The following is a 72,089-nucleotide window of genomic DNA, read 5'->3' on the forward strand; positions in this document are numbered from 1 at the left end:
ACTACCACTTGCACGTAAATAGAGGAAACACTACCACTGGCAACAAAATACAGAAAACACTACAACTCGCTTGATTGCCAACAGCAATCCTGAGGGCCCCGGGATTAAACACGTGCCAAGTGAGTGCTGGGTGAGTGACTGAGCGCAAAGATGGAAAAGTGAGGGGATAGATGGGCTGCTGGACTAGTGGGTGAGAGCATGAATGGATGAACAAGGTCTAATAAGTACAACTCTCTGGGGTCTACCTTGTCCAGCTTTCTGGCGGTGATATTGCTATAGGGAGCACAACGAGAACCTGTGCAAAAGTACAGTCACCCAAGAACAAAGGGTACAACAGTCTCCTGAGGCAGATGTATATGAAACTAGATCCCCCAACAATAGTACCCATCAGCAGGGACACAAGGGACTAGAAACCACACATTTTCAAGGGGCAATTTGAAGTTGTGGGTATTGGTGTATATTTAAAAAGAAAAATATCATGGTCTGCAGGCCTTCAGCATAGCCAATTTAGTAATTCTAGAAGTACTAATGTTGTAATCAATCTCCAAAAGTGCCACTTGGTTGTAGCATGCAAGTACATTTTGGTTGTCACCAGAATCTCTATTAAACTTCACAAATTGCTTGTAATCAAGTGGTTGCCAAAGAGGACAACCTTTTTTCTTCTAATGAAAATTGATGCAAAAAAACTCTAAAACCCCTAGGAGAGGCAACAAAGCAGCTCCAATGGGGTGAAAAAATAAACAAGAGAAAGGGCTGTGATGTGTTCTGTACTCTAGTGATGATGTAACCACTGTATCATCAATAAAATGCTGACAATGAATGGGGAGACGGATTCCAGTTGGAGATATCACGAAGAGCGGACCTTTGAGCAGCTTCTGGTGTGGATGAGGTCTCAGTTTTTTGCGAACCTAATAAAAAGGGTTTTGGACTTTTGCTGCTGTTGTAAAAGACTCAGTTGGATCCTAACAGATTGCTTTAAACCCTATCACCAATGTCGAATACAACTGCACAATAGCAATTCTGGCTGCAGAGATGCCACACACTAGCAAGAAAAACATACACCTTAGTACCCACAGCATCAACCTACAGAAATCATGCCCTGGTGTGTCAAAAAATTTCAAACCCGGGGCAGAGAGGAAACTACAAACAAAGAGCCAGAAAACGTCACTTGCTGGTTTTAACGCTATATTAAACTATGTAATTATGTTTTACTAAATTTCATGGAAGTTAATAAAACTAAATTACTATTAGTCAAGCAAGATACGGCAAACCACTTTTTTTTGCTATTTTAACACCAAGTCATACCGCCTACATAACTGCTATGCAACATACCAAAAGCAAAAGAGTGGCCAGGAAAGAAAATGTCTCTGCGATACATTTTTGGGTCACAATTGTCTCCTGTATGTGAAAATGACGCAAAATGGCATAATGCAAAATTGAGAAGTTTTGCCTATTTTGCGTAATGCAAAATTCAGGAATTTCGCCATAGGGATTTCAATTTTGCCCAGGCTTAGCTTTTTACACCCTTGTTAAATTCTTAACTCCCATACAAACTTTTAAGTTTATGGGACTTGCCAAGCATTGCCAATCATTTTGATTCCTCTATACTGAGAAGGTTTTCAGTAAGCTTAACTAACATGCAAAATAAGGGCAGCACGAACAGGTAAAAGGCAGGTGGTGATAGCAGCAGCTCAAGATTGTACAGAAATAGTTTATAAAAAGCCGAATGCGTACAATTTGGGCTGCACAGGAATGGCAGGCAGAAGTGCACACTTATTCAGACACAGAACAGTTACTCAAGTGCGAACTCCCTTGCATACAAAGCATAATAAATGCCTATGATGTGGAACTGCCGGCATCCACAGAGAGAGGGAAAAGAGAAAGGAAATAAGGAAAAGAGAGTGGAGGGTAGGAAAATAAAGCAAAGAATGAATAGAAACAGTAAGTAATAACGTGATTTAAAAAGAGACTGAAGTAGCATTGTCAGTGCAATATCTTGGTCAATGAGAATCCACACATGCACACGCACACACACACAAACACACACCCATGCACACATGCACACACACACCCACACCCACACGCACATGCACGCACACACACACACGCACGCATGCACACACACACTTTCTCTAAAATACATTTAAAGTGGTTTCTCACAAATTTTCTACTTTAAGTTGACATTTGAAAGTGAAAAATACCCCCTTTTGCTGATTTTGTCCTATTTAACTGGCCTTAACAAAGATATGCTGGCTACTCAGCTAAAATGTGCATAAGAAACCACAGTAAGTTCGTCAATCGATGGCGGCCGTGATGTCAGCCGTGTAAGCTGGTGTTTGACTCCTCTGGTCCGTGACTATCCTCCTAGCTCAATTTCAATATTCCTTTCCCTGAGCACTTTAAAGGATAATATGTGTGCCAAAAGAACATGCTAATAGAGTTTTCTGTACTTTATGGCGCTTATCTGCCGATTGAACTACGTGAGATTGGGACTCACCGTTAAGCTGCTCTGGGTGTGGCGGGCGGCTCCTCGCTTCTATCTCCGCACACCTGGGTCGACACCCACACAACTCCACAACTCCACAGACCCGAGGAAGTGATTCCTGTTGCGAGCAAGGCACCTCGCTCGACAACATGCCCCCGAAGCCCCAAACAAAGGCGGCTGGTGCAGCGTTGAAAGCGCGCCTCGGCTCGGGTGAACACAGAAGCTGAGCCTAAGGCGGCTGCCCCTGCAGATGCGAGTGCGAAGGGACGTCCGGCAGCTCCCACGAAGTCTCTCTCTCCAAACATGATTCCGGCGGCAGCTATGGGAAAACAAGCACCTACGAAGACACAGGGGGCGGGGGAGGACACGGACGGCGGGAGGAGGGCGGGAGAGGACACGAACGGCGGGAGGGGGGCGGGAGAGGACACGAACGGCGGGAGGGGGGCTGGAGAGGACACGAACGGCGGGAGGGGGGCGGGAGAGGACACGGACGGCGGGTGGGGGCGGGAGAGGACACGGATGGCGGGAAACGTGCCCAGGACAGCGAGGGAGGGGCGGGGAGGCACACGGAGGGGGCGGGAATGGACAGCGCATCTGAATTCACTTTCAGTGAAAGGGGAGGGAACGGGAAAAAACGTAACTCCGCCCTGGACTCCCTCGACTCCTCACAATCTGGCTTCCGAGCAAAACACAGCACTGAGACCACCCTCATCGCAGCAACAGACGACATTCGAACTCTACTGGACAATGGAGACACAGTCGCCCTCATCCTCCTCGACCTCTCTGCAGCCTTCGACACAGTCTGCCACAGCACCCTCTTACAACGCCTCAGAAACATCGGAATACAAGCAAAAGCTCTTGAATGGATCACCTCGTTCCTCACCGGAAGAACCCAGAGAGTCCGCCTTCCACCATTCAAGTCCGAGGCCACTGAAGTCATCTGCGGCATACCACAAGGATCCTCACTCAGTCCCACCCTCTTCAACGTATACATGAGCCCCCTCGCGGCCATCGCTCGCCAACACAACCTCAACATCATCTCTTACGCGGATGACACTCAACTGATCCTTTCTCTCACCAATGACCCCAGCACCGCCAAAACTAACCTACATGAAGGAATGAAAGAAGTTGCCGAATGGATGAAACACAGCCGTCTGAAACTCAACTCAGATAAAACAGAAGTCCTCATCTTAGGTACATCCCCCTCGGCATGGGACGACTCTTGGTGGCCGGAAGCCCTTGGAAAAGCACCCATCCCGACAGACCACGCAGGGAACCTAGGCGTCATCCTGGATTCTTCACTTTCTATGAACAGACAAGTCAGCGCCGTATCCTCATCCTGCTTCAACATTCTTCGCATGCTCAAAAAAAACATTTCGCTGGATCCCCACCGAAACCAGAAAAACAGTCACCCATGCTCTGGTCACGAGCCGACTGGACTACGGAAACACCCTCTACGCAGGTACTACTGCTAAACTCCAGAAGAAACTCCAACGAATCCAAAACGCCTCAGCCAGGATCATATTAGACATCCCGCGTAACGAACACATCTCTGGTCACCTGAAAGACCTCCACTGGCTACCCGTCAATAAAAGGATCACTTTCCGACTGCTAACCCACGCACACAAATCACTCTACGACATCGGACCAGAATGCCTCAACTCACGTCTGTCCTTCTACACCCCCTCCCGCCAACTACGTTCTTCCAGCCAAGCCCTCGCCACCGTACCTCGCATCAACAAGACCACCATGGGAGGCAGATCCTTCTCATACCTGGCAGCTAAAACATGGAACTCACTCCCCACTTACCTTCGCCTTACCCAGAACCACCTAGCATTCAGAAAGCAACTTAAAACGTGGATATTTGACAAGTAATCCTTCTCCCCTCCCTCAGCGCCTTGAGACCCTCTGGGTATGTAGTGCGCTATATAAATTCTTTGACTTGACTTGACTTGGGAAAAAATCTCGGGAACGCCCCCGAATCTGGTCCGGCCTTGACGGACAGATCCGGCACTCAATGGCTAGCCTCCATTTATGGAGCTAGCCAATGAGAGCCGGGGGACGTTCCCGAAGTGCTTAGTGTCGACATAGGATTTCACCTGCGCTGAAAAGCTGCGCAGAGCGCAGTCTTTCGGCAGGCGAAACCCAAAAAGGGGAGAACCTTTCTTAAGGTGCATAGTAAGAAAAAAACAGGAGGAAGTGAGTTTGTTGATCTGTGCATTAAAAGAGAGGCTAGAATCACAAATCACCCCCAGATTCCTCACTAAGATATCAGAGTAAGAGGGAGACCCAAATTCCGAGGCCATCACGATTGGTCCCAGAAGGTGGTGTCCCTGCCAAAAAGAAGGACCTCTGTTTTATCCTAAATGAGGTTAAGGCTGTTCTTGTTCATCCACTTAACAACTGCACCCAATCAGCAGTTAAAACGGTGCACAGTTTCAGTTACATTATTCGAGATTGACACCACAATTTGAGTGTGTCATCCGCATATGCAACTGATGTAAAGCCAAATGTACGGGTTTGTATGGTCATGGGGCCACATAAATATTAAAGAGCGTAGGGCTCCACGATCAACGCTGAGGGACACCGCATGACAGTGTGAAAGGCTAAGAAACAAAATCCCCCAGGGCAACTGCCTGTTCCCTGTCAGAGAGAAAGTAGCATAAGAGGGTTATAGCTGAGCCTCGGATTCCAATCTCAGCAAGGTGACCAAGTAAGACAGCATGGCTCACAGTATCAAAGGCTGCCGGACAGGGTCATTGCAGCCTTCCGCTCATTATTCAAAATGCTCCTTAGCTTCTTGGTAGCTACTAACAGAGCTGACTCAGTGCTATGGCATGGCTTAAAGCCAAACTGTGCAAAGTCCAAGATGTCATTTGCATACAAGAATTCACAAAGAGACCCCCATCTTTTTGCCAAGCTTGATAAAACAAGTATTCAATTCTACATTAGTAGAATTATTGAGGTATATATGTAGCCAAATTGAAAATAAAATTGATTACAAGAAAGTTTCAGCAATAATTTACTGATCTACAGCTACATCTGTAAAAGCGATGCAGAACTTTTTAGGCTTGGCTATTTTTACAGAAGATATATTCATCAGTTTTCTGAAATAATCAAACCCCTTGCCAAACGTCTTTGCAAAGGAGGTAGCGTCATGTGGTCCAAGGAATCTGAGTTTTTAGTTAACGTACAAACTGCTTTTTTTGTGCTCCTATTTGGGAGCACCAAAATGACAGAGAGACAGATTCCTCACATCAAGCATTTGTCCCAAAGAAATTCAACGACCAGACAGGTGTATATGACTTTGTGATTAGCAATCAATAAATAAATAATATTTTTCCTGATTATTCAATCAATCAGGGGTTTATATAGCATGGCTACTCCCAAGTGTGGGTTTCAAGGCGCTGAGGGAGGGAAGGGGGGCTGCTGATCCATCTCGGTGCTGGGGTTCAGTCGAAGATACAGGTCATGACATCCTTCCTGGATTGGGCCAGAGATGGGGATTGCATGAGGTGGACTGGAGATGCAGGGTGGTCCAGGTCTTGGTGGCGAGGTGGATGAAGGATCCTCCTCCGGTTTTGGTCTTGTGGATCCATGGGACGGTGGCCAGGGCCAGTTGAGCGGAGAAAAGATGTCTGCCGGGTACGGGAGGCGGTGGTTCAGAAATGCTGGTCCTGCATCGTGGAGAACTTCGTAGGCATGTGTGGGGAGCTTGAAGGTGATTCTTTTGTTGACTGGAAGCCAGTGGAGTTCTCAAAGGTGTTCATTGATGTGACTGTGGTGGGGATGTTAAGGACCAGATTATTAATTTGTTAATAAAAAAAAAAAGTGATACATTAAAATTCCTAAAAATACATTAAAATGTCTTTGTTCCTTAAATGAATCTCAAATGGAATTGGAAAATCTCACGAGGAATGAGGAATGATTCTACAGCAAAACAAACCTCATCAATACTGAGTAACAGAAAAAAGTGGAAAAAAAAAAGTGAAGAGCCGGTATGCATCTTCTAAAATTTCTTTGTTTTAGGTCAACATTGTCTGTTTCAAAACATCATGACAGGGACAGGTACTAATGCTATCGCTGGCACACGGCCCAGCACAAAACCCAACAGGCAACATATTGTTCCAGTCCTGAAACTAAATAAAACTGCCCACTACAAGTGACCGATGTTGTTTAATAAATAAGGCTCAGTGGAAATTATAGTGTTTGGCTCTACCGGCCTGGTCGCCCCCACGCTCTTCCTGCCTCCCGCTCCAGCACCTACCTGCTCCTGTGCCTACCTGCCGCCGCCGCCGACGCCGCCTGCTCCCTCCTCCCTCCTCCAGCGCCCCAGCCGCCGCAGGGCCGCCCGCACCCGTTTTTCCCGCCGCTGCCAGCCCGCGGCCCCGCCCCCCCGCCAGCCGATTGGCTAACCCGCTCCCGCCTCCCCGCAGACCCTCCCTACCGGCACCCTTCTTATGACGCCCCCAGAGCGACCGCGCAGCGGACGCGCGCAGCGGGAGCACCGATTGAGCGCCAAAGGTGCGCCAAAGGTAAGCCCGTCTGCGCCCATCCGCGCCTGGACCGCACCCAGTGCCAGGACCCCTGGCCCCCGCAGCCACCAGCCCTCCCGCCGGACCTATGCCGCCACCGACCTCTACGCACTCAACGCCGGCAGACTCCCGGGCTGCTACCGAGCCACCCCGAGACGCACCCGCGGACCCTTCTGCTGCAACGCCTGCAAGTTCGCCTGCATCCGGACCTGCACCACTCCAGCAGTGCCCAAGACCTCGACGAACATCAGCAACAGCCACCTGAATTGCATCCTGCTCAATACCCGCTCGGTCCACAGACACGCCGTCGAGCTCTGGAACCTGCTCGACACCACAGCCCCAGACGTCGCCTTCCTCACGGAAACCTGGATGAACGCCTCCTCAGCGCCCGATATCGCCATCGCCATCCCGGACGGCTACAAGATCATCCGGAGGGACCGCGTCAACCAGACCGGAGGAGGCATTGCCATCATCCACAGGAACTCCATCCGCATCACGACCAACACCGACGACACCCTCGCACCTGCCGAGCACCTGCACTTCCAGATCCACATTAACCCCAGGACCACCCTCAGAGGCACCCTCATCTACAGACCCCCGGGACCACGCACACAATTCAGCGAGGACATCGCCGACTTCGTCAGCCCGCACGCCCTCCTCTCCGCTGACTACATCCTCCTCGGGGACCTCAACTTCCACCTGGAGAACAACAACGACCGCAACACCACCACCCTGCTGGACAACCTCGCCAACCTCGGACTCAAGCAACTGGTGACCACCCCCACCCACTACGCCGGACACACTCTCGACCCCGTCTTCTCCTCCAGCAAGGACATCGCCTTCAGCCACGCCACCGGACTCCACTGGACGGACCACAGCTGTGCCACTTCAGCTTCAAAAGGACCACGATCCACCACCACCAGCAACAGGTTGCACGCAGAAGCTGGAACAAGATCACAGCCGATCAACTCGCAACTTCCCTGAGCAGGAACCCACCCACCAGCGCAGCGAACCCCAGCCAAGCGGCCACCAACCACACGATGTGGATCAGCGACTGCGCAGACGACCTCGCCCCTCTGAGGACCCCGCCTAACAGACCCGGCAGCAAAAAATCCCCATGGTTCACCGACGAACTCAAGAACTCGAAGAAGAACTGCAGAGCCCTTGAGAAAGCCTGGCGCAGAGAACCAACATCGGACAACATGACTACCCTCAAGCTCGCCACCCGAAAACACCACCAACTGATCCACACCACCAAGAAAACTGCATTCAAGGAACGACTGGACAACAACGCACACAACAGCAAGGAACTCTTCAACATCGTCAAAGAGCTCTCCAACCCCAACGCCGGAAACAACGACATCACCCCTTCGCAAGACCTCTGCAACTCCCTCGCCTCATACTTCCACGACAAGATCACGGACATACACAACAGCTTCAGCACTCAACCGACGCTCGCCACGACCGAACCACCGCCCCCCACCACCACCCTCCGCGCCTGGACCCCGATCAGCACCGAAGACACCATGCGCACGATGAACACCATATACTCCGGATCTGCGACAGACCCCTGCCCTCACCACGTCTTCAACAAGGCCGACGCTGTCATCGCACCCCACCTGCGGGACATCATCAACACCTCCTTCGACACCGCTACCTTCCCGGAGAGCTGGAAGCACGCCGAACTCAGCGCCCTACTAAAGAAGCCATCAGCCGACCCCTCCGACCTCAAGAACTACCGACCCATCTCGCTGCTCCCGTTCCCCGCAAAAGTCATCGAGAAGACCGTCAACAAGCAGCTGGCCGCCTTCCTCGAGACGAACGGATCCCTCGACGTCTCGCAGTCTGGCTTCAGGACCAACCACAGCACCGAGACCGCCCTGATCGCAGCCACCGATGACATCCGAGCCCTGCTCACAACGGAGAAACAGCGACCGCGGCCCTCATCCTCCTAGACCTCTCCGCGGCCTTCGACACCGTCTGCCACCGTACCCTAGTACAGCGCCTCAGCAACGTCGGAATCCGGGAGAAGGCGCTGCAGTGGACCATCTCCTTCCTCGCCGGAAGGACACAGAGAGTCCGCCTCCCACCGTTCAGATCAGAAGCCACCGAAGTCATCTGCGGCGTTCCTCAAGGCTCCTCACTCAGCCCAACCCTCTTCAACGTCTACATGAGTCCCCTCGCAGCCATCGCACGACAGCACAACCTCAACATCATCTCCTACGCCGACGACACCCAGCTGATCCTCTCCCTCACCAACGACCCCGCCACCGCCAGAGCCAACCTACACGAAGGGATGAAGGAGGTAGCCGAATGGATGAAGAACAGCCGCCTGAAACTGAACTCGGACAAGACGGAAGTCCTCATCCTGGGATCCTCACCCTCCGCCTAGGATGACTCCTGGTGGCCCCCCGCCCTGGGCAGCGCACCCAAACCAACAGACCACGCACGCAACCTGGGCTTCATCCTGGACTCATCCCTCTCCATGACCGGACAAGTCAACGCCGTCTCCTCGTCATGCTTCAACATCCTACGCATGCTACGCAAGATCTTCCGGTGGATCCCCACCGAGACCAGGAAGACGGTCACCCAGGCCCTCGTCACCAGCCGATTGGACTACGGCAACGCCCTCTACGCCGGAACCACCGCCAAACTCCAGAAGAGACTCCAGCGGATCCAGAACGCCTCAGCAAGGCTCATCCTGGACATCCCCCGTCGCAACCACATCTCCGGACACCTGCACTGGCTCCCGGTCAACAAGAGAATCACCTTCCGTCTCCTCACCCACGCACACAAAGCCCTGCACAACCAAGGACCAGAATACCTCAACAGCCGCCTCAATTTCTACGCTCCCAAACGCCAGCTCCGATCGACCGGCCACGCTCTCGCCGCCGTCCCCCGCATCCGAAGAGTCACCACAGGGGGAAGGTCCTTCTCCTACCTCGCCGCCAAGACCTGGAACTCCCTCCCGACCCACCTCCGCCTGACCCAGGACCACCTCGCCTTCAGGAAGCAGCTCAAGACCTGGCTGTTCGAGCAGTAGCGGACCCCCCTCCCCAAGCGCCTTGAGACCCTCCGGGTGAGTAGCGCGCTATACAAATGCTTTGATTGATTGATTGATTGAAAGTAGCGCAGTAGAAAAGACTTACTTAGTTCTGCCGCTCTCCCTCAATTTGTCTCAAATAAGCTAAAAAGATTTTGAGTTTATCCTCCCTACAAATGGAGGTGGCATTGTCAAATGTTATTTTTATTTATTTATTTATTTATTTATGTTGTGTTTTATAGAGTGCAAACGTGACCCGTTAGGGTTTCGGAGCGCTTTCCAGGCGACATAGCAATGTACAACAGGCTTAGAATCAAAGAGTACACAACGATTAGGAGGGGGGGAAGGTGGGTATACAATGGATAGAAAGACACGTATGTACAGTTTGCATTTACAATTGCTCCAGGCAGGCCCCAGGTTTCTTGGCTGGTTATGCTGGCAATCCGGGGGAGGCAATAGTCTGGAGTTGTTCAGGGTCTCTGTGGTGGTTGGAGGCGAATTTAAGCGAGGAATTTACCCAAGAAGAGAGTCACAGAGTTCCTTTTTCCCTGTAGATATGTTAAACGGCTTAACATAGGACAGCTATAGTATATAGTGAAAGTAAATGCACTACAAGCAGTCGTTGATGACGTCACAGTTGAAGGTGGATTATTCATGAGACCAGATAGAGGTCCATGCAGTAAAGGGGCCACCTGAATTAGATCCTCAAGATATGGTAGACCCAGCTCTTGGGGCACATACAACTGGAACTACTGGGGGAGATAAAGGTGTTACCTTGGTATACCCCCATATTCCAGTGCTATAGGTGGAGATGGGGAGACATTGGGTATTATAGATGTTAAGGAAATGCTCTAGCGGTTTACCCTTTAATGATGAAATCAGATTAAATAAGACCCCTACTGATTGCGAGAGCTTATGTCTCCTTATGGAAGTATTCATGTGTCAGCTCTGGGTGGCATTAAAAGTTACACCAACATAAGGGAAGCTGGTTATCTTTGTTGACTTATTTGGTTAACTGAGATGGTACCCATATTACGTTTTATCTTCCCCACAAGGCATTGGCTAGGACTAGGTGTAGTTGATGTCTAGGTCGAAATTAGCCATAATTATGACAAATGCGGCCACCAATCTACTTAAAATAAACGGGGCGTGTGCCAGCAAGACTGCATCATCCACATATAGCAGAGCAGGGTTAGCTGTAGAATTTTTAACAGGTACATCCTGGGACTGCACTGCTAGGGATGGGTTCAAGTTGGTAATATATAAAAAAAACAGTACAGAGGCCAAAATGCAGCTCTGCCAAACCCCATGTTCCAGGATAAAAGTGTTGGAACATTCTCCTGTCGGTCCAGACCTAACCATAGCAGATAGATGACTATGCATGGCGGCAAGAAAATGGACCAATGACAGGTCCAATCCAATATCCAGGAATAGAGGCCATAATGTTGATCTGTTGCCCTTGTGAGGTGCATGAAGGTCAGGTACAATATGCAGTATCAGACAACGGTATAGTTACTGATGATTAAATGAAGATTCAGCCACTGTTCCATTGTACCTAGGCCCTCTCTGAACCCATACTGTTCAAGATGCCTTTCTCATTAGCCCATAACTTGATTATAATAAAGATAACTTTGGCTGGAACTTCGAAAAAGGAACGAATTGAGGAAATGGGTCCCTAGAAATCATGGTTTCCTCACAATTTCCATTTTTGAAAATAGGGACAATAATTGAATACAATGAACGCAAATTAGTGCTGCTTCGGTTTTTAAAAATATTGGTCTCCAGGGATGCCGATAAACTGATGTTGCATTTAAACAAGTCAATTGGGACACCGTGCGGACCAGGAGCCTTATTGGAGGGGCAGTCCAGTAATGCAGTGGTTACGTCATGGAGTTCCGCCTCAAACTTAAACACGGGGGAATACTACTTGCTGGGTTACTGCCCAGGCTTCTGTTGGATGGTAGCGACTATATATGACAAAAATCCTAACCATTTCTTCGCAGGTGTGTGGGAGCTGATATTGGCCATATACATTTGACTGTTTGTAAATGAATTGACAGTATCCCAAAATGCTTTTGAGTTTTTACCTTTGCAGGCTAAGTTCAGTTGTAGACAATTATTTTATTTCATATCTTTGTGCCTATACATAAAGCTAACCTATATTCGGTACAGCGCACAGCTACTAGGCTTTTCCCCCTTGGATTGTTGACAAGAGCCCTTCTTAAGCACCTATTGGCAATAGAGGAAGCTGCATTAAACATTCTCGTGGAAGGCTGCTTCCTTTGCAATTAATTATAAGAAACCTAGTCTCTGCAATAAGGCAAATACCTTATCCATGCAGAATAAACATGAAAATAATACTGTTAGTGAGTTTCCATTGATATGGAAAGCTGACACTCACAATAACTCTAGGAAATTAGATTATAATTTGTGGTGGGTGACTACCCACCTCATTGAATAATCACATGTAATAAACTGAGTTAAACCTTGTGGTACTTTGGACCTACGGTGCCCGCTCTCTCTCTTAGAGGCCAACCTCCTGGCCCTAGACTCTCTTCAACCTGGAGGCCACACCCCGGAATACTTGCACAAGCGGGCGACTCTGCTCGCCGAATATCAGGAAGCGGCAGTGAGAGAGGCCCATTTTCTAGGGAAGTATAATACGGGGTTCATCTTATATAGCGGGACGGCAGAACCCGACTGGCGTACTGGTGACAGACACACCAGGCATCACACAAGAGCTATTGACATACTACATGGATCTATACACCACAAAGTTGCATGATATGCAGGATGCCATATCTGCCTACTTAGAGGACATGGTATGGTTTACAAACGCACAACAACAATTTTTAAATGAGTCCTTCACTACGGAAGAAATGATAGAGGCCATCAATGCTATTGATGGATCCATAGGGCCTGGATTAGATGGCTTTAAGGGTGCGTTTTATAAGACTTACAAGCACATCCTAGTGACACACCTCTTAGAGGTGTATGCCGAGGCGTTAATAGAGTGAATCCCCCCCGCCACCTTCAGAGAAGCAGTCATAATCCTATTGTAGCCAGGAAAAGACCTATTACAATGTGGCGCCTGTAGACCGTTGTCATTATTGAATGTTGATACCAAATTATTGGCCAAAATGCTGTTGATTCGTCTTGCACTACTTATGGAACAAATAATCTCACTTGCACAGGTGGGATTTATATCATGTAGATCAACAGCACTGAATCTATGAACTTTCTACGCCACTCTCCATAGAATAGCTCCCATGGTCCTTGCTGTAGCAGCACTGTGTGATGTTGAAAAATTCATTTGATTCTGTAGAGTGGCCTTTTCTATAGACGACGCTGCGGAAACTGGGGAACCCAACGGGATTCTTGGCCCTAGTGAATTTGCTGTACCCATATCCACGGCGCGACTCTGCCTTAATGGCACAAAAACCTGGCCCTTGCCCATATCACGCGGCACCCGACAGGGATGCCCACTCTCGTTGTTGCTTTTCCTAATAGCAATGGACCCTTTGGTGCAACAGCTACAGAAGGACCACCTGCATATGGGATTGCAATTTAATACTGGTCCCTTATTAATAACCCACTATGCGGATGATATAGTATTGTATGTGAGCAACCAAGCAGTAAATCTCTCCCAGCTATTGGCAGAAATCCAAAGATTTGCTACACTTTCGGGATTATATATCAACTTTAGGAAATCTGAGATTTTTCATATGACAGAAGTAGAAAATCGAAGATGTGAGGGATTCCCTGTGACGTGGTGTGAAGCAGAGGTGAAATATTTGAGTATGTACCTACACAAAGAAAAATACCATATATTACGATTTAACTATGGCTCAATGGTTGAAAAGCTGAGAGCCCAAATAGACAGATGGATCTGACTCCTGCTATCTGCAGCAGGACGTATAGCCATCATTAAAAATTGTGGTCTTGCCTCAACTGCTCTACCTCTTCCACAATATCCCTATACCCCAAACAAACGCTTTCTTTGCTCAAATCTGTATGCTTTTGACAAAACTCGTGTAAGGGAGGGCAAACAGCCCAAGTTAACTGGAAGACCCTGGTACTTTTGTACGAACGAGGAGGGTTCGTGGCCCCAGATATTTACCTTTACTATTTAGTAGCACAATGCAGCTACTCATGGCACTGGTACCAACCAGATGCCCGTGTCCCCTGTGCCAAACCTGAGAGAGACTTAGAAGCCCCTACCCCATTGGGATCGTTGCTGCCGAAGGGCATGTCACGAGACCTTCATGACATTTGGACACTGTCCACCACTTGTTGGGCATGGACGAGGTTTCTTCGGAAGACAGGAAACAAGACGTTATATTCACCCGCCTTTCTAATATTGGCCAACCCATGACTCACCCCTATGATGGACCCACTAGTGCAAAGCACTCTTCAATTGTATGGAATACACATGATTGGGGTTCTGTTTCCCAGTGGCCCGTCTTTTACCGTACGGAAGACCCCTGCTTTCGTGACGCTCCTTATATGGATCACTTTGTCCTGACCCGTGTCAAGGCAGCACTAATCGATACAATGTCTACTCACCCACTAGAATCTCCCGACTTTACACCACTAACCTTACTGATCACAGGTAACAGCAGGGACCAGCTAATGTCCAGACTATTTTGTGCGTGCCAAGCGATTATCCCAACACGTGATACCAAAGTTAGAGCTGCATGGTAAACGGACTTTGGACACCCGCTTACAGACAGAGTCTGGAGAGACTGCAGCCTACAGACGAAATTGGTGTTCTGTAACCATAGGCGTAAATTACTACATTTCAAATTTCTACACTGGGCATATGCCACTCCAGCACTGATGACCTGTGTAAACGCCAACCGGTTCTTACATTTTCCCTAAATGTCACACGCATGCTTTGAACTTTGCACATATGACCTGGACATGTGACAAGATAGATAATTATTGGAATGGAATCTTCAAGGAGCTGCATCAGAGTACCACTCTGCAATTGATGCCATCCCCATTACTGGCATTGCTTGGTCATGTTGCTAGCGTTCCTAAACCCATGCGAAGATTTGTAGCAATAGCACTACTTCTCGCAAAAAGAGAAATAGCCATGCTCTAGGACAGTAAGAGGAAACCTACAGTAGATGGGTGGATAAGAAGTATGATATACTGTGACACTACTAGTGAGCTATATGCAGAACTGCAACCCCCCACATCCAGAGACCTAAAGACATATGGCAGCCTCTTAGAGAATACTTAGCAGAGCATGCAGCACAGGAAGCCAGCCAAACATAGACAACGGTAACGCATACACAAACAATGATGCAATCTCCTAATTGTATACACAAGGGAAAGGGCAAACATTAAATATGTAGACTCCTCATTGATTGACCTAACTTGTGTATTTTCACAAGATGTATATTGATAAGTGAGGTTCAATATATGCAAAATCTAAAAATGTACAATGGATGTATGTTTCATACTATATAATGTGGCAAGAAATAAATGTACGACACTATGACTTTAAAAATTGCATAACGTTTTTAAAAAACTCTAGCTCGACCCTTGGTAGCTGGGGCTTCAAGCAGCAAAGCTTAAACAAAGGAACTAGTGTAAAGCATTTATACACACCAAACAACAGAGTAAGAAGGGCACACAACATGAAAGAAATCCAACACCAGTTTATAAAAATAGGTCATATTTTTATGAATTTAGACACCCATGTGAGCCAAATCCACCAGTTGGTTATGGAGATATAGATAAAACATAAATCTCAGCTTTTAGGCCTAAGTGCAAACAAGCATTGGTAACCGTAAAGTTTTAAAACTTTCAAGAAGTTTTAAAGAGTTGTGTTTGACTACTCCAGCCTTGACTAGGTGACAAAAATGTCAGGGAGATGGTCAGGGTTAGCCAATAAGGAGTATTTGGACAGCTTGTCACTAAAGCAGTCTTACGTCCAGTTCCACACTTTATGCAACTTTTGAGCACTGAGGAGTTGCCTTCTTGTCATGCTGGGTTTTGGCTAGGTTCCCACTATAGAAATACCACATACATACACACAAACATACATACTCTCTCCAGCCCTAAAGTAGTCACTCTCTCTAGCCCACAGTACTCACGCTCTCCACCTTCATACGTTTACAATGTTGCTTCTTCTCCAACATCTAGTCCTAAAATCTCTGGACTGAGGAGTTTCTCTTGTCTTCCCTCTGCCGCCCATGTAGTTCTTCTTGCCCCCCCACCACTAAACTACTCACCAGTCCTTAATTATCCTCTCCCCTGCCTTTATCTTTACAAACTTGTCTCTAAAGCCGATTCTGGGTACAAAGGGATCAAGTTTATTTAGTCTTTCATTTTTACAAATGGCCGAGACTTCTGTCCCTACTGATGCTGGAAGAGCAGAGACTTTACATATCCATTGCCCGAAGCTGTCTGCAGAGGTCTGTGCAGATTTAAAAGTATACCCAAAATATAACACCTCATACAGTGTAAACAAAATAACATTTATGCACAGAAGAGCATATATACAGATGTCAAAAAAATCTAATCAAGATTTGTGAAATAACACTTTTTAGACAAAAGTCTTATATTCATCATCGTCAAAGGTGGAGTACATTGATAGTGGATTCAGAGGAACATTATTGTTGGCTAGGAAAGTTTCGCCTCATATAAGAAAGCATTTTTCTATAGACACAGAATGGGTAAAACTCATTGATACATGTGTCCCTTAGTTGGTAAATGTCCTGGTTACTGAATTGAACAAGCTCTTTCGTGCTGATAAAATATCCACTTTTTGTCAGCAGCACACAGTTGATTGTTATCAAATTAAGAGAAATATCATAATCATGGGGCAAGAAATTATAAGAATATGCCATTGTCCTGTTTACTATATCTGTTTTGGGGTTTGAAAATACATTTTTTAAAGAGAGCATGTTGGTTGGCTAAGTGAGGTAGTGGTCAGTCGCTCTACCATCTGTCCAGAATAAACACCTTCCTGAGCTTTGTGAAGCCTCATTTACCACCTGGTCCTTTTGTTTCACAATTCTTCTATTATAAGTATATTTTGTGCACGTGACCATTCAGTCTCTACAAAAGTCCATACATCTGTCTTCTCATTCCTGTTTAGCAACACAAAAAGATGATGGTTAGAGTGCTGAACATTGTCGAACATTCACCTCCAGTCACAGATCTGGGTTAAATCCATAGTTTTTTTGCTCACCATGCCACCCCAGTTTTGACCCAGCCATGTGCCAATCAGTCTTGACCCCACTCCTCATGAGAACAGTCCACCTGAACTGCCAGGCCAAGTCCTCCCTGGACTGGAAAACATGCATCCTGGGACCAGTTTCAGGCTAGCTATAATCCGTGGACACAGCGAGTAAGGCACCCACATCTGGGCATACCCTTCCCACTTACGGCGACTAAAGCAAACTCTCCTCTTCTCTCTCCTTTACTCCAAGGATCAATACTTGTCCTCCTTGTTTCCTAATTTGTCCTCATGGGCTATTGCACCTGTCTTTACTATGTTCAGTGCTTCCGCTGACCTCCAGTTATCACTCGTTTCCTCACTTTTGATTGGTCTGCCCTCCTTAGCCTCACTCATTTTTTGACGAGCTATAATACTTTCACCCACCGCCAGTGGCACTGTCTTCCCCTCTTCTGATTGGTCGATTCCCCTGTGTGCTGCACCTCTTCAATTTATTTTTAATTCACCCACCTGCCTCCTCTTTAACCTTCCAAGTTCTTTACTCTGTCGTTACCTATCTATGACCTGGCTCCTCCTAACTTTCGCCGGTGCTCTAACTTTCTACATGTGGTCTCCACTCTACTTCTCAGTCCTGGTCAATCCTCTTCCCCGTTGCTCCCTCTCGTCTCTGCTCATTCTCACTCAGTGCCCCTCACTATTGTAATAATTTGCCCATTCCCTTCCTCTGCCCTTCACTCCTTCTCATACTTAGGTACTTCTCTCATTTGATTTTTGAGAATATTCCTTCAGTCAATTCTATATTTTCTGTTCAGGGAATTCTTCCTTGTCTCCTTTTTATCATCCTAATCAATTCATTGATTGCTTTTACTGTGCTTGATTGTTGACAATGTGACGCTCTATGGGTAAGGCAATTTTCAAATAAAATACAGCAATAAAAAAACACATAGATGAGGCCAGGAGATACTGGAGCCTGTCTAGAGATCATTATTATGATTAGTAACCCAGACAAACCCCAGAAGTCCTGGCCTGAGTCACGTCGACTGAGGTTTTTTTTTAGGTATTCCAGAATTACAAGGCGCACAACCAGAGTGTCCGTAAAATTAAAGCTTAAAACAAAGGTATACAATAATTGGTACAGGCAATGGGGCGAACGGTAAAACCTCACAACCGTTCGAAGATGGACCAAGCTTGGTACATACTAGAGCAAGAAAAAACCACAATGCCCCTGCACTTGTACAAAAGTATATATAAGGTGTGTGGTAACAACACTGTCAATTAGCTCAATATGAGGGAAAATGGTTTAGAACAACATCCAACTCCTTCAAGTAGATCAATTGTCAGTAATCGTTTTTCAGACAAAATAGGGAAGGAAAATCAGGATGTAATCCGTTGTTGATGCAAAAGAGTTTTCGTTTATTGTTCCTTTAAGTAGGCCAACACGTGTTTCATCGCAGGGAAACAGACTGCGAATCTTCAGGGCTGGATTAAAACATAGAGAGTGCATTTGTGATCATGTTTACGTTTGCGAGTGTATTCAGATGTGACTTGGTAGTGTCACCAAAAGTGACAGGAAGACATGCCAACTTGTGAATAAAGGTGACTTGGTGTTCACAAGTGTGGAGATATTTTACTTTTTGTGAGTAGTGAGAAAAACATTTTTTTGTGCGAATCTGTGACTTTCTTGGTATTGTTATTATTAGTGACGCGTTGTAGACGGTAGAACATTTTGTGGCCGTTGAAAAATAAGGTGCTATAAGTGAAAAGGTTGTGTCACAACGTGAGGTGTTCAGCAAGGAAAGAGTACGACATCCCGAGTGACTGTTGAGGTGAGTTTATAGACATTTCATCAGAATCCATATGCTTACTGTACTATGGCGCTTAAATGGTGGAAAAGTTACATATTCTCAGGTACGCTTTTCTTTTTAGTACATCATAAATCTCATCTAATACGTGTGGGAACGCTAGGTAGTTATTTAGTTTGAAAATGGCTCTAGGTTCTTGGAAATAAGCTATGTCCTGAATGCGATTTCATGCTGTATTATGTTTGTCCATTATTTGAGCGGTAATGTTACAGCCTGTCTACTATCCAGACGAGTGTCGTCTGAAATTGGAATCAGCAAAAGACTGAAGAAATCACAATAGAAAAAAGTTAAAAAGCAAGATATTCTTTTAGAGTAGTCTCTATTTGCGGCGTTCAGTCAGGAGTTAAACACCTAAGAAGTCGAAAAAGATCGAAAAATTGCAAAATTGCAACGCATGCTCGAGTGGAAGTATTAGTTAAGTGGGAAAAGAATAGAGGAGCACTCACCCTAATAGGTGAGGTGCAAGGGCCACCTCGGATACGTGTATTCGAAAGATCCTGTAAGCCGGAGTTTCACTGGTTGAGTGAAGTCGCACTCCGAGACCGGATAAGTCTGTTGGAAGTACAGTCAAGGTTATCTACGTTACCAACGATTTACCCGGATGTTATTACATGGTTCGGTCTATATACATTGTGATAGAAAGGGGTTTCAACATACGCGCGCACAAAAACGCGCGCAAAAAAAGAACAAGAGAGTGGAGGGGGTGGGGGGAAAAAGAGAGATGGACCTACCTTTTAAATAAAGCACAGAGTATAAACCGGGAGGAGAGGATTGACAGGTGACTTCAAATCCGTGACACTGTCAACCAACAGGAAAGGCGGGTACACCTACATGTGTCCGTCACAGGAGGGATAAAAAGAGAGCAAAAACGTATTATTCCTGCTAAACCATCGTCTCTGGTAGTATGGGCACAACAATTTTGGTTCGCGGACGTCAGGGAGAGGTTGCTTACCTTGTCGTAGCAGTTCTCCCTCTTGAGTTTCCCGGCGCCGTTTTCCGAAGACGGTCACATGACAGGAAACCCGGCACGAAGATATACCGGCCGGCGGTTTCCTGTTGGTTTAACTACTAGACCGTCAACCCTATGTGCTTGCATTCTCTAGTGGTGGCTGTAGTGAAGAAATACTACCCGACAACAGTGATGCCTATGGGGTTAGGCGTACCCGTATCTGTGTAGCGGGTATTATCCTAGTTTTAAGAGTATTAATTCTCTGAAATTGTGTGAGCCTTATGCCTAAAATGTCATAATGCTAGAGAGATGGGAAATCTTTGAATTGGCAATTGATTCTCTGGCAATTGTTAAACCGAGACGGTTAATTAATTTGGGAGCATGCGTGCAGAAAAAATACTAGATTGTGGTGTCAGAAAATTATCCCACAATCATTCATTATTGTTCCATTAGTTACTCTATATAAGATATCATCCGTATCTGTTTAAGGAGGGAGGAAACTTGTTATTCAGGTATTTCACATACAGTAGAATACTGTATGCCTCAGGAGGTTAATATTCAGGTTATGAGCACAATATTCAGTTTATCTCTTCTGTGTGTGTATCCGTTGTTAGTTTAGGGAGAGGGGGAAGTCCTACCCCTCGATGGGGTTTGATTTGATATAGTGGATCCTATTAGTAACTGTGGTATAACTTGTACCTGTTGTATCACAAATCACAAGATAAACATTTCACATTTCTTTTATCAAAATACAATAATAGTCATAAATTACTTTTTTTGTTACTTTTTTTGCTTTTTTTGACACGTTACTCGTGGAGTCCTTATGCCGACACATTTCCAACTATATCTAATTATTCACATTTCTTTGTATAAGCGAAAGCATGTTTTCAAAGAAAAAGAAAAAGGAGTAAAAAGTATGTGAGAAATTAGAAGAAAAAAATATATGAGAAATTAGAAGAAAATAGTACCAACTTGAAGAAATTATTTTTCACGAGAAAATAGTTGTTAGTTTTACATGAGGAGAAATTAACGAACAAGCCGCTGAGTCACAGGGTTAAGTAAATAGTATGTATATACTGCATATACAATCACGGCAGGCTGAGATTTCATAATCTATTTTGTTTCAAGGATTATTATTGTTGTTTAGTTCAGGTGATGTGAATGGTTGTGGCTCCGGCATCTCCTTTTTAGATCCATTGGGATTGTTAGTTTCCTAGGAAAAATTGCATCTCTGGATCGTAATTTAGTCCGTGTTCAATGCTTCGTAGACGCATTATCCATGTGGCTTCTTTGCGTCTTAGTGTCAGTTCTCTGTTGCCTCCTCTTATGTGTGCAGGCACAGTTTCAATTCCATAGAAGGAGACTGAGAGTTCTCTGTTGTCACAGATTCGCACAAAAAAATGTTTTTCTCACTACTCACAAAAAGTAAAATATCTCCACACTTGTGAACACCAAGTCACCTTTATTCACAAGTTGGCATGTCTTCCTGTCACTTTTGGTGACACTACCAAGTCACATCTGAATACACTCGCAAACGTAAACATGATCACAAATGCACTCTCTATGTTTTAATCCAGCCCTGAAGATTCGCAGTCTGTTTCCCTGCGATGAAACACGTGTTGGCCTACTTAAAGGAACAATAAACGAAAACTCTTTTGCATCAACAACGGATTACATCCTGATTTTCCTTCCCTATTTTGTCTGAAAAACGATTACTGACAATTGATCTACTTGAAGGAGTTGGATGTTGTTCTAAACCATTTTCCCTCATATTGAGCTAATTGACAGTGTTGTTACCACACACCTTATATATACTTTTGTACAAGTGCAGGGGCATTGTGGTTTTTTCCTGGCCTGAGTCAGTTTTCTTGGCCAGACCCACTCAATCAAGTTTCCTGAACCCCGTACTCTCCCAGTCCATGCACCACGCCAACATGTTGAAGAAAAACACTTGAAAGTAAGGAAGGGTGCATTAAGTCAGTTTGAACCGGTTCTTTATATTGTGTTCAACCACTGTGGGTCTTCTGGACAGGGAGGGTGGCAGGAACATCTTCCCAATGTCCATGTGTGCCAGCTGCTTGACCAGTCTGTCCCTCAGCCTCTTCTGGCCTCCTGGGACAAGGTTCTGGACAGGGACTGTGGCAGGGGCACCTTTCCAAACTCCAAGTGTGGCATCTGCATGACCTGGGGAAGGTCCTTGGTGATTTCAGAGATCATCTTCTTCTCCCGGCACAGACCGTCGCCCGGGTGGCTCAAGGCCCTCTCAAACTCCATCATTCTGTGCAGTTCCTGAGGGGTGGGCACCCTCTCTATCTTGCCACTCAGGTCCACAGGCTTGAAGATAGGCAGGGGCAGGGCCCGCTGGTAGGGTAGGTGGTACTGTGTCTGCACCTCACCAAGACGTCCAAGCTTCATGATGTTCCAGGGAGACCTCTGCACCAGGAATCGGACCTCGTGACACTTGGTGTAGGTCTCCTTCCGATGGTCATCGGCTTCTCTCATACAGCAGCTGTAGGAAGAGGAAAAGAGGCCATGAACAACTGAACCCCTATGTGTACCCCCATTATGCGAAATGTGCCATACGGCAAGATAAACTCAATGTCAAAATCAACAATAGAGTGCTTCCTACTGGAGAACTTATACCTTGGTGCACCGCAGGAAGCAGTATATGTCATATACTGTGTCCAGCCCAATGTATGGGGTTCATAGGGGAGCGTCTCCTAGTCAGGAAGCTATTACTGAGGGCTCCCTAAGAGCACAAACATTTCATAGGCCATAAAAAATCCAAAGAATGGCAATGTTGATCCTCCGACTGGCTGAGCTAGTCAGTTCAGGAGCCAAAATGTGTCACTCAAAATGGACAATCCAAAGTAAAGATGAATGACAGAGAGCTTCCTGATGCAAAGCCCATTCCTAGCAGCGTTTAGGACCTTACAACCTGGAATAGCTAAAGTACAGATGCTCCTACAGCCAAGGGAAGGTATTCCTAGGTGAACCAAAGAAGGAGTAAAGTGTGACAGATCCTGGGCAAAGCGATGTCAGCATCAGCACCAGATGGCCTCCTGTTGAGCACGCTACCCAGAATGCAACACTCGTAAGAAACTAGGCAAGACCCAATAACTGGGTAACTAATCAACTGAATCATCAGCTGCCAGGAAAGTGCCTGGTGCTCCGCTAAGCTGGGCTTGAGAAGGCACCGGGGTCTGCAGGAGGGGCTTATGTTGGCTGCAGCTTCCGCGTAAGTCATGCACGGTCACCATTATCGAGCGCCTATTGAGCTCCAACAGCAGAAGGTACGAGTAATGTTCCTGGCAAGTCCATGGACAGAAATGAAGAGCGGTGTCTCTAGAAGAGGTTTTTAAGGGGGCACACTAACACACACTTACAAAGTCATAATGAAACATTTTAATCAAACATTTACATTTGTGAATTGCGTCAAAGAGTGCAATTTAAAGGTATATGGCTATATTTATGTATGTGTGTGGCAATGGGTTGTGTATATTTTATAATTCTGTGCTGCCGCCTGGCATGGGGCAGCATTCAACAGCTGTGGTGGAGGGCCCAATATGAATGGAACTGGGACAGGAGCCCCTTCAACTCCCAGAAGCACCAGTGGAAATGAACTGGCTTTCAGGATCTGAGAAGAGTAGGTAAAGGGGAAGGGAGCAAATCCTCAGCCTGATCATAGGCCATACTCACTCACTCTAACACTCACGGCCCTCACCACCCTCTAAAGCCATATTCCATCACGCAGTGCGCCACTCATACAGTGCCACAGACACCCTGCCCGCAGAGCCGCACTAACTCACACTGACTGGTTCCAGAGCTGCTGTCACCATCACCCAAGCAGACACACAGAGCCAAACTCACTCACACGTGCTTAGATTCCAACCAGAACCTGGAGTCACACTCACTCCTCCAGCACCATTTAGGAGCCCTGCTAACCATGACAATACACTTACTCGTCCTTCGTCACGCACACTGCCCACCCAAAAACCTGCGCTTACCCTGGCTGGCTCGAGCAGAGGTACTCACATGTCCACATGCCTGAGGTCTGGCCCTGCAGCCCATTCATTCAGACCCAATCATCAGTCATACACTCACTTTTCTCATACCCCATGCCCATCCCACAGTCATACAGCCACTTACCCTCCCGTATTGAATCTGCCCATCACCAGGACAACTCAGACTCATTGCGTATCACCATGCATAACTTACTTTCACTTCCCACGCACTCACCACCACCTGTCCTTAGACGTGATCTCAGACATCTACACTCGGGGACCCATGCTCACTTGCGCGCACTCACTTCTCCTGGCCTCCAGCCTGACCCATACTCGCTCATTATTTGTTCAGGATACCTATCTCTATGATCTGTAATCACTCACCTGACATTCTCACTCACTGTCTCACTGATTCTCCTCGCGGATTTGCTCTCTCTCTCTCTCTCTCTCTCCCTCTCTCTCCCTCTCTCTCTCTGTCTCTCCTTCTCTATGCCATATTACCTCAGTCTATCCTCCTCTCGTGCTCACAACTCATGTCTTACATTGTAAGTCATTCTCAGTTCCATACCCTCTCATACCGCACAAACTCGCACTTTTACTCACACTCCCGCCACACTAAAGCCACTCTCCCACTCACCCACTTACCCTGTCCATCCAACAGACCCTCACTCACTCACCCCTTCTCAGCTCTGCTGGACAGACTGAGGTCCCTCCACTCCGCCGTGTAGAGCTCCCTCCGGGCCTTGTTCTCTTCCTGCACCTGGCAGCTCAGCTCTGCTGCATTCAGCATCCCTGCACCCCGCTGGGCCACAGTGCACCCCGACATCTCTGCGGCGTCCGTCTGTCTGCCTGTTCTTCTGCTTCTGGTATATGAAGTGATTCTGTCTGTCGCTATTATTTTTCTCGCCGTCTGTCTAGCCTCTTGTCTGTCTTTTCAGTCAGTCTGTCGGTTTCTGTGACCAGTCTGTTTCTTTCTGTCTGTCTGCTTGCAGCGCTCCTCAGCTGTGACCCGCCGCCCTCTCTGTCTCTGCTCTGCCCACCCTCCGGTCTCTTATACAGGCCGCGCTGCTATTCCAGGCCTGGGCTGTAATGTGCTATATCTGACCGGACACCCATGTGCTGGGAAGCCCGGATACAGGACACTCTCTGACTGCACCAGCCTCACTCACTGAGTCACCGAGCCCCCTGCTGACGTCAGAGAGGCATTCACTCATAACACACTCCTTACTGGCACCATCCGCATACCAGCACCGCCCACCACCAACATTACTTTCCACACTCCAGCCACCACAGCAGATAGTAGAGACTTCCAATAACAGTGACATACATGGGACCCGAAGAGAACCCAAAACAAGAAGCAATCACGATAAGTATCGCTTTTGGGAACTATTAGCTTTGCCAATGCGTTTAGTTATGTTGTGCAGCATGGCTAAAGAAAACAAACAAAAAAAGACTCGATGACATGACATGAGTAGCTGTGTCGTTGTGTAGACACGCGCTCCTACAACTCCTACACTTTTTTTTTCTTATATACTCAGAATAAAAAAGATAAAAGTAGCTCAAAAACAGTTTTTCCTTTTTTATTTACCGATCGTCGGGCATATTAGCAAGAACGGCGCCAAAATGATCGCCGCTCTAGCGGCAGGAAACTGCCGCTAATGCGGCGATATTGGGCTTGATAATATGCCCTTGAGAATTCCCATAGAAGCCCATGTTCACACCAGAACCTGGGCTTCTATGGGAATTCACAAGGGCATATTATCAAGCCCTTTATCGCCGCTTTAGCGGCAGGAAACTGCCGCTAAAGTGGCGATAATTTTAACGCCCTTCTTGATAATATGCCCGTCATGTTTTACACGTCACGGTACTTTTGCTTCTGCTGAATTTCACAAAGCTCAGAGGTTATGGATGAAAGTGCCATGATGTGGTGTGTAGTGAAGTGCTGTGGTAGAAAGTGCAGCCTGACACAACTAGAGCAATGCAGGGCCTACGGGGAATCACAACTCCGGCGATAGGGGGTTTGCGGGGCCACACAACACAGGTAACACAGGGAGACATCACCAGGGCATTACAGGGCTACACAACAAGGATAGCACAAGGCCTACAGAAGACACCCCTACAGCATTACAGGATCCAAGGGGAGCAGTGGTCGAAGTGTATTAAAAAAGCATGGCTGCTGTCATGCAGTGTGCAAACTCTGCTTTTTGCAAATCTTTCCTTTTTTGGTGTGTTCTTACCATTTGTCTTTTTTTGGAGTATTTTTAGCATTAATTGATAGTAATTTGATTGATCTGCTTGCTTTGATATTAAATACATATTAACACAGCTATTGTACCACCCAACAGAACCAATTGTTTGCTATATCATAAATACCCAAGTTCTGAGGGACACAGGGTCACCCCATTAACTTTAATGGGGCAGGGGCAGTCAGCATGCGGGCGGGGTCAAATGTGTGGCTAAAAAAAGCAAAATATTCTGTAACTTTGATCGGTCTTTCACCTTCAGGTAACAACATGTAAAATAATTCATATCTTATGTGAAAAATAAATGCAAGTTAAGTTAATCAGTGAGAAATGCACTATCGTATATTATGAAACCTCCAAAAGTTAATTCATTGCAGAGGTCTGTGTGTAACCAGAAGGCCATAGAATTAATGGTTGATGCAGTGGAGAGTAGTGACTTGTGTATGTTTAGTGCTGTGAGGCCACAGTCTGTCACAGAAAGCACTATGAACATGAAGTTGTTATTTTAAACTTACATTACACACAGTATACGATGGGCTGCTGCAAAATGTGTAAAAAGGTTTAATATAAAAAAGTGCTTCCAAAATATAGATTTTAGTAATACCCAGACTGTAGCTAGTGAAATTATTTCTAATAACGGTCTTTTAAAGCACGCACTTCACAGCTCTGCGGGTATCTCCCTTATATTATCCTCAACATTAATATATCGTCTACTGATGGAGAGACACAACAAGGATAACACAGGGTCTACAGGGGCACACCACTAGAGCCATACAGGGCATACGGGACGACACAACTACAGCATTATAGGCCCTATGAGAAAACACAACTAGAGCACTACAGGCCATATGGGGAGATACAGCCAGAATAACACAGGGCCTACAGGGAGACACAACTAGAACAATACAGAGCTACACAACAAGGAAAACACAGAGCCTACACAGGGAAACAACAAGAGAAATACAGGGCTTATGGGCAGACACAACAAAGATACCACAGGGCCAACAGGGAGACACACAACGGGAGCATTACAGGGCATATGGGACGAAACAACAAGGATAACACAGGATCTACAGGGAGACACAATTAGTGCATTGCAACAAGGATAACACTGGGCTACAAGAGGAAACAACTAGATCAATACAGGGGCTATGGGCAGACACAACAAGGATAACCCTGTGCCTACAGGGAGACAAAATTAGAGCATTACAGAGCTACACAACAAGGATAACACATGGCCTATAGAAGAAAACAACAATAAAGATACAGGGCCTTTGGGAAAACACAACTACAGCATTACAAGGCCTATGGGGAAACAAAATAAGGACAACACAGAGCCTACAAAGAGACACAATTAAGAGTAGTTCAGGTCATAATGGGAAACAAAATTATAATAATGCGGGGCCTAGGGTTAGACACAACAAGGAGCCTTCAGTGAGCTGATGGAGCAGATTTCATCTGCAGTCAGGCATTGTTTTATTTTTGTGCTTCAGACAGACTGCATGTAAATTGCCATGCACATGTTGGTGCAAGTGAAAAACATGGCACATGAAAAATATGAAAGTGAGGCCTATTCAGTCTGAAATGCTTTTGCTGAATTAACATGTGTTTTTTTGCAATGTAGAGAAAAGTGGCCTTTTTAGCTTTGAAGATTAATAGAATGTGTGTCTCTCTTCCCAGCTCATCCCTTGCCAATCTAAATTTACTATTCCTGTCTTAATAGACTTTGACTTGTTGCATATTTTGATAAATATTTTCAGTTAAATAACACCTCTTTTTATAATGTGTGTGAATTAACAAATGCACCAAACACTACACAGGGGACTAAATGCTTTTTGCATGAAAAGCTATCTAAAACACTAATGCATGTTGCTGTGTGCGCTGTATTAACTGTGTGTGTGCTTTTAAATTTTACACTAAATGCATGAAAATGCTATGTTGCACATTTATTTTGCATGTTGTCATAAATAATAGAAAAGCTACTTTTCACTAATAGCTTGGCTAGGTAAACATTTATAAGGGGTATTAGTATGAGGGAGTGAAACATAATGGGCTGATTTACATGAAATTAATATTATCTTTGTGTTTGTTTTATTTTTGGGGCCTACACAAAACATGGCTGCCTGTGAATCCATCAAGGCTATGGCTTGCAATTTAATGAGAAGGGAGCATGCGCAGACTGTGGCAGCTTTCCTCATGACAAGAAGTGAAGGACATCTTCAACTGTACATTCTTGTGATTCTGCCAATGTACCAGTGTTAGTTAAAAGTGTCCATCTGACTACGCTGTGGAAGGAAGGAAGGAGAATTAGAATGAAACATTTTTCCTAGTAAATGTTGCAAATGTTTATAAATGTAGTTATTCATGTATGCTTCTTTTGTTAAAACTGGTAAAGTCAGGATTTTAGAATGAGTCAGGGTATTGAGAACTCATGCCATCATGACTGACCAATCACGTACAGGTTTTCCTGAAAGATGCTACATCTTTGTGTAGTCTGCCAATAATTAGGGTATAAAATAATGTCCTCTCTGGATGGGGGCTGGCTTTTTCAGCTCAGCTGGCTTCTATGGGTTAGGTACGAGAAACATCCCGGGAGATTGCTGAAGGGGAGGTGCGTCCGAGGAGATTCAGGGGGAGGTTTCTTGCTTCCATGTCATATCTTGGCACATCAGGCCACATTCCTTTGAGGTCTGGTGAAGGGCGGGCTGTCTCCCTCCTTTTTGCTCTTTAGACACAGAGATGCACATGAGCAGCAACAGATAGAAAGGCTCTTTAGATTTAGATGCTAAACTTTAAGTTTATGCTTTGACTAATTAATTAGGTCTGAAAAGATTTATTTGACTTATGCATTTATTTCTCTTAATGGGAGATTTTTGCCAACTATTTAATCATTGATTAGCTTTGCAAGACTATTTTTCTTACAAACTCTTTAAGAATTGTGCGCCACATTTTCATAACTACATGTAATGCTTATATGCAGACTGTAATGTGTTCTGTATTATTGATATTTTTCCTGTTCTCCAAATTCTGTAACCTGATTGATATTTTACTAATGAATAAAGGGTCAGAGAAAAACTTAACTTTTGACTAGAAAAGAAAACCCTTTAAATACTCAACAACTCTCTTTATTGGCTTAAATAATAATTGCATTTTTGTCTGTTCATGATTATTTGAATCTCCTGAAGGTAATATATGGTGTGAAGGGCCCAACACCTTTTGAGCGGTAAATTAGAGGTAGCATGAGGGTTTTACATTGAGAAACTACCAGAAGAATTACCTCTCCATCAGTTTTTGGTAATCAGAGGATGGTTATTATTGATTAGTTTGGTGATTAGTGATTATTGATTTCACCATCAACTATTCAACTAATGGATCATTGACCTTAAGAAGGGAAATAAAATAATTGCCCAAGTTAGATAAATGTCCAAGTCCTAATTCCTGACTCCAATGCTCAGAACCTGAAGACTGGCAAAGCAGTACTGGAAGGTGATGCAAGAAGTGGTGTGAGTATCAATAGGGTTGTGAAATATTGTTAATGTGCTAGGATGTATTTTTGAAGTGTTGAAAATATTAAGTTTTTTTACTGTTGGTCACATTTTGCTCATTTTGAATTGATGGTGTTATTGATTATATTGGTAATTTCATAGGAAATAATTTTTTTGGTTATTGATTACATGTTTTAACTCTTCATGTTAACTTAGTGTCTTGTTCTATGTTGTCTGGAACACGCAGGTATGCACACCTGTGGAATCCCGGGAAGGAATAGCGGGTGGTAAATGGAAGCCACACTGCACTGAGGTTACTCGTCTGTTGGAATAACACTGAGAAGCTAGGTAGGGCTGGCAGTGTTAAATTAGGGACTATTTTCTGTGTGAGTGATTAATAGCAAAGAGTTCGCTGGTGAAACTTTGGTCTGATATCACCTAGAAAGGGTCACACCAAAGGAGTAGCAGGTTCTTCTGAGCTTGATTGACAGCAAAAGGGTTCGCTGGTGAAACTTTGGCCTAAGATATATCCTGATGGATAAGTCCAAAGGAGTAGCAGGTTCTTCTGAGCTTGTGTGAAAGGTAAGCGGAAGGGATTTACCTGTAGTGTTTGAAGAGTAAACGGAAAGTCTTACTTTGTGAAGGGTAAGCGGAATGTGTTACTCGCAGTGACTATAAATCTATCCTTTATTTAGCACAACAGACAGAGTAGCAAATGTATTTATGTTGTTACTAACAGAGTTATTGATTAAGAGAAATATTGCAGTAAGATTTTGTGGAGGGTCAGTGGTAGGAGTAAAAGAAATTGCATTGAACTATTACAAAAATGAAAATGTTTGAAGGTTTAAAGAAGCTGTTAGGAGGTAAAGTGAACAATTTGTTTTTTATTGGTGATGCTCCTGAAGAAACACCTGTGCATTTTATGTCTACCAATTTGGGACAAAATACATGTATGTGGGTTCACCAATGGTGCAAGATTACTGAAAAAGAAGGTGCTTTGAGATTTCCAAAAGATGGTACTTTTGAATTGCAAATTATTGACAAATTAAGGGAAGTGTTATGTGAAATAAAGACACAATCTAAAGCCGCACAATTTGAGGCCTTAAGCCTGTGGGAGAAGACAGCAAGAGAGAAAGCAAGTGAGGATAAAAAGGTAAAGCACCAGATACAGGAGAAGGGAATTAATGATGATAAAGAGCTTCAAATAAATAATGATTCATGGGATGAAATAATGGATGAATTGTTAACTGAGTGTCCACCACTTTATGTGGTTCACATGATTAATACTGAAAATGGTGCACTAGTAAAAACTACAGGGACTACTGCTTCTGTTGAACAGAGAGAAAAACAGATTGAGAGAACTGTGCAGACATTTCAGATTGACCCATTACCTGTTGATTCAGTACTGACAGTGATACCTCCAGGTGTTACTGCTTCAAATGTGCCTGATTCAGTCAAAGAATTACAAACTGCAGATGCACAGATAATACGTAGAAAAATTATGACTGTCCCAATTAAAATGGTCCCTACTGAAAAAGTTCAAAGAGCTGCAGAATCAGTGATTTTGCCAGGGTTTATTTCAGAATCTCAGAATACACAGATTATTGAACAGAAATTACCCCAAGCACTGAAAGGTGAGGGAAAAATGGTATTTACAACTTCTGCAGCCCAGGATAAAATAAATGTAATTGAAAATGGGATTTTTCAAACCTGCTCTGAGGAAGCAGCAGTGATTAAAAATATAGAGAATATGGGAAAACATATTAACACAGGCCATGAAATAGAGAAACAGCTTAGTATTTTAAATTCAACATTTGAACATGGAGAAATTAACAGTCCTTGCTGTTTAAATAATGAAAATGTGAACAAGTGTCAGGAAAAAGAATTAATTTCCCTGAGTAAGGAAACAGCTTTATGTGCATTAACTACACATAATGGACTGCCAGATTTGGCTCAAAAATATGAAACTGATGGTTCAGGAAGTTTTCCATTTCAGAAAAGTTTAAGGGTACACATGGATGATGAAGCAAATGAGAAAATGTGTTCTTCAGGAATGCATTTGCACATTGCAGAAATAAAATATATTTTCAAATGCAATGGGTTTGAGCAATTAGGAGACAAGTGGGCAAGAAAACATGAGAAGAAAAAGAAATCACTAGACCTTGCAAGGAAACTGGCTAAGGAAAAGAAGCCACCAGATCTAGTTGAGAAAAATAATAAGCAGAATGAGGGAGAAGCTTTTGCTTACTCATTGAGAGAAATGGTGGGAGAAGTGCATGTTCATATGCCACTGAATAAAAGTGAACTTGCAGCATTTCTGAACACAATCCCACAATTGAGAGACACATTTATGCTGTGGTACCCACAAGTTGATGGATTTGATGAAATATTGAAAGAGTTGTGCATTAATTTGGAAATGTTCTTTTATATCGCCATGCTGACTAAATTGTGGTTTGAATCTAAAGTTGTTGTTCAAGGGCCAGGTGAGGAGACAGTGAAAAGGGTTTGCACGAATGCACCATCATTTTCTGTTGTTATGGAGGAAAATATAGCAGTGATTTATTTCATAAATGGCAGAGTGCCAGCAAAGGATGTTGATTGGGTACAGCTTAAAAGAACACAGGATGGAAGTAAAGGTATTTTGGTTTGTGCAAATTCATGTATGGATGTTGTACTGCTGGAAAATGTGTCCTTTTGCCATCTTTATAACAGATTTGAGCATTGGAAGAAGAAAAATAAATTTAAACATGATGCACAAAAACATGGAGAAATGCAGGGGCAAAATATGCCAGTTAAGCAAATGCAAATGTCAGTACAGGTACCAATGGCAGGAATTTTCCAAGCACAGATGGTTCCACAAAATATGGAAAATGCTAAAGTTAATTTAAATAAGGTGTTCAGAGCAAATGTGAATTATTTCCAGAGAAAAAATCAGAATCCAGTCCAACAGTTTGCTCTGTTTGCAAATGAGAGCTTTAACACTAACAATTCTGAATCTACCAATTCCATTGTGAAGGCAGTGGAAAGTCCAGATTTAGTTGCAGGAGTTTTAAACAGAGAAATTACAAACACAGTATTAGAAAAATGTGCACCAAAATTAGGCCCATTTGAGGAAAATTGCAAAACTCTTGTTTGTGACTCAGGCCTACCAGGAAAACAATTATTTTGCAAATTAAGCAGCACAGACTACTGTACATCAGATAATGTTCATTTTCAGGTTCCTGATGAGGATGTACATTTTAAAATGGCCCAACAAGAGACAGCTGTAGCATTATTTTCAGAAAAGACAGTTGAAAAATGACCTTCTGCTTTGGAAAAAATATTAAACACAGAAATAAGAGAGTTCACAGAGAAGGATGCCAGATTAATAAAATGTGCAGAACATGTCTTATTAAAATTAGAACCAAATGACATGTATTCAGGAACACAATCAGTTGCAGGAATTTTACCAGTAAAAGGATTTTTGATGGAATTGATTAGAAGTTTATGTAACTTTCTGATCACAGGTTCACAGAAAATAAATGAAAAGAACAGAATAGTGCAGGAGATTAAAAGCATATTTTTTCCATGTTGTCCTGTGGTACTGAATCCAGCCAATATATTTTTTCATATTCCATGTGGTGAAGAATGGCTTATTTTTATTGGTTTTTGACAAGTTCATGTCACAGTGGAGAAGCGTGGCTCAGTGGTTAGAGGCGGCAGACCCGGAAGCTGAGATCGACCGTGGACCAGGGTTCGATTCCCCACCTCGGTGGGTCTCGGGCTCAAAATTCCACGGACTCGACAATTCTCGCTCTGGTGCCTACTCAACTCACGGGGTCACACTCTGCGACTCTGGGCAATAGCTTGCTTAATCTCCACTACAGCCCCTCGCGGCGGGATGCCTGGCTTTCACCTTGTGGACACCCTGCCGGGGTTTCTCACAGGGGAATACCAGGACGGGTTCCCTAAGCAAGCGCCGGGACGCTTACGGGCAGCCGTGCGCTTTACAAGTCCAATACATTTACATTACATTTACATTTTACAGTGCCATTGCATGAGAATAGTCAGGAGTACTGTCAAAAAGAAGATGAATACCTGGGACACAAAATTGGAAAGGGAGGTAGAAAGGTGTCACCAGAGAAGGTGGAAATAATTTCCAGGATGAATACACCTCAAATTCAGAAAGAAGTCAGGACATTTTTGGAAATGGTTAGCTACTGTAGAGAGTGGTTACTAAACCTTTCCCTAGTGGTTAAGCCTTTACTGAGGCTGACACACTCAGGTGTGTCTGATCCGCTTCCATTGGACAACAACTGCACAAAAGCATTCCTAGAGTTGAAAGAGAAAGAATGTCATGCCCCAGCACTAGGAATGAAAGTTTATTTGAAAGAAAATACACGAATTTGCAGTGAGAGGGAGGGCTGCGCTCTCTCATTGCCTATTGAAAAAGATGACTGTGTTCAAAGGTCTGTGATGTATTGCCCAATGACCTTTGATCCTAACTTCACAGAAATGTCAGCAAATGAATTGGATTATGATGAAACTGAAAATGAGTTTCTAAATATCATGAAAATATGCATAAAGCCAAATTCAGACTTTAAGGATGAATGTCTGAGTCAGCCCAACAATGTCCATTTTGTAGATGGCCCATTTTTGAAAGATGACACATTAAAATCAGCACATGCTGTGCTCCTTATGCATTATGTGGTCAAAGCTTTATGGCTATCAGTAGTTACCCCAGCCCAAAATTCGAAATTGATTGCCCTTACCCTAACATGCAGTATATCTGCTCAATTGAGAGTCACTGTTGTCATGGGAGAGAGAAATTCTAATTCAGTTGCACAAAATTGTGATCTGTTAGCATATACATTCAATGGAATCTTCACAGTTGAATTAAAAGAGGCTCAAGAACATGTTTTTGAAGCAGCACAACAGGGTTGTATCAGAACTGTTTTTGTCAAAAGTGACAACTGCATAGTGGCAAATGTGTTATTGCAAAGACTGATGCCCAGGTATAGATTGCCAGTTTCTCTGAAATCAGATCATAATGGGCTCTCAAAGATAATGAGTGCAGAACAACAGTTTGGACAAGGAATGGATTGTAGCTATCTGCCTGAAGTGTCAAGCATAATAAAGCAACACAATGGCAGCACTGAGTTACCTTTTGCAAAAGACTGTGTTTCAGCATCATTAAAGTGGCTTGAAAATGCATATGCAAATGCACTTGTGGAAAACACTGAGGAGAACACTAGCCATTGAAGTGTAGGTCTGGTTGATGTACAGTGTGCAGTTTCTCACCAGATTGCAGCTGCTACACAAGATCTGCATAATGGATGGTGCAACAGCTTTGGTCTGAGAGATGCTGTTGTGAAACATCTGAATCTGATCAAAGTGAAAATAAGAGTGAAAGGCCTTGATTGAAAAAGTGCAAAGGATTGATGGTGCTCTGTCAGAGTTTCACAGCACCTAAGTAGTCTAATTGCATAGAAAAAGTATAGAATGCCACACTATATGAGCCATTCTGATGGCAAGCTGATGACAAAGAGCAAAGAAATGCTGAAACTGTCCTGTTGAATTCCTTTTTTTAAATATTTTAGTTACTTGTTTAAAAGAAGACTAACTGTTCCAAGAAGCTACTTACAGATCTCTGCACTAAAACATTTGAGCTTGGCTATATATGATCTGATTACAGACCAGACTTGTGTTTGCCTTAGAAATAGAAGTAACAGTGTTGTATGCTCAGCTTTTGCAATAAGAAATGTCACTAGTGAAATTAAATATGTGTGATGAATTATAAATCATTTTATTATGATTTGAATCATCAGAAGGGTGGATTGATGGAGCAGATTTCATCTGCAGTCAGGCATTGTTTTATTTTTGTGCTTCAGACAGACTGCATGTAAATTGCCATGCACATGTTGGTGCAAGTTAAAAACATGGCACATGAAAAATATGAAAGTGAGGCCTATTCAGTCTGAAATGCTTTTGCTGAATTAACATGTGTTTTTTTGCAATGCAGAGAAAAGTGTCCTTTTTAGCTTTGAAGATTAATAGAATGTGTTTCTCTCTTCCCAGCTCATCCCTTGCCAATCTAAATGTACTATTCCCGTCTTAATAGACTTTGACTTGTTGCATATTTTGATAAATATTTTCAGTTAAATAACACCTCTTTTTATAATGTGTGTGAATTAACAAATGCACCAAACACTACACAGGACTAAATGCTTTTTGCATGAAAAGCTATCTAAAACACTAATGCATGTTGCTGTGTGTGCTGTATTAACTGTGTGTGTGCTTTTAAATTTACACTAAATGCATGAAAATGCTATGTTGCACATTTATTTTGCATGTTGTCATAAATAATAGAAAAGCTGCTTTTCACTAATAGCTTGGCTAGGTAAACATTTATAAGGGGTATTAGTATGAGGGAGGGAAACATAATGGGCTGATTTACATGAAATTAATATTATCTTTGTGTTTGTTTTATTTTTGGGGCCTACACAAAACATGGCTGCCTGTGAATCCATCAAGGCTATGGCTTGCAATTTAATGAGAAGGGAGCATGCGCAGACTGTGGCAGCTTTCCTCATGACAAGAAGTGAAGGACATCTTCAACTGTACATTCTTGTGATTCTGCCAATGTACCAGTGTTAGTTAAAAGTGTCCATCAGACTACGCTGTGGAAGGAAGGAAGGAGAATTAGAATGAAACATTTTTCCTAGTAAATGTTGCAAATGTTTATAAATGTAGTTATTCATGTATGCTTTCTTTTGTTAAAACTGGTAAAGTCAGGATTTTAGAATGAGTCAGGGTATTGAGAACTCAAGCCATCATGACTGACCAATCACGTACAGGTTTTCCTGAAAGATGCTACATCTTTGTGTAGTCTGCCAATAATTAGGGTATAAAATAATGTCCTCTCTGGATGGGGGCTGGCTTTCTCAGCTCAGCTGGCTTCTATGGGTTAGGTACGAGAAACGTCCCGGGATATTGCTGAAGGGGAGGTGCATCCGAGGAGATTCAGGGGGAGGTTTCTTGCTTCCATGTCATATCTTGGCACATCAGGCCACATTCCTTTGAGGTCTGGTGAAGGGCGGCTGTCTCCCTCCTTTTTGCTCTTTTTGCTTTTTAGACACAGAGATGCACATGAGCAGCAACAGATAGAAAGGCTCTTTAGATTTAGATGCTAAACTTTAAGTTTATGCTTTGACTAATTAATTAGGTCTGAAAAGATTTATTTGACTTATGCATTTATTTCTCTTAATGGGAGATTTTTGCCAACTATTTAATCATTGATTAACTTTGCAAGACTATTTTTCTTACAAACTCTTTAAGAATTGTGCGCCACATTTTCATAACTACATGTAATGCTTATATGCAGACTGTAATGTGTTCTGTATTATTGATATTTTTCCTGTTCTCCAAATTCTGTAACCTGATTGATATTTTACTAATGAATAAAGGGTCAGAGACAACTCTCTTTATTGGCTTAAATAATAATTGCATTTTTGTCTGTTCATGATTATTTAAATCTCCTGAAGGTAATATATGGTGTGAAGGGCCCAACACCTTTTGAGCGGTAAATTAGAGGTAGCATGAAGGTTTTACATTGAGAAACTACCAGAAGAAATTACCTCTCCATCAGAGGCAGAGAATTTACAAATTCCGACATTTTACACTGGTAGAGGGATACATGGTGCAATGTCTAGAAACAAATTTGCAACATGTTACCATCACAAAGGTCATGAGATATTGAAAGGTTTTATATAGCAGGTTAATGCCCGAGTGCTTCTCGGCTCTGGGGTCTGCTAGAGAAACATAAACACGGAGGTAGGAGCATATGTAGGAGCATATATCCAGGGGCGAGAAAACAGCCAAGTCTAAACATGTTTCCTAAAGCAGAGCAGGTTAGCTTGAGTTCTCAGCTTTGCCGGTAGATTGTTCCAAATATGGCACGTAGTGTGGGCAAAGAACTGCCAACCCATGTCATTTTATTCATTTAAGGAACATTGACTGTTCTAGAGGTGGCCAAGCTCAAGGTTCTCCTGGGAATATTCCAGGCAGAAGAACTTTCTCTTTAGGTGATCAGGACCTCTGCCATGCAGAGCCTTGTGTGCAAAACGTAGTGCCTTAAAAGTAATTATATCCTTTTTTAAATTATTATTAACTTGAAAGCCAATGGAGCCAATGAAGCTCCACAAGAACCTTTGAAACCGACTAAAGCTTGGGGCCCTCCTTAATCGGGGTGCTGCATTCTACAGAGTTTGAAGTTTTTTTGGTGCTTGTTGATGAATGGCTATATCTATGGCATTACAATAGTCCAGCCTGGACAAGACCAGTGCTGTAACCACTGACTTCTGTAAAGCATAAGGTAAAAAGGGGAGAACCTTTCTTAAGGTGCATAGTAAGAAAAAAACAGGAGGAAGTGAGTTTGTTGATCTGGGCATTAAAAGAGAGGCTAGAATCACAAATCACCCCCAGATTCCTCACTGAAGATATCAGAGTAAGAGGGAGACCCAAATTCCGAGGCCATCACAATTGGTCCCAGAAGGTGGTGTCCCTGCCAAAAAGAAGGACCTCTGTTTTATCCTAAATGAGGTTAAGGGTTCATCCACTTAACAACTGCACCCAATCAGCAGTTAAAACGGTGCACAGTTTCAGTTACATTATTCGAGATTGACACCACAATTTGAGTGTGTCATCCGCATATGCAACTGTTGTAAAGCCAAATGTTCAGGTTTGTATGGACACGGGGCCACATAAATATTAACCCCTTCGATGCGGATGACAAAGCCAGCTCGTCATGGGCGTTACCTGCGCTACGCGGATGATGAGCTGGCTTTGTCACAAACCGCGCATTTTTGAAATTCCAGCGCACAGCGGGGAAACGCGGTAGCGCGGTAGCGGTTAAAGAGCGTAGGGCTCCACGATCAACGCTGAGGGACACCACATGACAGTGTGAAAGGCTAAGAAACAAAATCCCCCAGGGCAACTACCTGTTCCCTGTCAGAGAGAAAGGAGCATAAGAGGGTTATAGCTGAGCCTCTAATTCCAATCTCAGCAAGGTGACCAAGTAAGACAGCATGGCTCACAGTATCAAAGGCTGCCGGACAGGGTCATTGCAGCCTTCCCCTCATTATTCAAAATACTCCTTAGATTCTTGGTAGCTACTAACAGAGCTGACTCAGTGCTATGGTATGGCTTAAAGCCAAACTGTGCAAAGTCCAAGATGTCATTTGCATACAAGAATTCACAAAGAGACCCCCTTTTTTTCCAAGCTTGATAAAACAAGTATTCAATTCTACATTAGTAGAATTATTGAGGTATATATTTAGCCACATTGAAAATAAAATGGATTACAAGAAAGTTTCAGCAATAATTTACTGACCTACAGCTACATCTGTAAAAGTGATGCAGAACTTTTTAGGCTTGGCATTTTTTAAAGAAGATATATTCATCAGTTTTCTGAAATATTCAGACCCCTTGCCAAATGTCTTCGCAAAGGAGGTAGCGTTATGTGGTCCAAGGAATCTGAGTTTTTAGTTAACGTACAAACTGCTTTTTTTGTGCTCCTATTTGGGAACACCAAAATGACAGAGAGACAGATGCCTCATATCATGCATTTGTCCCAAAGAAATTCAATGACCGGACAATTGTATATGACTTTTTGATTAGCAATCAATAAATAATTTTTTTTCCTCCTGATTATTCAATAAATCAGGGGTTTATATAGCACGGCTACTCCCAAGTGAGGGTTTCATGGCGCTGAGGGAGGGAAGGGGGGCTGCTGATCCATCTCGGTGCTGGGGTTCAGTTGAAGATACAGGTCTTGAGATCCTTCCTGGATTGGGTCAGAGATGGGGATTGCATGAGGTGGTGATGCAGGGTGGTCCAGGTCTTGGTGGTGAGGTGGATGAAGGATCCTCCTCTTGTTTTGGTCTTGTGGATCCATGGGACAGTGGCCAGGGCCAGTTGGGCGGAGCAAAGGTGTCTGGCGGGTACGTGGAATGAGAGGCAGTGGTTCAGATATGCTGGCCCTGCATCGTGGAGAACTTTGTAGGTATGTGTGAGGAGCTTGAAGGTGATTCTTTTGTTGACTGGAAGCCTGTGGAGTTCTCAAAGGTGTTCATTGATGTGACTGTGGCGGGGATGTTAAGGACCAGATTATTAACTTGTTAATAAAAAAAAAAACAGTGAAACATTAAAATTCCTAAAAATACATTAACATTTCTTCGTTCCTTAAATGAATCTCAAATGGAATTGGAAAATTTCAAGATACATTTGAGAAATGAGGAATGATTCTATGGCAAGCCAAACCTCATCAATACTGAGTAACAGAAAAAAGTGAAAAAAGACAAAAGTGAACAGCCGGTATGCATCTTCTAAAACGTCTTTGTTTTAGGTCAACATTGTCTGTTTCAAAACATCATGACAGGGGCAGGTACTAATGCTAAAACTGACACACGGGCCAGCGCAAAACCCAACAGGCAACGTATTGTTCCGGTCCTGAAACTAAATAATACTGCCCACTCCAAGTGACCGCTGTTGTTTAATAAATAAGGCTCAATGGAAGTTATAGTGTTTGGATCAAAGTAGCGCAGTACAAAAGACTTACTTAGTTCTGCCGCTCTCCCTCAATTTGTCTGATATCTAAAAAGATTCTCTTGATTTTGAGTTTATCCTCCCTACAAATGGAGGTGGGATTGTCAAATTTTATTTTTATTTATTTATTTATTTATTTATTTTGTGTTTTATAGAGCGCAAACGTGACCCGTTAGGGTATCAGAGCGCTTTATAGGAGCCATAGCAATGTACAACAGGCTTAGAATCAAAGAGTACACAACGATTAGGAGGCGGGGAAGGTGAGTATACAATGGATAGAAGGACACGTATGTACAGTTTGCATTTACAATTGCTCCAGGCAGGTCCCAGGTTTCTTGTCTGGTTATGCTGGCAATCCGGGGGAGGCAATAGTCTGGAGTTGTTCAGGGTCTCTGTGGTGATTGGAGGCGAATTTAAGCGAGGAATTTACCCATGAAGAGAGTCAAAGAGTTCCTTTTTCCCTGTAGATATGTGTTATATTTCCATGTTATGCTGTATAGAATTGTACACATGTTTTACTGTCTAGAATGGTACATCTCTATGATGCTCTAGAGATTCTGATGTGATGTCACCTCTGTGGCATCATTAGCAGTTGGTCCAGACGTGTCTGGCAAGAAGCTGTTCAGGTTCTTTCTCTGAAGAATAAATCTACTTGAAGACATTCTCTCGTGTATTTTGCCTTCATATCATAACAAATTTGGCGACGAGGTTGGGATGGTGCTATTCAAAGGAAGACTTGGATTAAGGAGATGGAAGAGGATGCAACATTGATCGGTGTTCGTAGGAGGATGAAGGGTGATATCAGAAGAGAAAGTTCTGTTCCACTTGGCATGCGACCTTTTTTGAAGATTGTGGATCAATTATCTGTTACCGATGATGGTGTGATTATGCGTCACGATAAGTTTGTACCGCCGCAGGGTTTGCGTGTTAGACTGATTCGTTTGGCACATGAGGGTCATATGGGGCAAACAATGACCATAAGGAGATTGAGAGAGTTTTATTGGTGGCCGTCTATGGATCAGCAGGTGAAGGATTGGGTAGAAAAGTGTGTGGCGTGCAAGGAGTCAGAGAAAAGGTTGAGGGTTGGTATTGGATCTTCTAATGAGCCCCATCATGTCTCTTTGGCTGACAAAGTTTGGGAAAAGGTTTGTCTAGACTTTATTGGGCCATTTTCATTCCTAAAAGAGAATAAGAAGTATGCTGTCGTTTTGGTGGATGCCAAATCAAAATGGGTGGAGGTTGCTGTTATGAGTAGTATTACAACCAAAGCTACAATTGCTGTTTTGTCTGATATTTTTACGAGGGAAGGATTTCCGGATATTCCACTGACTGACAATGGTACGCAACTAACCTCAACAGGAATGAAGTGTTTTTTAGATTCTGTTGGTATACAGCATTCTTGTTGTTCGTTATACAACCCACAAGGAAACTGACTTGTGGAGCGCATTAACCGTATGGTTAAAGGTACCATGCAGTTAGCTTATGGTGCTGGTCTGCCTGTACTTGAGTCAGTGAGTGAAATGCTTTGGGCGTATAGCACAACAGTGAACAATGACTTGGGTAAAAGTCCATTTGGAATGATGCGGGGAAGGGAGGCTGGCACTAAGTTACTTCCCTCCTGGAAGCGTAAAAAACCAATAGGGGGTGATTCACAGTGTGAGAAGTTGAGTGTGGAAGACAAACGGTTCTTTAAGGTTGGAGATTGGGTAAAAGTGAAACCTGGAGGACATAGCAATTTTGTAAACAAGTTTAAAGGACCGTTTAAAGTGAAAGCTGTAGGTGGCAATTGGATTAGATTAACTAATGGTCAAGTTTGGAATTTAAGGCGGGTGACGTTATATCAAAGGGGAGATTGCAAACTTGTGGAGAATTTGGAGGGTAGGTATGATTGTGAGCAATGTTCACCATGGAAGTTGATGAAGGATGCATAGTTTTCTACTGAACAGGATGTTGATTCTTCCTCCTTTGAAGAGGTAACTGGATCTTATGAACAGGGTACGCCTGCAAGGGAGGGAGATGGGTCTGATGTTTCACGGTTTTGAGGGGTGCTAGTGAAAGAAGGTTGACTGCGTATCTGAGTGATTATGTTTCTTGACTTGCTATGTTTTATTAGCTATAGTTTTATTTTGGGCATTATTCTTATTATTTTCTTTTTGTTTGTTTTACTGTAAAGGGGGGAGATGTGTTATATTTCCATATTATGCTGTATAGAATTGTACACATGTTTTACTGTTTAGAATGATACATCTCTATGATGCTCTAGAGATTCTGATGTAATGTCACCTCTGTGGCATCATTAGCAGTTGGTCCAGCCGTGTCTGGCAAGAAGCTGTTCTCTGAAGAATAAATCTACTTGAAGATATTCTCTGGTGTATTTTGCCTTCATATCATAACAATTTGTTAAACGGCTTAACATAGGACAGCTATGGTATATAATGGAAATAAATGCACTACAAGCAGTCGTTGATGACGTCACAGTTGAAGGTGGATTGTTCATGAGACCAGATAGAGGTCCATGCAGTAAAGGGGCCACCTGAATTAGATCCTTAAGATATGGTAGAACCAGCTTTTGGGGCACATACAACTGGAACTACTGGGGGACATAAAGGTGTAACGTTGGTATACCCCCATATTCCAGTGCCATAGGTGGCGATGGGGAGACATTGGGTATTATAGATGTTAAGGAAATGCTCTATCGGTTTACCCTCTTATGATGGAATCAGATTAAATAAGACCCCTACTGATTGTGAGAGCTTATGTCTCCTTATGAAAGTATTCATGTGTCAGCTCTGGGTGGCATCAAAAGTTACACCAATGAAAGGGAAGCTGGTTATCTCTGTTGACTTATTTGGTTAACTGAGATGGTACCCATATTAAGTTTTTTCTTCCCCACAAGGCATTGTCTAGGACTTGGTGTAGTTGATATCTAGGTCGAAATTAGCCATAATTATGACAAATGCGGCCACCAATCTACTTAAAATTAACGGGGCGTGTGCCAGCAAGACTGCATCGTCCACAAATAGCAAAGCAGCGTTAGCTGTAGAATTAATAACAGGTACATCCTGGGACTGCACTGCTAGGGATGGGTTCAAATTGGTAATATATAAAAATAAACAGTACAGGGGCCAAAATGCAACCCTGCCAAACCCCATGTTCCAGGATAAAAGTGTTGGAACATTCTCCTGTCGGTCCAGACCTAACCATAGCGGATAGATGACTATGCATGGCGGCAAGAAAATGGACCAATGACAGGTCCAATCCAATATCCAGGACTTGAGGCCATAATGTTGATCTGTTGCCCTTGTGAGGTGCATGAAGGTCAGGTACAATATGCAGTATCAGACAACGGTATAGTTACTGATGATTAAATGAAGATTCAGCCACTGTTCCATTGTACCTAGGCCCTCTCTGAACCCATACTGTTCAAGATGCCTTTCTCATTAGCCCATAACTTGATTATGTTAAGGATAACTCTGGCTGGAACTTTGAAAAAGGAACCAATTGAGGAAATGGGTCACTAGAAATCATGGTTTCCTCATGATTTCCATTTTTGAAAATAGGGACAATAATTGAATACAATGAAGGGTTGGGCAAATTAGTGCTGCTTCGGTTTTTAAAAATATTGATCACCAGGGATGCCGATAAACTGATGTTGCATTTAAACATGTCAATTGGGACACCCTGCGGACCAGGAGCTTTATTGGAGGGGCAGTCCAGTAATGCAGTGGTTACGTCATGGAGTTCCGCCTCAAACTTAAACATGTGGGGAATACCACTTGTAGGGTCACTGCTCCGGCTACTGTTGGAGGGTAGTGACTATATATGACAAAAATCCTAACCACTTCTTTACAGGTGTGTGGGAGCTGATATTGGCCATATACATTTGACTGTTTGTAAATGAATTGACAGTATCACAAAATGCTTTTGAGTTTTTACCTTTGCAGGCTAAGTTCAGTTGTAGACAATTATTTTATTTGATATCTTTGTGCCTATACGTAAAGCTAACCTATATTCGGTACAGCGCACAGCTACTAGGCTTTTCCCCCTTGGATTGTTGACAAGAGCCCTTCTTAAGCATCTATTGGCAATAGAGGAAGCTGCATTAAACATTCTTGTAGAAAGCGGCTTCCTTTGCAATTAATTATAATAAACCCAGTCTCTGCAATAAGGCATATACCTTATCCAGGCAGAATGAACCTGAAAATAATACTGTTAGTGAGTTTCCATTGATATGGAAACTGACACTCACAATAACTCTAAGAAACTAGATTATAATTTGTGGTGGGTGACTACCCACCTCATTGAATAATCACATGTAATAAACTGAGTAAAACCTTGTGGTTACTTTGGACCTACGGTGCACACTCTCTCGCTTAGAAGCCGACATCCTGGCCCTAGACTCTCTTCAACCTGGAGGTCACACCCCAGAATACTTGCACACGTGGCCGACTCTGCTCACCGAATATCAGGAAGCGGTAGCGATAGAGGCCCATTTTCTAGGGAAATATAATACGGGGTTCATCTTATATAGCGGGACGGCAGAACCCGACCGGCGTACTGGTGACAGACACACCAGGCATCACACAAGAGCTATTGACATACTACATGGATCTATACACCACAATGTTGCATGATATGCAGGAGGCCATATCTGCCTACTTAAAGGACATGGTATGGTTTACAAATGCACAACAACAATTTTTAAATGAGTCCTTCACTACAGAGGAAATAATAGAGGCCATCAATGCTATTAATGGATCCATAGGGCCTAGATTAGATGGCTTTACGGGTGCGTTTTATAAGATTTACAAGCACATTCTAGTGACGCACCTCTTAGAGGAGTATGCCGAGGTGTTAATAGAGTGAATCCCCCCCCCCCCTCACCTTCAGAGAAGCAGTCATAATCCTATTGTAGCCAGGAAAAGACTCTACTACAATGTGGCTCCTGTAGACCGTTGTCATTATTGAATATTGATACCAAATTATTGGCCAAAATGCTGTTGACTCGTCTTGCACTACTTATGGAACAAATAATCTCACTTGCACAGGTGGGATTTATACCATGTAGATCAACAGCACTGAATCTACAAACTTTCTACGCCACTCTCCATAGAATAGCTCCCATGGTCCTTGCTGTAGCGGCACTGTGTGATGTTGAAAAATTCATTTGATTCTGTAGAGTGGCCTTTTCTATAGACGATGCTGCGGAAACTGGGGAACCCAACTGGATTCTTGGCCCTAGTGAATTTGCTGTACCCATATCCACGGCGCGACTCTGCCTTAATGACACAATAACCTGGCCCTTGCCCATATCACGCGGCACCGACAGTGATGCCCACTATCGTTGTTGCTGTTCCTAATAGCAATGGACCCTTTGGTGAGACAGCTACAGAAGGACCACCTACATATGGGGATTGCAATGTAATACTGGTCCCTTGCTAATAACCCACTACGCGGATGATATAGTATTATATGTGAGAAACCCAGCAGTAAATCTCTCCCCACTATTGGCAGAAATCCAAAGATTTGCTAACCTTTCGGGATTATATATCAACTTTAGGATATCTGAGATTTTTCATATGACAGAAGTAGAAAATCGAAGATATGAGGGATTCCCTGTGACGTGGTGTGAAGCAGAGGCGAAATATTTGAGTATGTACCTACACAAAGAAAAATACCATATATTACGATTTAACTATGGCCCAATGGTTGAAAAGCTGGGAGCCCAAATAGACAGATGGATCTGACTCCTGCTATCTGCAGCAGGATGTATAGCCATCTTTAAAAATGGTGGTCTTGCCTCAACTGCTCTACCTCTTCCACAATATCCCTATACCCAAAACAAACACTTTCTTTGCTCAAATCTGTATGCTTTTGACAAAACTTGTGTAAGGGAGGGCAAACAGCCCAAGTTAACTGGAAGACCCTGGTACTTTTGTACGAACGAGGAGGGTTCGGAGTCCCAGATATTTACCTTTACTCTTTAGTAGCACAATGCAGCTACTCATGGCACTGGTACCAACCAGATGCCCGTGTCCCCTGTGCCAAACCTGAGAGAGACTTAGAAGCCTCTACCCCATTGGGATCGTTGCTGCCGAAGGGCATGCCACGAGACCTTTATGACATTTGGACACTGTCCACCACTTGTTGGTCATGGACGAGGTTTCTGCGGAAGACAGGAAACAAGACGTTATATTCACCCGCCTTTCCAATATTGGCCAACCCATGACTCACCCCTATGAAGGACCCACTGGTGCAATGCTATGCAATGGTATGGAATACACACGATTGGGGTTCTGTTTCCAAGTGGCCACGTCTTTAACTGTATGGAAGGCCCCTGGTTTCGTGACGCTCCTAATATGGATCACTTTGTCCTGACCCGTGTCAAGGCAGCACTAAGGAATAAAATGTCTACTTACCCACTAGAACCTCCCGCCTTTACACCACTAACCTTACTGGTCACAGGTAACAGCGGGGACCAGCTATTGTCCAGACTATTTTGTGCGTGCCAAGCGATTATCCCAAAACGTGATACCAAAGTGAGAGCTGCATGGCAAACGGACTTTGGACACCCGCTTACAGACAGAGTCTAGAGATACTGCTGCCTACAGACGAAATTGGTGTTCTGTAACCATAGGCGTAAATGACTACATTTCAAATTTCTACACAGGGCATATGCCACTCCAGCACTGATGACCAGTGTAAACGCCAACCGGTTCTTACATTTTCCCTAAATGTCACACGCATGCTTTGAACTTTGCACATATGACCTGGACATGTGACAAGATAGCTAATTATTGGTATGGAATCTTCAAGGAGCTGCAGCAGATGACCACTCTGTAATTGATGACATCCCCATTACTGGCATTGCTTGGTCATGTTGCTAGCGTTCCTAAACCCATGCGAAGATTTGTAGCAATAGCACTACTTCTCGCAAAAAGAGAAATAGCCATGCTCTAGGACAGAAGAGGAAACCTGCAGTAGATGGGTGGATAAGAAATATGATATACTGTGACACTACTAGTGAGCTATATGCAGAACTGCAACCCCCTACATCCAGACCTAAAGACATATGGCAGCCTCTTAGAGAATACTTAGCAGAGCATGCAACACAGGAAGCTAGCCAAACACAGACAACGGTAACGCATACACAAACAATGATGCAATCTCCTAATTGTATACACAAGGGATAGGGCAAATATTAAATATGTACACTCCTCATTGATTGACCTAACTTGTGTATTTTTACAAGATGTATATTGATAAGTGATGTTCAATATATGCAAAATCTAAAAATGCACAATGGATGTATGTTTCATACTATATAATGTGGCAAGAAATAAATGTATGACACTATGACTTTAGAAATTGCATAAAGTTTGAAAACAAACTCTAGCTCGACCCTTGGTAGCTGGGGCTTCAAGCAGCAAGGCTTAAACAAAGGAACTAGTGTAAAACAATTAGGCACACCAAACAACAGAGTAAGAAGGGCACACAACATGAAAGAAATCCAACACCAGTTTGTAAAAATAGGTTATATTTTTATGAATTTAGACACCAATGTGAGCCAAATCCACCAGTGGGTTATGGAGATATAGATAAAACATAAATCTCAGCTTTTAGGCCTAAGTGCAAGCAAGCATTGGTAACCATAAAGTTTTAAACCTTTCAATAAGTTTTAAAGAGTTGTGTTTGACTACTCCGGCCTTGACTAGGTGACAAAAATGTCAGGGAGATGGGCAGGGTTAGCCAATAAGGAGTATTTGGACAGCTATCTGGTCACTAAAGCAGTCTTAAGTCCAGTTCCACACTTTATGCAACTTTTGAGCACTGAGGAGTTGCCTTCTTGTCACGCTGGGTTTTGGCTAGGTTCCCACTATCGAAATACCACATACATACACAAACAAACATACATACTCTCTCCAGCCCTAAAGTAGTCACTCTCTCTAGCCCACAGTACTCACGCTCTCCACCCTCATACGTTTACAATGTTGCTTCTGCTCCTACACCTTGTCCTAAAATCTCTGGACTGAGGAGTTTTTCTTGTCTCCCCTCTGCCGCCCATGTAGTTCTTCTTGCCCCCCACCACTAAACTACTCACCAGTCCTTAATTATCCTCTCCCCTGCCTTTATCTTTACAAACTCTTCTCTAAAGCCGATTCTGGGTACAAAGGGATCAAGTTTATTTAGTCTTTCATTTTTACAAATGGCCGAGACTTCTGTCCCTACAGATGCTGGAACAGCAGAGACTTTACATATCCATTGAGCCCGAACCTGTCTGCAGAGGTCTGTACAGATTTAAAAGTATACACAAAATATAACACCTCATACAGTGTAAACAAAATAACAATTATGCACAGAAGAGCATATATACAGATGTCAAAAAAACATAGGGGTATATTATCAAGGGGCTTTATCTCCGCATTTTTGGCTTTAAAAGCCAAGAAAGCGGAGATAAAATGATCTCCCTATTACCAAGCTGTCGCTAACACCAGTTAGCGACAGCTAATAGGAGATAGTGACCATCTTGGGCCCCGCTTTGCATGTCAGTGATATTTATCACTAATGACATGCAAAGTGGGCGTGCCAAGATGTTAGCGACTGAAAACAGTCGCTAACATCGCTATCTCCTATTACCAACTTTTGGAGATATTCGCGCTAAGCGCGAATATCTCCAAAAGCTAATACCTGCCCTGAGCAGTTCTTAGCCATGTTAACCAATGGGAGGTGGATAACATGGCTAAGAGCATTTGCTCGATAATGCATGAATATCGCTGACTTTTCAGCGATATTCATGCATTGCGGCCGTTTTTTATCGCATTTGCGATAAACCTTGCTAATAGCAAGGTTTATCTGCGATAAAAATCGCCGATGTGCGGCGATAATTTTTGTCTCTAAACAAGTTAGAGACAAAAATTATCTCTATTGGTTGGTAATATACCCCATAATTTTTTAAAAGACTTCATGAGCCTGAGAGATAAAATAAGCACATTTCAAAAGATGCAACTCCAACAAATGAGCTTTCTCTTGTGTATAAAGTGCTGACAGACCCCAGGGTCCAGAGTCTTAGATCCCACCAACTCTGCCTCAAGAAAGGTCTGGGACTTTTTAAGGCAAAGAGTGTCAAGGCAGTAGCTCCCAAAGCTATTCAGACATAGCAGCGGCCACACTTTAGGCAAATTTAAGGTTTTAGTGGAGTACAACATATTGAACACAATTATGATATTTTATATTAACAAAACACCACATTTTGCAACAAGTTCTGCTAATCAAGATTTGTGAAATAACACTTTTTAGACAAAAGTCTTATATTCATCATTGTCAAAGGTGGAGTACATTGATAGTGGATTCAGAGGAACATTATTGTTGGCTAGGAAATTATCGCCTCATGTACGAAAGCATTTTTCTATAGACACAGAATGGGTAAAACTCATTGATACAAGTGTCCCTTAGTTCGTAAATGGCCTTGTTACTGAATTGAACAAGCTCTTTCGTGCTGATGAAATGAAATATCCAACTTTTTGTCAGCAGGACACAGTTGATTGTTATCAAATTAAGAGAAATATCATAATCATGGAGCAAGAAATTATAAGAATATGCCATTGTCCTGTTTACTAGATCTGTTTTTGGGTTTGAAAATACATTATTCAAAAAGAGCCTGGTGGTTGGCTAAGTGAGGTAGCGGTCAGACGCTCTACTAGCTGTCCAGAATAGACACCTTCCTGAGCTTTGTGAAGCCTCATTTACCACCTGGTCCTTTTGTTTCACATTTCTTCTATTATAAGTATATTTTGTGCACATGCCCATTCAGTCTCTACAAAAGTCCATACATCTGTCTTCTCATTCCTGTTTAGCAACACAAAAAGATGATGGTTAGAATGCTGAACATTGTCAAACATCCAGCCCCAGATCTGGGTTAAATCCATCGTTTTTTTGCTCACCATGCCACCCCAGTTTTGACCCAGCCATGTGCCAATCGGTCTTGACCCTACTCCTCATGAGAACAGTCCACCTGAACTGCCAGGCAAAGTCCTCCCTGGACTGGAAAACATACATCCTGGGACCGGTTTCAGGCTAGCTATAATCCGTAGGCACAGCGAGCAAGGCACCCACATCTGGGCATACCCTTCCCACTTACGGCGACTATAGCAAACTCTCCTCTTCCCTCTCCTTTACTCCAAGGATCAATACTCGTCCTCCTTGTTTACTAATTTGTCCTCATGGGCTATTGCACCTGTCTTTACTATGTTCAGTGCTTCCGCTGACCTCCAGTTATCACTAGTTTCCTCACTTTTTAGTTGCCTCACCCATTTTTTGACGAGCTATAATAATTTTACCCACCTCCAGTGGCACTGTCTTCCCATCTTCTGATTGGTCGATTCCCCTGTGTGCTGCACCTCTTCAATTTATTTTTAATTCACCCACTTGCCTCCTCTTTAATCCTCCCTGTTCTTTACTCTGTCTTTACCTATCTGTGACCTGCCTCCTCCTACCTTTCGTCGGTGCTCGTACTGTCTACATGCAGTCTCCACTCTACTTCTCAGTCCTGGTCAATCCTCTTCCCCTTTGCTCCCTCTCGTCTCTGCTCATTCTCACTCAGTGCTCCTCACTATTGTAATAATTTGCCCATTCCCTTCCTCTGCCCTTCACTCTTTCTCTTACTAAGGTACTTCTCTCATTTGCTTTTTGAGACTATTCCTTCAGTCAATTCTATATTTTATGTTCAGGGAATTCTTCCTTGGCTCCTTTTTATCATTCTAATCAATTCATTGATTGCTTTTACTGTGCTTGATCGTTGACAATGTGACGCTCTATGGCTAAGTCAATTTTCGAATAAAATACAGCAGTAAAAAAACACATAGATGAGGCCTGGAGATACTGGAGCCTGTCTAGAGATCATTATTATGATTAGTAACCCAGACAAACCCCAGAGGTCTTGGCCTGAGTCAGTTTTCTTGGCCAGACCTACTTAATCAAGTTTCCTGAACCCGTTACTCTCCCAGTCCATGCAACGCGCCAACATGTTGAAGAAAAACACTTGAAAGTTAGGAAGGGTGCGTTAAGTCAGTTTGAATCGGTTCTTTCTATTGTGTTCAACCACTGTGGGTCTTCTGGACAGGGAGGTTGGCAGGAACATCTTCCCAATGTCCATGTGTGCCAGCTGCTTGACCAGTCTGTCCCTCAGCCTCTTCTGGCTTCCTGGGACAAGGTTCTGGACAGGGACCGTGGCAGGGGCACCTTTCCAAACTCCACGTGTGGCATCTGCATGACCTGAGGAAGATCCTTGGTGATTTCAGAGATCATCTTCTTGTCCCAGCACAGACCATCGCCCGGGTGGCTCAAGGCCCTCTCGAACGCCATCATTCTGTGCATTTCCTGAGGGGTGGGCACCCTCTCTGTTTTGCCACTCAGGTCCACAGGCTTGAAGATAGGCAGGGGAAGGGCCCACTGGTAGGGTAGATGGTACTCTGTCGGCACCTCACCGAGACGACCAAGCTTCATGACATTCCAGGGAGACCTCTGCACCAGGAATCGGACCTCGTGACACTTGGTGTAGGTCTCCTTCCGATGGTCATCGGCTTCTCTCATACAACAGCTGTAGGAAGAGGAAAAGAGGCCATGAACAACTGAATCCCTATGTGTACCCCCATTATGCGAAATGTGCCATACGGCAAGATAAACTCAATGTCAAAATCAACAATAGAGTGCTTCCTACTGGAGAACGTATACCTTGGTGCACCGCAGGAAGCAGTATATGTCATATACTATGTCCAGCCCAATGTATGGGGTTCATAGGGGAGCATCTCCTAGTGAGGAAGCTATTACTGAGTGCTCCTTAGGAGCACAAACATTTCATAGGCCATAAAAAATCCAAAGAATGGCAATGTCGATCCTCCGACTGGCTGAGCTAGTCAGTTCAGGAGCCAAAATGTGTCACTCAAAATGGACAATCCAAAGTAAAGATGAATGACAGAGAGCTTCCTGATGCAGAGCCCATTCCTAGCGGCTTTTAGGACCTTACAACCTGGAATAGCTAAAGTACAGATGCTGCTACAGCCAAGGGAAGGTATTCCTAGGTGAACCAAAGAAGGAGTAAAGTGTGACAGATCCTGGGCAAAGCGATGTCAGCATCAGCACCAGATGGCCGACTGTTGAGCACGCTACCCAGAATGCAACACTCGTAAGAAACTAGGCAAGACGCAATAACTGGGTAATTCATCAATTGAATCATCAGCTGCCAGGAAAGTGCCTGGTGCTCCCCTAAGCTGGGCTTGAGAAGGCACCGGGGTCAGCAGGAAGGGCTTAGATTGGCTGCAGCTTCCGCGTAAGTCATGCAGGGTCACCATTATCGAGCACCTATTGAGCTCCAACAGCAGAAGGTACGAGTAATGTTCCTGGCAAGTCCATGGACAGAAATGAAGAGCGGTGTCTCTAGAAGAGGTTTTTAAGGGGGCACACTAACACACACTTACAAAGTCATAATGAAACATTTTAATCAAACATTTCACTTGTGAAGTGTTTCAAAGAGTGTAATTTAAAGGTATATGGCTATATTTACGTATGTGTGTGGCAATGAGTCGTGTATATTTCATAATTCTGTGCTGCCGCCTGGCATGGGGCAGCATTCAACAGCTGTGGTGGAGGGGCCCAATATGAATGGAACTGGGACAGGAGCCCCTTCAACTCACAGAAACACCAGTGGAAATGAACTGGCTTTCTGGATCTGAGAAGAGTAGGTAAAGGGGAAGGGAGCAAATCCTCACCCTGATCATGGGCCATACTCACTCACTCTAACACTCACGGCCCTCACCACCCTCTAAAGCCATATTCTATCACGCAGTGCGCCACTCATACAGTGCCACACTGACTCAGGCAGCCGGCCCGCAGAGCCGCACTAACTCACACTGACTGGATCCAGAGCTGCAGTCACCTTCACCCAAGCAGACACACAGAGCCAAACTCACTCACACGGGCTTGGACTCCAACCAGAACCTGAGTCACACTCACTCCTCCAGCACTATTTAGGAGCCCTGCTAACCATGACAATACACTTACTCGTCCTTCGTCACGCACACTGCCCACCCAAAAACCTGCGCTTACCCTGGCTGGCTCGAGCAGAGGTACTCACATGTCCACATGCCTGAAGCCTGGCCCTGCAGCCCATTCATTCAGACCCAATCATCAGTCATACACTCACTTTTCTCATATCCCATACCCATCCCAGACTCATGCAGCCACTTACCCTCATGTATTGAATCTGCCCATCAGCAGGACAACTCAGACCCATTGCGCATCACCATGCATGACTTACTTTCACCTCCCACTCACTCACTCACCATCACCTGTCCTAGACGTGATCTCAGATATCTACACCCGGGGACCCTGCTCATTTGCGCTCACTCGCTTCTACTCGCCTCCAGCCTGACCCATACTCGCTCATTATTTGTTCAGGATACCTGTCTCTATGATCTGTAATCACTCACCTGACATTCTCACTCACTGTCTCACTGATTCTCTTCACGGATTTGCTCTCTCTTTCTTTCCCTCTCTCTCTCTCTTTCTTTCTCTGTTTCTCTCTCTCTGACATATTACCTCAGTCTATCCACCTCTCGTGCTCACAATTCATCTCTTAAGTCATTCTCAGTTCCATACCCTCTCATACCGCACAAACTCGCACTTTCACTCACACTCCCGCCACACTAAAACCACTCTCCCACTCACCCACTTACCCTGTCCATCCCACAGACCCGCACTCACTCACCCCTTCTCAGCCCTGCTGGACAGACTGAGGTCCCTCCACTCCGCCGTGTAGAGCTCCCTCCGGGCCTTGTTCTCTTCCTGCACCTGGCAGCTCAGCTCAGCTGCACTCAGCATCCCCGCACCCCGCTGGACCACAGTGCACCCCGACATCTCTGCGGCGTCCGTCTGTCTGTCTGTTCTTCTGCTCCTGACTATGTCTGTCTCTTTGTCTTTCTGTTTCGCCGCTTGCCTGGGTGTCTCTGCAGTCAGTCTGACGGTTTCTATGTCTCTTTCTGTCTGTCTGCTTGGAGCGCTTCTCAGCTGTGACTCGCCCTCCCTGTCTCTGCCCACCCTCCGGTCTCTTATACAGCCGCCGCTGCTATTCCAGGCCCGGGCTGTAATGTGCTATATCTGACCGGACACCCATGTGCTGGGAAGCCCGGATACAGGACACGCTCTGACTGCACCAGCCTCACTCACTGAGTCACCGAGCCCCCTGCTGACGTCAGAGAGGCATTCACACAGAACACACTCCTTACTGGCACCATCCGCATACCGGCCCCGCCCACCACCAACACTCCTTCACACTCTCCAGTCACCACATGAAATAGTAAACATTTGATTAACAGCGCCACATACGGGCCCTGGAGAGAAACCTTGGAAAATGACACGCATTGGTAAAGCCAATAGGTCTCGCTTTTGGGACTGATTGATTTTGCCAGTGTTTTTAATTGATTCTGTACAGCGGCCTTGAAACTGTGCAGTGGCAAAAGAGAGCAAACAAAAACAAGTGTTTTGCCTAAACAAGAGCTATTGGCTTTGCTAATGTCTTTTAGCTGTGTTTTATACCAGAGTGGAGTGGAGTAGAGTGGCTTGGAGTGGCATGGAGTAGAGTGATGTGGAAAGGCGTAGAGTAGAGCGCAGTAAATTGGCTTGGAGTGGCATAGGGTGAAGTTGCATAGAGTGGAGTGGTGTGGAGTGGAGTAGAGTAGCGTGGAGTTGACTGGCATAGAGGAGAGTGGTGTAGAGTGCCGTGGCATAGAGTAGAGTTGAGTAGAATGGAGTGGTGTAGGGTGGAGTGAGGTAGACTAGGGTGTAGTGTCATGAAGTGATGTGGAGTGGAGTAGAGTAGACTGGAGTGGCATAGCATAGAGTAGTGTGGAATGGCGTAGAGTGGCGTAGAGTAGAGTGGCATAAAGAAGTGTGGAATGATATGGCATAGTGTAGAGTGACATAGAGTGGCACTGTGTGTAGGGGAGTGGCGTAGAGTAGAGTGGAGTGAAGTGGCTTAGAGTGGCATACAGTGGAGTGGAGTAGCATGGAATGATGTGGAGTGGAGTGGCATAGAGTAGAGTGCGGTGCTGTAGAGTGCAGTGATGTAGAGTAGAGTAAGGTGGCATAGAGTGTAGTAGCATAGACTGCGGTAGTATACAGTGCAGTGGCGTAGAGTAGATTGGTGCAGAGTAGATTGGAGCAGAGTAGAGTGGTGAGGAGTAGAGTGGTGCAGAGTAGAGTGGTGCAGAATAGAGCAGCGCAGAGTAGAGTGGCAAAGAGTGCAGTGGCGTAGAGTGTAGTAGTGAGGAGTGTAGTGGTGCAGAGTTGAATAGAAGGGTGTAGAGTGCAGTGACGTATAGTAGATTGGTGCAGAGTGGAGTACAGTGGTGTAGAATGCATTGATGTACAGTAAAGTGGTGCAAAGTAGAGTACATTGGCATTGACTGTGGTGGCATAGAGTGCAGCAGAGTAGAGTACAGTGGCGTAGAGTGCAGTGGCATAGGCTGAAGTGGTGCAGTGAAAGGGGGTGGGAGGAAAAAGAAACAGCATGAAAAAGGAATAGTAGCTGCACAGATGGGCATATTGGGGATGGACTGAAAACCAAGCACTCATATGGTGTGCTTGACCAAAAAGGAAAAACAGGAGTAGTGGATGGACACAAGTACTAGGTCTGTGCTCCCGGGGAGGGCCAAACACAAGAAGAGGACCTGACGCCCTCATGAAGTGACAAACAGGAGCGAAGTAAATGCGAGCAGCGCTGAAACTAACAAATGGTAAGCTATGGGTGGGCTGTAACCTACTGTATTTAAACAAATGCCTTGCTGAGACAGTGCTTGCTCAGTCTAAACGAAACTTAAAAAGCTCTAGATACATGCAGTCCTGTTATTTTGTAATGAGACAGCCTCTTCTTCATTTATTGTTCCAAGTTGTATTGATAATCACAAAAAAAATAAGAATAAGGTAGAGTGAAAGTGGTCCTTATTTTTAGTTTTTTATTTATTGTTCGTTAAATTAAAAAAATGGTGCACGCATTATTTTACACGCCTCAGAGTACTTTTGCTTCTGTTGAAACGCTCAAATCCCAGATGGCATGACAAACAATGCCTTGTTTTGGTATGCAGTGAAGTGCTGCAGTAGACAGTGCCAGGGGTGAACTGGAGCAGAGTGGTGCTCAATGAAGCCATGCATCATGGTGGGGAGCACTGTCCGCTGGGTGATGTGCCGCTCATAGAAAGTTTGGTCTGGGGAGAAGGGGTGTCGAGTGGGCTGCAGTGGTGTTGAGAAAGAATTTTCCAAGTGTAAATTCCTCAAAGATATATGTTTTTGATATCATATGTATTTTTTTTAATTTCAAGGCTAAACTTTTGCATTACGCTGTTGACCTCTTTCAATGTACTTTTAAACTTGCACTTACCACTTTAATGGACTTGATTGTCTAAATAAAGCATCTACACAGTGGTGTTCAGTGTATCAGTGTGATCCGCTGTGAACTGGTGAGTGCTGGTGTGGTTTGTGCATGCACGCTCATGTGCAGTGAGACTTTGGCCTGCCCTCACTCCCTTCGGAGCACGATTTGCAGTGCAGTACGTACAGTGGACAGAAGTGCGGCAAGGCTGAGGCCACCCTTCACTCTCCTCTGAGTTGGTTCTTGGTATGTAGGCAGATGTGAGGTCCACTCTCCTCCCAATGATCCGTTTGACAGGGAGTCCAACCTTGCATTTTACACAAACCCCTCAGCACTTCACACCCACTCTAAGAACATTAGCCCCCTTTCAACTGTCTCAGCATAATGCACCAATATCTTTAGCTCTGCCACGAGTGCGTCAGGTAAATAAACTATACATTGCCAGGCACACTATAGGCACTGACAGACAGACAAGGACTGCTTTAGTAAGCACACTGCAGCGGGTACTGACTTTTCACGAGCTGACGTTATATGTGTGCAAGGAACTGAAGTGAAGTTTTTATGTCCTAGTCACAAGCATCTCCCCAAGCATGGCCTTCTCTCACCACCCTCTCCTACGTTCCAGTGATGTGCAGCATTTCACTTTGAGGGGTACTGCATAACTTATCAATAGAAGCAAATACCTTGAGAGATAAAACAAAGACCACATTCCAACAAGCTTTGTCAAATATCTTTCTGTACGTTATTGTGAAGTTTGTTTTTTTTGTTAATAAAGAATAGCAATGGGCACGTAGGCCCTTGCTCTGCGCTTCTCTCTGAAATTAAGCATTCATGATCCATCATTCTGACAAGACCAACAAAGCGCAAATTAAATGCAAGGGTGGGTAACTATGGGGGTCACAGTGGCCAAGCGGAATATTGCGCAGAAATGGGGCGCCGAGACTAGCCTGACACTGACCCAGTGGTGCGAGGATATGGACCTAGCGATGGTGGCGGAGAAATCTGTTTTTGTATACAGGAGATGTCCCAAAAAGTGGTAAAGAGTATGGGGTAAATAGAACTCATATAGGGGAGGCATATGTGACCCACCACCTCCGGAGAACAGTGATTCAGATGAGAGTGAATGAATGTTTTTTCTTTTGGGAAATTGGACTACCGTGCTGTGGATTGAGTGAGTTCTAGCTTTTAAGATGCAAAGGAAAAGGTCTCTCACAGCTATAATTGTGAATAACTTGATGTATATTGTTTTACAATCTGTATCGATGTCACATATATATTACTGTACCATTATGCTTTTGTACTCAAATAAAAAGTTTTCAAAAAAAAATCAAAGCGCAAATTAGGTACTGCTAGTTTAATCACAGCTGCTCTATTCTTGTATAATTTGACATCTTTCATTTCTCTTGTGAACTAGGACTAGTCTGCACAACTCACAGGCACTTTCATTTGAACCAAATCACCAAATGCTACCTTAGAAGCCAAAATCTTCTAGCCAACTAGCTTGTAAAGCCATTTCTTCTTCACACCATGAGTCCACACCATTCTCACACACACACCTGTGTTCAAGGTCAAAATGAGTTTTCCCAGTGAATCTACGGAGGGCTAAACTAGAAACCTTAAGATGGCTGTGTAATTTATCCTTTCAATTAAAGCCATTGCCATGTGCTAACAAAATACCATCCCTGAGAGTTTTGTTTATACGTTCAATAGTGCCATTGGTCTGAGGATGATAAATGGAGCTCTTTTTGTGAACAATACCACTGTTTTCTACATGCTCCTCCATCGCATCTGAGCATACCTTTACTCCATTTTTTTAATATTAGCAACTGTGGGTAACTCTCTTGTCTAAATTTGTTATCCAGAAACTATATTATTAGGGAAGACAAAACGTTTTTCACACAAGCAACTTCTACCCACTGATAATCCAAATCTAATAAGACAATAAGAAAAGGGTAGCATGTTCTCCACTGAAGGTGTCATGTGGCCGGTGGGGACATTGTCAACATCACTAAGTCAGCAGGAGCCCTTCAGCCATGATTCAGCTTTTCACACGTTACTAGCTGTTTTCATTTTTACTACATCTCTGTCTGTACTTTTCACATGGGAACTATTCGCTGTGTTCATTCTCTGCCTGTTCCTGGAGTTTAGGCTGAACATTGTGAGCAAGGTCGATAATAAATGCCCCTTGTTGTTCTTTTCTCGTCGGGCCCTAGCACTTAGGCATAACATACCAATAAGGCTGGTGGGAGACGATCATTTTGATATTACAGGGATGCACGCATGAAAAACACACACTTGGAGAGGGACCCTTCCAGGGGGGAAGAGCAATAATGTAGATCTAGTGATGTAGATCTACCATCTAGGCACTAAGGTATGGAGTCTGCTGACAAAACCCAGAGATCTTGTTTTATATAATAACACCCATTCCTAGCGAGGGGAGGAAGGTTAGGCTGAATTTATTTCTCTCTTTTGTCTTTTCATTATGACATCTCCCTTCATGATATATGGCCTTGTTGCTATGCTGACAATATTTGTATTATGCATTTTTCTGCTTTTTGTAGCACATATACTGCATTATAGAACACAATAGTTCAAATAAGTAGTCTAAACTATTTTGTGTCTCTGTCAGACTTTATTGTGGACAAAAATAAGAGTGCAAGCGAAAGGGTTTTGCTTCGTTACCGCAATCCCTGAGAGAGTCAGAGTGTTGTGTTCTGGGGTGTCTAATCATTTGCTCCTCTATGAGTGTGTAGGAGAGCGAGTGAGACACTATAGCTAGACGGTCCTGGGCTCATGGGCACTAAGGTGGTGGGAAGGCTTAGCCCCTATACACCAAGGTCACATAATCCTGCGCATAGTTCTGTGTATGTGCAGAATCCCTGCAAGAATGAGACAGACTAAATCAATTGCTTTTCCTTCCCAAGAAAAGTTTAATAAATATCTACATACCAAAGTTGTTTGTCTAACCGTCACATTTTGTCATAATTGCAACATTCTAAACAATCTCTTGCCAATTGCTCTACTGAGATGATATTCATGAGCTGAATCAAGAGGTTTTCTTCATATTCCTTCTGGAAGTACTAGCTAGTTCAGTGGTGGCTGGGAGGGAATGTTAGTTGGGGGTGGAGGGGGACAACATTAAAAAAAAAACACTTACCTCCTCGTGCGGCGGCTTCCTCCGTCTCTTCTCCCTCGTTGCTGAAGAGTTCGGGATCACACAGGCTACCCTGAGCCAGTCACAACACTGAAATGCAGCATTGTGATTGGCTCCCCAAGGCCAATCATAATGCTGCAATGCAGTGTTGTGATTGGTCTGAGTACAGTGGTTCGGTGCTCAGAATGGGACAGGGAGCCACTGCATGTTCCCCGGCCAGGCTGTAATTCAGCCTGGGTGGGGAACATGCAAAGTGTGCAGGAATGTTTTGCAGACCCGATTCGGCCGGCCAAGCAGTCCTGTGCACTTAGGGCCTCATTTATGAGGCCTTGCGTGAGTTTTGCGCTTCCGATGCGTCACTTTTTGTGACGCATCGGCGGCGTAAAACATGCCTCCTGATGCGCACTATTTACAAAGTGACGCATCTAAGCAGATGCGTCACTTTGTAAACCCCTGCGCTACATTATACCTGCGTCAGGTATAATGTATGCAGAAGGGGCGTTCACCCGCAAAAAGCCTCGTAATAGTGACGCAGTGAAATCTATGAGATTTCACTGCGTCACTTTTAGGATGCTGTTGCGTCAAAATCTTGCGCCTGCCTCACAGCAGGCGTAAGACTGATGCAAGCCCTTTCACATGGGGCTTTCCCCATGTGAAAGGAAGCATTGCTGGAGTTGCGTCACTTTTGTGACACACTCCAGCAATGCGTCACTTTTGCGCCTACAGATACGTCAGAAATACTGACGTATCTGTAACTCCTTGCGACATGATGCGTCATATTATAAATATGACGCATCAATCATGTCGCAGGGAGAGCGCAGTGAAAAGTGACGCATCGCTGTTTTCACGCAGCGATGCGTCACTTTTCATAAATGAGGCCCTTAGTGTGCACAGTCTACTACTCCTCCCTAAGCCACTAGCCCTGCCCCCCAACCCAGCCCCGCAGAAACAGAAAATAAAAGGATAATGTTATAAGGTATTTATAAAGCGTGCCGCTGCTCCCAGGAGTGTCCCGGCGCAATAACCTTGTTATCATCATTTCATTATTATCATTTTATTTTTCTCTTTTCCAGAGCCGTGGGGCGACGCTCCTCTGCCTTAGCGGAGGAGCCGCCCCAGGCTTAGTTTCTCTAAATACAATGGGCTTTATTTATGAAGGTCTTGCTCCGCCGGTGCGTCACTTTTAAAATGGGAAAAAGTGACGTACCAGTGGCGCAAGGCATTCATAAATGAGGCCCAATGTCTTTAAGAGACAGGTAGTACATTACTCATCAACCACCAAATCTTTCACAATTCTTTCCATGAATTACCTGAGTGCTGTGGAGTTTGTAATGCTACAGACATATACTTTTTAGAAAGTTATCTTTTTTCTATTTCACCTTTCCATTCATTCCCTCTAAATAGCTCCAATTGCCCCTGTACAGACACTCACACTTTTGTCATTTAACTTTTCTGAAAGATCTCACTCCTCATCATGACTGACCAGTCAGCAGTATATTTTTGTTTTTTGCTCTTAGAATATATATCACCTGTGAACCTAAACTCTTGCCGAAAAATGAATCATCTTAAAATCCTTGAAGAAATGGAATCCAGTCTTTTTTCCTTAAACACTTCTCTCAAAGGCCTGTGATCTGATCATACTGTGAAGTCTGAGCCCTAAATCAATTAATTAAACTTATTCAATCCCCAATAAATGGCATGATCTTTTTAGAAATCCAGTAATTATACTCTGAACCTCTTAAAGCTCGAGAAGTACACAAAATAATGTTTTTCCCCATTCCTTGTTTTGTAACAGCACCACACCTACACCTTTTGAACTGGCACCAGATACAAAAGCTTAGAGATAAGAAGCCTGTTGTGAATCCTTTGTGGTTTTGACAGCATTTAATTCAAATTGGATATCTTGACTCAATTAAAACTCTACTGCCTTACCCCATAGAGAGCCTATACTGGAAATCTTGTCAGCATAGTTGTGTATGTACTTACTGTAGTACTTCAAACGTCATACTTTTTCTATAAGTCTCTTCAAAACAACTGTGACTTGATCATCATGTTGCTGCCTGGAACTTCCAAAACAGAATAAATCATCCTCGTAATAATGCACTCTTGAAATACCTTTTAAAATCTACACCATTACTCTCTGAAACACAGTCGCGGGTAAGATTAGATTTAATGGCATTCTTTTAAACTTAAAGCAACCAAAATGTGTTAAGAATGCAGGTGACTCTTGAGAAAACTCATCTAATAGCACTTGATGATAGGACAGAGTAAGATCCAATGATGTCAAATATTTTTCTCCATTCAAAGTTAGGACAATCTCATCGAAGTCGGGGAGGGGAAATTTGTTTGATAATATTTCTCTGTTTTAAGATCACTGAATGGTCCATACCTGAATTTCACCTACCCTTTTTCTTGCTATTACAACAGGGGTGTGACTTCCACCCCTTCAATCGCTCAAATCTAAGATAAATATTCCAACTCTTTGTTCACATTATCTTGCATGCAAACAGGTATCCTTCTCATCTTCAACGAAGATCATCATTAAACAAAAGTGGAAATTCCTCCTCAAAATTAGATAAGCTTTTTAACACATCTTATACTACCTAAACCTGTAGTACTGAATTAGGATTGAGTGTCACTCCTAGTAATTTTTGGTGATGTCAACCAATGATGTTATCACTTTTGTATGACATGTACACTTTCTCAGCTACAAATGTACCTTTTTCTTCCATACATGCATTTAATCAATCAATTATTATTGAATTATAAGTATTTATAAAGCGCTCTACATACCCGTGAGGGTCTCAAGGAGCTGGGGGTGGGATGGGGGGGGGGAGGGTGGGAGCTGCTACTGATTGAAGAGCCAGGTCTTGAGACGTCTTCTGAAGGCCAGTAGGTCTTGGGTCTGTCGTAGGTTGGTGGGGAGGGTGTTCCAGGTCTTGGCGGCGAGGCGGGAGAAGGATCTGCCACCGGCGGTCGTTCTTCATATGCAGGGGACCGTGGCGAAGGGGATGCCGGCTTAGCGGAGGTTGCGGGTGGGGGTGTAGAAGCAGCAGAATCGTCTGTTGAGGTATGCTGGTCCGGTGTTAGGGAGAGCTTTGTGGGCGTGGATGAGGAGCTTGAAGGTTATCCTCTTGTTGTCGGGGAGCCAGTGTAGATCTCTCAGGTGGGGTGTGACGTGGCTGCGGAGGGGGATGTCGAGGATCAGTCATGCCGAGGCGTTCTGGATGCGTTGCAGCCTTCTCAGGAGCTTGGTTGTTGCTCCTGCGTAGAGGGCATTTCCGTAGTCCAGCCTGCTGTTGACAAGGGCCTGGGTGACAGTTCTTCTCGTTTCGGTGGGTATCCACTTGAAGATCCTGCGGAGCATTCGGAGGGTGTTGAAGCAGGATGAGGAGACAGCATTGACCTGCTTGGTCATGGAGAGGGTGGAGTCGAGGATAACCCCCAGGTTGTGAGCATGGTCGGTGGGTGTCGGGGCTGTTCACAGCGATGTTGGCCACCAGGAGTCATCCCAGGCTGAGGGGGTGGAGCCGAGGATGAGGACCTCCGTCTTGTCAGAATTCAGCTTCAGCCTGCTGTCCTTCATCCATTCGGCGACGGCCTTCATTCCTGTGCGGAGGTTGGCTTTGGCGGTGAGAGGGTCTTTGGTGAGGGAAATGATCAGTTGGGTGTCGTCAGCGTAGGAGATGATGTTGAGGCTGTGCTGTCGGGCGACGTGGGCGAGTGGTGCCGTGTAGATATTGAGCAACGTCGGGCTGAGTGAGGAGCCTTGTGGAACGCCGCAGATGATTTCGGTGGCCTTGGAACGGAAGGGTGCGAGGCGGACACTCTGGTTTCCCCCGGAGAGGAAGGATGTGGTCCAGTCCAGTGCCTTCTCTTAGATTCCAGCGTCGTGGAGGCATGTTCTTAGAGTATGGTGGCAGACCGTGTCAAAAGCGGCTGACAGGTCCAGGAGGATGAGGGCTGCTGTTCCTCCGTTGTCCAGCAGGGTCCTGATGTCGTCGGTGGCAGCGATGAGGGCGGTATCGGTGCTGTGGTTGCTGCGGAAGCCGGACTGGGATGGGTCCAGGATGTTGTTGTCCTCGAGGTAGCGGGTCAGTTGCTTGTTGACGATTTTCTCTGTGAATTTCGCCGGGAGGTCTGCCTTGGGTTTCTTGAGTAAGGCGTTGATCTCGGCGTGCTTCCAGCTTTCCGGGAAGGTTGCTGTCTCGAAGGAGATGGGGGCGATGACTATGCTGGCTTTGTTGAATACGTGGTGTGGGCATGGATCAGACGGGGATCCGGAGTGGACGGAGTTCATGATCTTGACGGTGTCATCGTTGCTGACGTTGGACCAGGAGATCAGACGGCTGGTACGGGTGGTGGTCGTGGAGGTGGTGGACTTGGTGGTAGGTGGGGGAGTCGAGGTGTTGAAGCTGTTGTGGATGTTGGTGATCTTGCGGTGGAAGAAGGAAGCCAACAAGTCGCACAGGTCCTGCGATGGGAGAATATCGTTGGTGTTGGAGCTGGGGTTGGAGAGTTCCTTCACGATGCTGAAGAGCTCTTTACTGCTGTGTGCGTTGTTATCCAGGCGGTCCTTGAAAGTGGTCCTCTTGGCGTTTCTGATGGTTTCTGCGTGTGGCTTTCTTGTGGGCTATGTAGCTGTGTGGTGACCGCTCGCGGAGCCAGGTCTTCTCCAGTTTCCGGCATGTGCGCTTGGAGGCCTGGAGGTCTTTGGTGAACCAGGTAGCGTTCTTGCTGGTGAGGCTGTTGGAGGGGGTCTTGAGTGGAGCGAGGGTGTTGGCGCAGCCATCGATCCACTGTCTGAGGTTGTGGGCAGCGGTGTAGGGGTTGGTGGGGTCGGCGGGTGGGCTCTGAGTGAGGGTGGTGGTCAGCTGATCTTTGGTGACTTTGCCCCAGCAGCGGCGTGACATCTGTTGGGTGCAGTGGTGCGTGGTGGGTTTCCTGAAGGTGAAATGGACGCATCGATGGTCGGTCCAATGGGGTTCAGAGGTGTGGTTGAAGGAGACGTGGGGTCAAGCGTGTGACCAGCGGCGTGGGTGGGAGTCGTCACGAGCCGTCTGAGTCCAAGGTTGGCGAGGTTGTTGATCAGGGTGGTGGAGTTGGCATAGTTGTTGTTCTCAAGGTGGAAGTTCAGGTCCCCGAGGAGGATTTAATCCCTTGAGGCGAGGGCGTGGGTGCTGACGAAGTCGGTGATGGAGTCTATGAACTAACTGCGGTCAGGGTCCGGGGGGTCTGTAGAGAAGGGTTCCTCTGAGGGTGGTGTTGGGGTCAGAGTGGATCTGGAAGTGCATGTGTTCGGCGATGTTGAGGGTGTCGTCGGTGTTGGTCGAGACTTTGAGGGTGTTCTTGTGGACAATGGCGATTCCACCTCCCACTCCGTTGGTGCGGTCTCTGCGGGAGATCTTGTAGCCTTCCGGGATGGCTATGGCCATGTCTGGAGCTGAGGTGGTGTTCAGCCAGGTCTCCGCCAGGAAGGTGACGTCGGGGGTGGTTGAGTCGAGGAGGTCCCAGAGTTCGATGGCGTGTTTGCGAGCGGAGCGGGTACTGAGGAGGATGCATCGGAGGTGGTTGGGTTCTTTGGTTGATGGGTTGGCGGGCCATATGCTGGTGAAGCTGCAGTTCCGGCAGGTGAAAGGCTCTTGGGTGCGCATCAGGGTGGCCCGGTAGCAGGTGTGTTCTCGTCCAGGGTTGAGTGTGTGGAGGGTGCTGGCGTCGTAGTGCAGGCGGGTGTCATGGCGTCTCCGTGGTCCAGGGCTTCTGGCACTGGGCACGATCCAGGCGTGGACAGGTGCAGACGGGCTAGCCTTAGGTGCGCCTTCGGCGCGCCAGCGGCGATCCCACTGCGCGCGGCCACCATAAGAAGGGGAGGTGGGAGGGAGGAGCAGCTGGCTGGGGGGAACGGTCCAATGGGAGCAGGGGGCGGGGCCGCAGGGGACGCAGCGGCGGGCATCGGGACCGGCGAAGGGGGAAATAAGCACAGGCAAAGGCAACAGGCAATAAGCAACAAAGCGGACAACAAAGCAACAAAGCAAGGCACTAAGCAACAGGCACAATTACAAAAAATACAGCATTAAAATATCCGAAAATTCTCATAGGCACACCTCCATACTCTCCTATCGCGATGTCTAAACAACTTTTCATCATGTCACCTTCGAAAATAGTGATAAGATGTAAACATGAGTCAAATGTCTTCACTACTTCAACACCATCAATAATTCCAGCATCTGATGAATGCTCAACCACCCTATTATCAATCTGCAAGATAATACTCTCATTAGTATCTTTTACCAATTGTCTGTAGATCTTTAGTCTACAACACTTACAGCAGTGCCCTTTCATCCCACAGCCAGTACAAATCCATTTTAATGCAGGACATTCTTTAAAGTTAACTCTGTCCCCCAAAGCCCATCCCAAACTTCTTTTCAGAATGTAGGGAAACTGTGGGGCATATGTACAAGTCCCTATCGACACGGGAATGTTACTTTTTTCGATGTTCCGTCGAGTTCGTGTTTTTTTCTTATTTACAAGGCAGCGTTAAGCCACTTAACGTGGCTTAACGCTGCCTTGTAAATATGGCCCCCTTTCATGCTATGATTAGCATGAAATGGGTGGGCATTGGGTTTTGCGGTGGGCGTTCCACCGCAACACCCATTGATTTTGACGGTGCCTCCTATTTACAAGGGTGTCGTAAATAGGAGGGAGAGTCAAAATTAAGACCGGGGAAAACCTAGTCTTAACTTGGTGAAACGAGGAGAAATGCTTTATTTCTCCTTGTTTTCGCTTATCCATGTGTGCTGCCTTGTGCAGCACCCAAGGAAAAAGCAAAATGCCTTGGATTGCTTATGTGTAGGAAGGTGTCCCTTCCTGAACATAAACAATCTTTTTAAACAAGCATTTACAATGCAATAGGTCTCGCAGCATTAAAGTTTGAGTTATTGGCATTGTGTATGACAATGCGTTGCATAACTTTTTTTTAGCAAACTTTGAATTGGTGAGCAGTCAGAGTGTGTGCAAGAGTATGCTGTTCTTGAAAGCAGTGTGGTACAGAGTGCAGGAATTTGAATGACCTGAGCAATGTGGATGATGCACCTCACGCACGGGGCTGACGCAGTTATTATTCACACAGCTCTGATGATGCACCTCACGCACGGGCTCACAGTTGTTATTCACACAGCTCTGATGTTCCACCTCACGCACGGGGTTGACGCAGTTTTTATTTACACAGCTCTGATGATGCACCTCAGGCACAGGTTCACAGCTGTTATTATTCACACAGCTCTGATGATGCACCTCCGGCACAGGTTCACAGCTGTTATTATTCACACAGCTCTGATGATGCACCTCACGCACGGGGCTGACGCAGTTTTTATTTACACAGCTCTGATGATGCACCTCAGGCACGGGCTCACAGCTGTTATTATTCACACAGCTCTGATGATGCACCTCAGGCACGGGCTCACAGCTGTTATTATTCACACAGCTCTGATGATGCACGTCGCACACAGGGCTGACGCAGTTATTATTCACACAACTCTGATGATGCACCTCAGGCACGGGCTCACAGCTGTTATTATTCACACAGCTCAGATGATGCACCTCAGGCACGGGGCTGACAGTTATTATTCACACAGCTCTGATGATGCACCTCATGCACGCGGATCACAGCTGTTATTATTCACACAGCTCTGATGATGCACCTCACGCACGGGCTCACAGCTGTTATTATTCACACAGCTCTGATGATGCACCTCATGCACGGGGCTGACGCAGTTATTATTCACACAGCTCTGATGATGCACCTCAGGCACGTGTTTATAGCTGTTATTATTCACACAGCTCTGATGATGCACCTCACTCACGGGGCTGACGGAGTTATTATTCACACAGCTCTGATGATGCACCTCAGGCACGGGTTCACAGCTGTTATTATTCACACAGCTCTGATGATGCACCTCACGCACGGGCTCACAGCTGTTATTATTCACACAGCTCTGATGATGCACCCCAGGCACGGGCACACCATTCAAAAGTTTTGAAAACAAACCAAACATGCATTAAAGCCATCCTTTAAAACAATGTTAATCAAAGCAATGCCACCTTTAAGATTAAATCAGGAACTCCTGTCATTGGAAATCATGTCTCTAATCTCAGAGGGACATCCTACACTTGGATTCTGAATAAAATGTCACTTTCTGCATTCAGTATTTCAGGATTTGCTTTCCAAATAAAATGCTTACAAAGGCAGAGGCATAATATTTAACTTAAATTCCTGTGTGTTGCGATCCGACAATCAGTGTGGAGGTCCCCTGACATATACATATAATCTGTGCTGAACATTACTTTACTTTACCGTGATAAGATACGAAAGCAGAGCGACAGAGCTGCTGAGCAGGAGAGCGAGCCCTTCTTAAAATGGCCAATGACTGCAATATGTGCGCACGCACTCGAAAACGAAACCTAGCGTGGGGGCGGGACTTCCGTCTTGTGCGCGAAGCCCGCGCCCACGGAGTTCCTGGTCCGAGGAGCAGTGGTGACGCGGGGCTCCCATGCCTGAGGGAGAGCCCCGCGGAGGCGACAGAACACCAGATTGGCGGTAAGTGGGCCTTGGGGGGCGCTCGTGTGTGGGTGTGTGAGTGCGCGTGTGTGTGTGTGTGTGTGCGACGGCGGGGGTGTCTCTGTATGTGTGCGTGTATGTGCACTCCTGTGTGTGTGTCTCTGTGTGCGACCGCGGGGGGTGGGGGAGGAGTGTCTCTGTGTGCGTGCGTGTATGTGCGCTCGTGTGTGTGTGCGCATGCGTGCAGGGGGAGGTGTGCCTGTGTATGTTTGCGCTTCTCAGGAGACAGCCACGGTGAGCGCGGCGCGTGCCAGTTTCAAATCGCCTCCAAGGCGATGCGCGCGGCCAGGATTGTCTCCTGGAAAGCAGACACGGCGACAAAAGGTTCTCGGCGAGAACGCATTTCTGCGCGCTTAGCCGAGACCTAAAAATCCCTAGCACACGTAAATGTTTTTGAAGCACAATCAAATGACAGTAGTAACTTCGTATGACAACACAAATATATACACTGGTCAAAGGAGATTTCTTCAATCTTTTATTCTGTGCGATGAACCTTCACATGTATGAGTTCTGTGACAGATCGAGAGCCAACACGTGTTTTGTCGCTTCTGTTACATATACATGCTCCTTTTTCAAGGCTATACGAGAAATAGACACTCACTATTGTTAAATCTCTCACATGTACATGGCTGTAAGAGACAAACCCCAAATTCTTAGAGACGTGTACATGTGAGAGATTTAACAATAGTGAGTGTCTATTTCCCATATAGCCTTGAAAAAGGCACATGTATGTATAACGGAAGCGACGAAACACGTGTTGGCTCTCGATCTGTCACAGAACTCATACATGAGAAGGTTCTACGCAAAGAATAAAAGATTGAAGAAATCTCCTTTGACCAGTGTATATATATGTGTTGTCATACGAAGTTACTATTGTCCTTTGATTGTGCTTCTAAAACATTTACGTGTGCTAGGAATGTTTGTAAATGTTATATTTGCAGCTCAGGTTGCAGAGTTTGGGGAGGCAGGTGGTTCTCTCCACCTTTTAGCACCATAGAATATATAAATATACATACAGTGGATATACCCTGTAGCGCTGTTTCCTTATGAACAATACCAACAGCCTATCATTTGTACATATAAAATTTATAGTAAGACAAGCAAACCTCCAATAATAAAACATAGCAATTCATGGGTGTTAAAATATAGATAAAAACTCTTCAAAAATGTAATCACTATAAAACATACTTGTTCAATGGGTTAAGTAATAAGTTGTAATAATTCATAATGTGTAGTAATTTTAAAGTGCTCCATTAAAGGAAGTAAAAAAATAACTTTTATTATTCCCCCAATAGTTTGCTGTGGAGTTGGTTGACTGTAAAAAAACTCTTCTCATTATAATCGACCTGTGAATGATGAAAGGCTACGTGGACCAACCAGGATTTGTGTATGTTGCCATGAGGTCAACCACAGAAATAAGGATTGCATACGAAGCGCACTGAGCCACCAGACCCACTCTTCAAGAACATAAGGGGGTCACGAGGGGGGGGGTCCAAAGGGCAGATACTTAGATACCTTGCGCCTTTCCTCCAAGCCCCCAAACTATTCTTTGGGGGAGCGAGTCACCACATAGAGGTTGAAAACATCTTTGACCAATTCAAGATACAAAAGTAATCCGCCCCCTCCCTCGGAGGTCAACTTTCTTCAGGCTGCCGCTCTACTCTGCACTTAATTTGTACAGGTGCTAGACATTAGAGTCATTATGGGGAGGGCTTCTTTGTATGCATTAGTCTTTGACTGACAGCAAGGAAGAGAAATACAAACGTAGTAAAATGGCGGTGACTAAGGGATAAAGCAGGGATACATGCAGACTGGAAATTTAGGGGGGAGGAAGAAAGTAGCGTGATATACAACCAGGACTGGGAAGCCACAGAATTCAGAAACCTGGCATTCGTAGTGGTCCGCTATAGTAAACCATAGGCCCGGCAGTTAGTTATTTTACAAATTAAGCAGTGGCATTTTCTGTGGCAATACCAGGAAGTAGATCTATAGGTGTGTTCCGAAATCCTCGGTTCTATTCCAGACTCTTGCAGCCACATCACTGCCCTGCAGCAGAAACTGAAAAATGGGCCCCACTGCCCACACTCAGGAAGGTCAATGCTGCCCACTGATGTGCAACAGCACACGGTGTTCTCTTATATGCACTGGTCGAGATAACCTTGCCCCACTGCTGATTTCTTGTATGCCAACATACAGTGTTGAAATGTGTGTACTTCGTCATTTCTCAAACCCATGGGGCGAAAAGCCAGCGTGGCTGGAGGAAGACTGTTGGGGTCTCTGTGTAGGGGCCAGATCAAGCGATCACGAATCAGAACATACTCCGTAATGCTCAAAATGGATGTACATTAGTGGGGCAGCTGTAGAGGGGTGAACCAAACGTGACTCGAGCTGAATGTCTGGCTCGGGCCCGGCCCTTCTCCTGTGGGCCTGTCAAACCGTAGTAGAGCCGAGCCCCGTCTCCCTGCCACTTCTCTTTCCACTAAATAATTACGTTTTTAAAAGTCATAAGGTGAAATTGGCAGGACAATTGGAAATTATATTCTGACAGGAAAAATATAAAATACGGTGCTTTTTTGCTTGAACATTTTTTCATTGACATTAGAGTTTAAATGTTGAAAATGTGACTGAACGCTAGGTGTTTCAAAGCCTCGTCGTGGGTAGTAAGCCCTATATAAATGCAAATACAAGCCAATGCCTGGACTTCATACATGTCCCACTGGTGGTGTGAGCCTAAGAACAAACTCTGGAATCTCTTAGGTTTGCCAATCCACCAACTTCTGCTAATCTGTTCAATTATCTCTATTGTGGATGTGGCACCGGCTGGCACAGTTTAATGGGTAGTTCAGGGGATGCCAGTGGTTTTAACACAGCGCCTTGTCTTTACACTTAACCTTGTACAATGGACAGCAACTTAGATGCACTTTCCTTGCACTTTGCTCATGTGTTACAACTTCTAATTTTTTTGCAGCTTTGTACAGCGCAAACTGGGTCCAAGGACATGAAAGTTACATTGCACGTGGTCAGATTCATTTTTTTTAGGAGATTAACTGAGTTGCCCGGAATCACGGGATGTGTTGCGCTGACGCTGGGACTCGAACTAAATTCTCCAGTTCTAAAGTAGGCCCCATCCCCTCCCCTAGTCCTTGTATTTTTCTGATTTAGCCCTTCTTTGTAATCAATCACGCAAACACCTTTGTCTAGATAGATTCCCCGTAGAGCGTCAGTGGTGGAACTTGTAATAAATATATTTTGCAACTTGCCTTTATTTAACTCCCAGGACAAACACAGATCAGCAATTAATAAACAAGCAGCAGGAGAAAAAGGGGGAGGGGGAGCAACAAAAAATGCCCCCGGAATCCCGCCGTGGCCGCACCGGAAGTCAGGCAAGGTCGCCTGTGACGGGGGCGGGGCCGCGTCCGGACCGGAAGAGGAGGCAGGCGGAGTCAATGCGTCTCGCGCCCCGGGGCTCCTGGGTGCTGTGGAGAGCCCCGGGGCCGCGCCAGCAGGAGGTTG

General features: G+C 44.8%; 2 protein-coding genes across 2 annotated transcripts; both read right to left on the reverse strand.

The window, feature by feature from the left end:
* Window positions 1–22,163: 22,163 nt before the first annotated feature.
* LOC144753925 (telethonin-like) lies at window positions 22,164–25,076 on the reverse strand. The gene is made up of 2 exons (XM_078641453.1): window positions 24,751–25,076; window positions 22,164–22,578 (listed from the first exon to the last, which is right to left on the reverse strand). The coding sequence occupies exons 1-2, from the start codon at window positions 24,897–24,899 to the stop codon at window positions 22,164–22,166; spliced, it is 564 nt and encodes a 187-aa protein (XP_078497579.1). The 5' UTR covers window positions 24,900–25,076.
* A 24,258-nt stretch (window positions 25,077–49,334) lies between these two features.
* Window positions 49,335–54,400, reverse strand: LOC144753928 (telethonin-like). Its single transcript, XM_078641455.1, has 2 exons — window positions 54,148–54,400; window positions 49,335–51,981 (listed from the first exon to the last, which is right to left on the reverse strand). The coding sequence occupies exons 1-2, from the start codon at window positions 54,294–54,296 to the stop codon at window positions 51,567–51,569; spliced, it is 564 nt and encodes a 187-aa protein (XP_078497581.1). The 5' UTR covers window positions 54,297–54,400; the 3' UTR covers window positions 49,335–51,566.
* Window positions 54,401–72,089: the final 17,689 nt, after the last annotated feature.

This window comes from Lissotriton helveticus, chromosome 5_1 (genome assembly GCF_964261635.1).
Source record: "Lissotriton helveticus chromosome 5_1, aLisHel1.1, whole genome shotgun sequence".
NCBI classification, from domain to species: Eukaryota; Metazoa; Chordata; class Amphibia; order Caudata; family Salamandridae; genus Lissotriton; species Lissotriton helveticus.

Bases quoted from the DNA above. Each gene is read 5' to 3' on its own strand.
- LOC144753928 (XM_078641455.1), bottom strand. From the start codon at position 54,296: ATGTCGGGGTGCACTGTGGTCCAGCGGGGTGCGGGGATGCTGAGTGCA. The intron at 51,982-54,147 runs GTGAGTGAGTGC...CTCTTCCTACAG, and splicing joins TCCAGCAGGGCTGAGAAGGG to CTGTTGTATGAGAGAAGCCG.
- LOC144753925 (XM_078641453.1), bottom strand. From the start codon at position 24,899: ATGTCGGGGTGCACTGTGGCCCAGCGGGGTGCAGGGATGCTGAATGCA. The intron at 22,579-24,750 runs GTGAGTGAGTGA...CTCTTCCTACAG, and splicing joins TCCAGCAGAGCTGAGAAGGG to CTGCTGTATGAGAGAAGCCG.